We start from the raw sequence: 72089 nt of genomic DNA, 5'->3' as shown, positions 1-72089 counted from the left end.
GTTTATTCCTAGAATAGAAAAAGAACATAAATATGTTTGGTAAACTTATATAATTTTTTTGTTTCTTTTAATTTTTTAATATTTTTATTTTCTTTTTTTTTTTTTTCTTTTTTCTTCTTTTTGGCCAATCGCCAACCTTGGCCATGGCCAATGAGGGCCGGCAGCCTCGCCTTGGTTGGGCGAGCTTGGCCTCACCGGATCTAGGCGAGCTCGAGCTCACCCAGCCAAGGCGAGGCCGAGCCTCGCCGGTCGGTGTGAGGTCGGCCTTGCCTTGGCTAGGCGAGCTCGGGCTTCGCCGGTGGCTAGGCGAGGTCGGCCTTACCGGATCTGGGCGAGCTCGAGCTTGCCAGGGGCCAACGACGCTCCGGCGAGGTTGCTGGCCCTCGACGGTTGGTCACTGACCATGGCCGAGGCTGGTGACCGGCCAAAGAATAAAGAAGAAAAAAAGGAAAAGAAGAAAAAAAATAGGAGAGAAAAATTGTTTCTCAAAAGTGTTCCAGAAACAAATTTTTCTTATTTCTTTTTTTGTTCCAAATTTATTCTTGGCAACAAAAAAATAGATTTGGAATAAAAACACAAACAAATGTGTTTCTATTCTTTTTTTGTTCCCCGGAACAAAAAAACACAAATTGCATTCATGAATAGAAAGAAAGAACACAAACAAACGGCCCCTTACTTTGCCCAACAAACGAAAAGGTATAATCTAATGTACAAGGACTCCTATGTACTTGTATGTACTCCTTTGTTATCTTAGCTATTGATGCTTAAGCATTTTAAGAAAATAGTTTTATAATAGTTCTTACACTAAGTTGAACAGTACAAATAGACTTAATCGCTGGAACTCATTCATGAAATATATACTAATTCACCATAAACTTGCCAACACTACACATGCAAATCTAAATCATTGATTGAATACTAAAATTTTTTTACCCCCCCGGGACCGCCCCACACAAATTCCAAATAATTTTAGTTATTATCAGCACCACATAAAAACTTACTTGATGCTTAGTCAATCTCAACCATCATAAAATAAATTTGAAAAGGTCATGTTGAATTTTGGTCACAATTCAATTTAGTTCATGTTACGAATGACTTAATTCCACTTTTTTTTACAGATTTTTATGACAGCAATAGAGCGATCCCAACTTCATATTGTCAGATTGTTACCGATATAACTATAAAAAGCTATTTTTCAGGAAATTTAGACCAAGTTTCACTTCCTTCCGGGGGAACATTGTCAAGCGTCTTTGCCTTGGTCACCGAACAGTCCATCTTTGTCCTTAACCAATTGAGATGAAGTAAACTGTGCCATGGTTTAGGTTTCCACAACATCCTTTGAACATTACTATTCTGCAGTTTGGTTTGACTATGATGAGTTATCGTCATGGACTCGTAGCTTTTATTTTTTTTATGATAGAGAATCAATTCCAAAAAGTCTATTAAGAAAATGTGGAAAGGATTTCTCAAGCTCTGTTTTTCTCTCAATGTTCAAGGCAGTTCAATATGGACTATAGAACTAGAAATGCGTGATAATGACAGTATTTTGCTGTTGAAAGGGTGGTGGAAATTCACGGAGCCTTACTCCATTGATCATATTCACCTCATAATTTTTTAATATAAAGGGGACTGCTTTTTTCTTCTAATATTATTAAATCAAAGTGCTTCGAAGATATTATGATGGTGTACAATTGTCGCTAATTAAACTGAGCAAGCAATTCTATTAAATTGTGTACATTCCAAAGGCCACTCAATATGTGCATGAAGTCAATTGAACATCGGCATGGCGGCAATGTTTTATTAAATGAGATTAGGCTAGACTGACATGGAGTTGCAAAATTACCGCACCACATCATTCAATTTCACTCACCTGCAGGGGCATTTTAGTATATTAAAAAAGAATAGCTATATGGACTAGTCGCATGATGATATGAAAAAAGGTAATTGAGATATGAGGAGTAGAAAAGTGTGTAACAATTAATAGAGAGGAGAGGGGAGTAAAGAAAGTTTTGCTCATGGATCAAGTTAGGACCAGTTGTGAATAAGGTCGCACGCATGCTGGCAACAGACTGTGGCACGTCTCGATAATGCATTAGGCCCCGTCCTGGTCAGGTCATGAATCACAAGCTTTGTCTAGTTGTGGATTGATTCATTCTTTCCTTCTTTTCAATTGCATGAAACTTATCCCTTTTCTTTGTCAATCTCAGCATCCCCACCTTCCACAAATGTCTTGATTCGAACTTTTGCTTAAGGTGATCCAAGGAATCACGCCCAAGTCCTTGCCATTACGGTTGGAAGGAGGGAGTGGCCGGGCTTCAAAGGGGCCTTCAGACTTGACCTTCAAAATCGAAATGGGTCAAGGCTTTGTGTGCATGCTAGGAGGGTCTTATAGAGAACCACATTAAGCCATACCGCAAGGACTTGAAATACTTGCATGAAATTTTTCAATCAGGTCGAATATAGATCTGGTCAACAAAATTTCGTAATTTTATCTTTAAAAAATTCCACAATTCCTAAATATGGAAGAATGCTATTAAAGGATGAGAACATGAGAATAACATTTTTTTAATAGAAATTAATCATAAAATTTCAAATAGTCATAAAAAATATATGGATTTTGGAGACATTCTAACTAACCGTTATAGTTGGCAAGAAAATAAAACAATTTCAAATGTTCGTTATGAACTGAGTTTTTTTCCCCTCATTTAAAGGGTGGTTTGAGGGACTTTTGGTCAACAAATCTGAAAAACTTGAAAGATAATACATGAAAAGTTGAGGCTTGTTCTCAACTAATGGTTAACGTTAATTAGAAATAAAAGGTTGAGGTAGCCCAAGTCTAATATGTCAGTTTGCAGAAGATCAACAGAAATTGCTCTATATATGTATGTAAATGCATCACATGACCATTTTATATTTTATTCAGTGTTTTCTTAATTTCTAATTTGGAATTTTATGTTATCCTGAAATTTAAAGTCAATAAAGGAGAAGTTTCCAATTGATTATTGCCTTAGAAAAAGAAAATGGAACATTTTCTAATTTCGGACATTAATTAAATCTCTGTATGATAAAAAGGAACACTTAGCGACTAAGCAGTTGAATCAAAGGGTAGGGCCTGCAAAAAAGCATTCAAGTGAACAGAAAGATGTGGACTTGATAAATACTTCTTCCTTACATAACTCAATGCATAAAGGTAAAACATTTAGAGCTCTTAGTCTATACTTTCATTTTCTATGACATTTTTATTAAAATTATTATTTCCAAAATAGCGGCCATGCATTAAAACAAAAGTTCAAGGATTGAATCATTCATGCAAAAATAGGGTCCACACTTGTTCTTTTGTCGGATAGAGCTTTGCTACTAGAAAAAAAAAAGCTATGTAATTTTCAGGCCAAAAAATGCAATAACGTGAATAGACATTCGATAGTGGGGTGTCCCATCTAGCTCCTCCTCGAGTCCACCTTAAATAAAGACGCTTTATAAAAAAGCTAAAAAGTTGAAAGCATTGATAATCCCTACATAGCTTAGCATAAGCAGCATCACACTCAAAATATTTTTGCTACAATGTGGAAATAAACCAATAGATTAATGATAAGCCAAGTTGTTTATTGATGGGAAAAAATGGGGTTCGTAGGCAATTTTCATTTTTGCAATTGAAATCGCTTCTGTTTTGTTTTGTGCCTCTGTTGAGGTGAGTTTGTTTTGGCATACTCGTGTAATGGTCTTGTTTCATATGGGTCATGTCACTTGTTGGTAGAGGTGTTGGGGCTTGCTTCTACTCGCTGCTGTATCCCATCAACCCTTTTGTTTAAGTCGAACGTTTGAGCTAAAGATTTAGTGACTTGGGGCTTTAGCCGTTCGACCAAGCACCGATGCCATCTATCTAAGAACAAACAACGCCGTTTCATGTAATTTTAGTCCACATCACACCATCACCATTTTATGTAAGCTATGATTTGTCACGTGAGATAAATTAAACAAAACTTTGGTTGAGAGGACTTGATTACACTTTTCCTCAAAGTGTTAGGACAAAATTTATTTAATTAAAAAGTTTAGGGCTTTGCTATATTCTATATAATAGGTTTTAGACTAATTGTGCTATTTTCCAGCAATAGTTAAACTCCAGCAGCCTGGACTTTGATGAAAATAGAAGATTCTTGCGTATGTTTACCCATTAATCACTACGAAATCTTAAATTCATACATTTCTTAACTACACGGGTAAAATGATAATTTGCGCTTGTCAATTTTGATCCTCTAATTTAATGTCCTTCCTTCATGGCAAAACTCTATTTCCACATGTTAAAAACTCCACGCTATTAACATAATTAGATAGAGTGGTATAAGGGCAATATTTAAGTTCAACATGTGTCATTTGGGTCTCAAGTGAAAATGACATAATACAAAGAGCAAGATCATTTCGGTTCATGTGGACTGGGTTCATCCAGTTACAAAACCGTTTTGTTTCTTCAAAATTTGGTTCTGGATGGCAACAAGGAACTTCATTCGCTCAAGCGTGTGATGGAGTTTCTTAAGTCATGGTTAATTGGTTATGGTCAAAGGTGAATCTGATTTTTTCTATTCTTCTTATTTTTACAACCGTCTGAGTTGAAATAACTCATCTTCTTCAAGTACTCCTATTTTTCAAATTGTAATGTCTTCTCAGTCTGGAGTTTAGAGTACACTAGTGTCTAGCCAAGCACCAGTCAAGGTAAAAGTTTATAATTTATTACGCACATATTGTTTGAATATTATCGAGCATATATATATTGACAACTAAAAGAATTGATTTATAAAAGTGATGTGAATAAGCAGACAATCGCATCACTTTGTCAATCATCTCCAGATGCATTATTCTTAGCATGATTCACTTATCCAGCACATTTGAATAAAAACATTCATTTTTCAAAGTGGTGATGTAGCCATCTTTTTAAAGATATTCATGGAAAGATCCCAAGCTCAATTCATCAGTGGCATCTACCTCGTATTATAGTTTGTTTTTAGCTTGAGTTTCCACTTTGTTTTCTTTTATCCCTTTTGCACATGGCTAAGACTTTAGATTACATTATGTATGGTCTAAGAGCACAAATTTTGATAGGTTAAGATTAATTACTTACAGATTATGCAACCTATTGTATAGTTTGGGGTGTTGATTATAACTTTTGAAACTAACAAATACCGCCAAGAGTCGAGAATAATTATGTGGACAGACAGTTCCCTTTGGAATCTTCATGGTATATAGTGAGAAAAGTAATAATTTTGCAACTTTTGTTAATTTAGAAAAATCGTGGAGGGCTAAGTTAAGGATCCATCACCTCTTGTCAGAAAACAAAAAATTGATGACTAAATTGCATGTATCTTCTTCTCTCCTATGCATGACGTCGTCAACTCATATAAGGGTCGATAATGAAAGAGTGACTAAAAACTAGGGGTGAGCATCGGTCTAGGGTTGACCCTGGATTAACCCTGGACTAGCCCAACCCTACCGGTCTTGGTTTAGTTCCCAAGGAAACTGGGTTGGTCCTTGATCCTAGAATTCATGGACCAGCATTGTGCGAATTGGTCTCGGTCCTGAGAGTTCCAGGTCGGTCCAACCTGGACCAACCCTAACTATATATATAATATTATTTATAATTTTTATATATAGAGAAAACCTTAAAATAAATGACGTCAACAATATTAAACAGTTCTTTAGTGAGGAGTTCAAGTAATTTTACATTGTTTTTTTAATAACTTAGGTTTTTAATGTCTTTTACGGCATCAATAATCATAATTTACGAAGTAGAAAAATGTTTTTGTGAGGAGTCCTCACAGGTCCAAAAAGATACCTTGTGGTATCCTCCTCTAGTATTCTTCTTTTCTATCTTATTTTTCCTCTTAGTCTTCAATTTGCTAAAATCGAAAAAAACAACTTCTTCACTCGCCACTCGACACTCGCCTTGCTCGCTTTAGGTCACTAGTGCCTCTTGCCACTCGATGCTCGCTTGGCTTGTTGCTCCCCGCTCGACATTCGATGTTTATTTTGTTTGACGCTCAGCCCACTTAACCCTCACCGCTTGCCTTTTTTAACTCGCCTTGCTCATCATTGAACCCATTGGGTCGGTACGGTCTTTTGTTGCCCTTTCAAAAAGTACAAAAAATGAAATCAAAAAATTATCAGTTGGTCTTGGGTTGACCTTATAACCATACCGAACCCATTGGGTCGGTCTGATCCTTGGTCCTAAGCTCAATAGGGTCGGTCCTCGGTCCCAAAAATTGAGGACCAACACTGTGCGAGTTGGTCCTAAGGTTAGGGGGTGGACTGGCCCAACCCGGACCATGCTCACCCCTAGTTAATACCTTGAAAAACCTTAAATTAGTACACATATGACAAATTTACTAAAAACTAATTTTTTGATCTTGAAAAACTTTAAACCGGTATATATGTGACAAATGTATTCCAAATGATCATAAAAAAAAACCTCAAATTGGCATATTTGTGACAAATTTATCCCAAACTAATTTGTTTGACACCCAAAAATCATAAAATGGTACATTTGTGATAAATATCTTCTCCGTTAGATTGGATTAGTACTACAAAAAACCACAAAAATTGTACAACTATAATATATTAAGAGTAAAATCACAAAATGGTATATTAGTCAACTGTTATGTATCATGAAACTTAGTTATAAAATTTAATAAAAACTAACAAATGGTAAATTTATCAAAAGTATTTCAGTTTGAGGTAAATTTGTAAAAAATATACCAATTTATAGTTTTGTGTGGTCAAAACATTAGTTCGAGGTAAATTTGTTACATGTGTATCGGTTTGGGGTTTTTCAGCATATTAATTTTAAAAGTTATTATGGAGGTATCATGTCCTCTCAACTTTCCATGTGCCTAAATCCATCCCATTTGATAAAAAGAGATAAAATCGCCCTTAATCATCTCACTAAAGTTTAAAGTGGTGGACCTAAAGTTATTCACTTTCCTTTTTTTTCTTTATTTTTTCTATTTCGATGCTCGAAGAAGTTGCCAAAATTAAGAATATCACGTATATGTTTTCTTAAAAAATTTAAGTGGGTATTACAAAGCATATTTAAAAAGCACTAAAATTTTCTTTTTAAATTTTTCCGCTGTACATTAGCTTTCTCGAAGAGAGAATTTTCTAGAAAACCTACTTCTTTTTCACATTGTCAAGCAAATTTATGAATTGATTGTGAAGAAAAATACAAATAAAAATTGAACATCAACAACTATTTAAGACAATTAATATTCATAAAGCTTTCATTTTTATTTTGCATATCATTGCCAAAATCTTTCTCATAAGTTATTTTTCATATTCACATGAGATGATTGGATAAAATAAATAGAAAGAAACTCTCTTAAAGACTCGACGTGATAAGATCACTGTTACATTCCCTAATACGGAAATTTAAAGAATGAAAATTAATAATAGAATACAATTGCATAAATAATTTAAATGATGGTTGAATTTAATTCGTTTTGAATTGACAAAAAGAAGAACAACAACGACAAGAAGACAGAGGAGGAAGTAATTCCACAGCCAATCAAAAAGTCCCAACACGTTACCCAACTTCTTGATTTTGATCATTCAAAAAGCAAAAAAGGAACTTACGACTCTTGTAATAATCGAGCGTGCTTGAATCAAACACGAGAAGCAGTGAAAGCATTGAAAGACAGAGAATTAGAATGGCATAGTAATAGTATCATGTTTTTTTCCCCCTGAAAATTGGAGGAAATACATGAATTACGTTTAGCTAAAAAAATCAAACCAATGTAGAATTAATATTAAGTTCTTCATCTTCAGTTTAGCTTAAAAAATTATCTCAATAATCGAGCTGAATGAAGCTTTCCCAGCCATGGTTAAGCTCGACGAAACTGGATTGGCTGTGACTGCAAGCTTGAAGAATTTTGGAAGCTAGAGTGCTCATGGCTGAGCTTAACAAAATTTGAGCACAGCTACGACCCATGGCCAGAAGCTAGACCAATCTCGAGCAGCCATGGCCGCAAGCTCGAATTGTGGGCTATGAGCTTAAAGAAGCCTGGAAGATGAAGTGGCAATGGATGCAAGCTGATGAACTTAGAGCAGCAATGGCCTAAATCTTGAGAAGCCTGGAAGTTGGTGGTCATGGTCAAGCTTGAAGAAACTCGTGAGGCAAGGTCTTGCCTCTCTCTCTTCTTCTTTTTTTCCACAAAAGTTTCTAGCTTTTTATTTGTTTTAACGCTTGTACTTTTTCCTTTATCCTATTTTTCTTTTTTAAAAATAATCTTGTTTTTCTTTTTTCTTTTTAAAATTTGAAATTTTTTTCATGATGTGGTGCTTGGTGGACACTGCATTTTCCTAGGAAAGTAATAGAAAAAAAATCACATCAATTGCAAAATCAATGCACTTTTAATAAAATTTAAGATTTGATTGTATTTTTTTGAAAGTGTATGACTTAATTGCACTTTTGCAATAAATTCAAAACTCTTAGTGCACTCATTCCTATTTATGGATTAGATTTCCAATTACTTTTCACATGGATTCGGAACATGTAAAATCAATGCCTTTCAACTGATAAAACAAGTGACTACATAATGTAACATATCACATCCATTGAGTGCAATTGATCCACGGACCACGCAATAAACAAAATAGATTTCCACATACGCTTTTGCGTCCACCATTATTATTGAACATTTAATTTCCACGAAGAACTTGATTGGTTTGATGTCAAAGTTGTTGAATCAGCTGTGGTGCCCGCCTTTCTCTCCATCATTTCCATGTCTTCAATTCTCAACTAACTTGAAGAATGGTTTGCATACTTGGAAAAATTCTGGGTCATGACAAGATTTAATCACCGCGTGGGAGTAAAAGATGTGTCATTTCTTTGACTTTAAGAAGTCCCCAGCAGAAAATTAAGTGTCCTCCATTATTAGTACTGAACATGTGCGTGTGGACTAGGGCAGTGTCGATGTTGGAGGGAAGTGGAAGTTGTTTAAAAAGATTCTTATAACACTAACAAAGTATCCATGAATCGCACTAGTTGAAGCCTATATATATATTGGCTTTTTCATTTGTTTCAATGCTTGTACTTTTTTCCTTTATCCTATTTTATTTTATTTTTTTTAAATCTTATTATTACTTTTTCTTTTAAGATTTTTAAATTTTTTCCTGATGTGGCATTTGTTGGACTTTCTTAGGAAAATAATAGAAAAAAAAGTCAAGTCAGTATTTTTCGTTAGTGAAATGAGATGGACTGAATTGAGGGATTTGATTACACCAATGCGACAAATTTTAAGATTTGATTCCATTTTTTTGAAAATTTTAAAGACTCAATTGCACTTTTACAACAAGTTTAAGACTCTCAGTGTACTTATTTCTATTTGTGGATTAGATTTCCAATAACTTTTGCACATGGATCCATCACATACAAAATCAATGCCTTCCAATTGATGAAACAAATGGTTCAATATAGGACCCACACAATGTAATAGATCACATCCATTGAGCACAAGTGATCTGCGCCACATGCAATAAACTACATAGATTTCCAAATGCGCTATTGCATCCACCGACATTATTTGGACATTCAATTTCCACAAAGAACTTGATTGGTTTTATGTCAAAGTGGTCGAATCAAGTGTGGTGCCCGCCTTCTTCAATATCATTTCCATGTCCTCAATTCTCAGCTAACTTGAATGGTTTGCATACTTGGAAAATTTCTCCGTCATGACAAGATTTAGTGACCGCGTGGTAGGATAAGATATTTCGCGTCTTTGACTTGAAGAGGTTCCCGGCAAGAAATTGAAGTGTCCTCCATTAGTACCGAACATGTGCGTGTGGACTTGGGTGGCGTCATTGTTGGAGGGAAGTGGAAGTTGAAGTAAAAGTCGTTTAAAAAGATTCTTATAACACTAACAAAATATCTATGTATCGCACAAATTAAAGTCTATATTTTTTCATATTATTGTAAATAGTGATAGTTAACCGATTCTTTATTCATTGGTACTTTAAGTGAAATAGAAGATATATTCAATGTTGATCGGTATTGTGTGGATCAGCATTATCAAATTGAACGAAGTTGTCTTATCGTATCTTCAATGAGTCCACACAAATACCAATTTATGTGATATTTCTTGGCAAGACAACACCTATATTAAAACTTAATAATATCAAATCTTAGTTATTTATCTTATTTTTCTTGAGAACCGATACCTAGAACGGTTTTTTTTCCCTTTATAACTTCGGTGAATCATTGATAACTTTTATTTTTTTTGGTCAATTTGCTAATACTAATTTTTTTAATCAATTTATAATATTCACCTTTCTCTTTAGGACAAAACTTGAGCAGCTACTGCCCATGGCCAGGAAGCTCAATGAAGCCTGGAAGCTGAAGTGGCAATGGCTGCAAGCTTGACGAAATTAGAGCAGCAATGGCCAAAATCTTGAAAAAGCCTCTTGGTGGCCATTAGGGGTAAGCATTAGTCCAGGGTCAACCCTGAACTGACCCTGGACCGACCCAACACTGTCGGTCTTGGTCCGGTTTCCAGGGAGATTGAGTCGGTACTTGGTCCTAAAATTCTTGGACCGACACTATGCGGGTGAGTCATTGGTCCTGAGAGTTTCGGATCGATCCAACCCGGACAAATATATATATGATATATTACTTATAATTTTTTTTATATAAAGAAAAACTTAAAATAAACGTGTCAATAATATTAAACAACTCTTTAGTGAGAAATTCAAGTAATTTTACATTATTCTTTAATAATTTAGATTTTTAATGTCTTTTATGGCATCAATAGCCATAATTTATGAATGAAGAAAATGTTTTTGTGAAGAGTTCTCTCAGCGTCCAAAAAGGCATAAATAGCCCCTTATGACATCATCCTCTAGTATTCGTTCTCTTCTGTCTTATTTGTTCTCTTAGTCTTCAATTTGCCAAGATTGAAATTCGCTCACGACTTGACACTTGCCTCGCACGCTTTGGGTCACTCGTGCCGCTTGATGCTCGCTTGGCTTGTTACTTCCCGTTCGACATTCGGTACTCATTATGTTCGATGCTTACTTCACTTGACCCTCATCGCTTGCCTTTCTTAACTGACCTCGCTCATTATTGAACCGATTGGGTCAGTATGGTTCTTGGTTGCCATTTTAAGAAGTACAAAAAATGAATGAAACAAAAAATTATTGGGTGGTCTTGGATTGACCCTGAAACTGAACCGAACCTATTGGGTCAGTTTGGTTTTCAATTGTTTTTTTAAAGAGTACAAAAAATGAAATAAAAAATTATAGGTTACCGGACCAAACCCATTACGTCAGTTCGATCATCAATCGCTTTTTTAATGAGTACAAAAAATGAAATAAAAAATTATCGATTAGTCTTGGGTTGACCCTGGAACCGGACCAAACCCATTGGGTCGGTCTAGTCCTTGGTCATAAACTCAATAGGATTGGTCCTTGGTCTCAAAATTGAGGATCGGCACTGTATGGATCAGTCCTAGGTTAGGGGGTGGACCAATCCAATTCGGACCATACTCATCCTTAATAAAAACAGGTTCAGAAGATGTGATAATTCGAATAGACATTTGCAGTCTAGGTGTCCCATCTATCTCCCTCTCAAGTCCATCTTTAATAAAGATACTTTTTGAAAAAAAGCCAAAAAGACCAAAGGATGCAAGTACTCGTGGACAATCAATGTTTGTCCATTAGTGGTGAAGGAAATGTCCAAGCAAAGGAATAATAATGCAGAAAATCATCCATTTCATCACTGAAGTAACCTGTTGGTGTTCAGCTGAGGCCTAAACCAAGGATAAGTCACTGAGCTCCATTATCTGTGTTAGAAATATTTAAAGTATTTCCTTTGAAGATGAAATGACTAAAGATGGTGTTGACAAAATTGAGAAATTACTGAAAATGAGATGACTAAAAATGACGACATAAATAAATAAAAATTAAGATTTAATTTGATTCATTGTTTCTTGATGACTTAGGAAATATCCTATATGTCTGGAAAATTCTATACCAATCCCCTCTTTCTTCCTCGTGATTTGTCTCTTTGTTAAAGTTCTAAATGGTTGGATCTCTGAATCTCAGCCATTGATAATCAAATATTTTATAAAAAAGTTGTTGTGTTTCCATCACCAAAATCTAAAGATCATCGTGTCAAGAACCAAAATTTGGCTTGCCACAAAACGAATATGTAATTCACAGTTATAAAGACTCATCACATATTTTTCTTTATCACCCTCGAATTAAGACAACGATTACATTATTGTAGCCCATTTATTCCTATAAATTTGGAGTTAGACCCCTTGGTAAAAAGGCTTACTGTCACACTTATTAGTGTGTCCATCTTCACTTTCTTGGTATCAAACTTTGACTTTGAAACAATGATATGAGAGGTTAAAGCTGTCGGTGAAAATAAAATTGAACATTTTATCTTGCAAAAAGGGGTAGCTCTCAAAGAAGATCACAATATATTTCACTTATATTTCTATCCGCGTCTTCTTATTAGGGGTGATGTTTCCCAATAGATATGTTTCAAAACAAAAATTTGGAATCTGCTTTGTCAAAATCGATTTCCTATTTTTAAAATCATGAATTGAAGTGGTCGACCCTATAATGGCTTGGAGCCACATTAGCCAGTTCTAGGATCGATCTAGGAATTAGCCTCTCTCTTTTCTTTTTCTTTTTAATTTTTTTACTTGATTGCTCTATCGTATTCATTATTTTTGCAAAAGTTTTCGATTAGGAAATTAGTCTACTTATGTTGAAATGTTCAACCTTATTATTTCTACAAAATTTTCAATTAAAAGACTTGTAGGGTTTGGTTTTGAGCTATTCAAAACCGGTTCTACCTGATGATTGACCTTAAAATCGCTTCTACCCGAAACAGTTCTAGCCAGGAACCAGTCTTCCCAAGGAGAACCCATCAGTTCAAGGCCTAGAATTGGAAAGCAATTTGGTTAAGGCCAATCCCCAAATTTTACTCAAACACCGAATTGGTTCTCGTGTAAATCAACTTGAAATTAGTTGGTTAAGACCAATTAAGTTTGATTTTGGAGTTGAAGTGACTCGGTTGCTCTCCCCTACTCATTATCATTAAAATATCGAGAATATGTGATTGGCTCTATTCAAGAAAATTGTAGTGGAGTTCATCCTTGTCAATATTATGCAAATCAATCACCAAAAGAAGCAAAACCATACCATTTAACTAGAGACCATCTTTTCTTAAGAAATTATGCAAAATGAATAATACACTTATTTTTTACTTTAAAAGGTTATACTTATTTAACATCTCTAAATTTGCAATTGTTGAATATCAACAATGATAATTATATGTAAACATTGTCATATTTTTAAAAATAACATAGAATGCATAAGACACTTATTATTTACAATTAAAAAAAAATGCTTACTTAACCCAATAAGTTGACCTACCGAATTGGGGTCGTAGGGATTTCCATCTTAGGAAGTCCACGTGTAAATTATGTTGGGTTAAAACCACCTTCACTAGCCAAAAGCCTAATCTTAACCAGTCATGAGGTTCGCAATCCTTACATTATAAAAAAACACATGCTTACTTTATGTGGTAATTTTTTTAGGGTTAATATCACAAAAAACCTCAAAACTAATACACATATGTCAAATCTATCACAAACTAATACATGTGAAAATTTTACCCAAAGTTAATTTTTTACCACCAAAAGCCCCAAATTACAATTCACCCCAAATTACACATGTAGTAATTTTACCATTCGTTAGTTTCTGTTTAATTTTACTATCAAATTGTTGAGCTGGATGACATGTGGTAGTTGAAGGGTAGACTAATTCGGGGTTTTACTTATTACAACTTATAATCTTTATTTAATTATTACATTTTTTGGTTAGAAATTATGGTTACCTTTTTAAATAGTCAGAATATATATGAGCAATTTGACATTCTAATCTAAGGATTATAGTTGGTATAAAATTTATAAAACTTCAAATTTTCCTTATGAATCAAGTTTTTTTTTTTTCTTTTTTTCCACTTAGAGGGATGATGCGAGGGGCTTTTTGTCAACAATTTTGTGAAAATTTGAAAGATTGTACTTACTTTCAACTAACAATCAAAACATTAATTGGATATATGAATCTAGGTTAACCCCAACTCTATTACGTCCATAAACAAAACATTATATAAAATTGCTATTCAGTATATAAAACAATAAAATTAAACTTCATTTTTTACTGTAGCTTAGTTATAATGTCACTTCTATATTTTTCACATGATTTTATTGACTCCGCGAAAGAAGCGGGTTAATTGGCATTTGTCCGTTACTGATGGTGGAAAGAACGGAAGGATGGATCAGGACTAGTGCATTAGCGGTGGAAAAAAAATGAAAGGATGGATACCTACTCAATGTTTGTCTATTTAGGCGGAGAAAATGACATTGGTGATGGTGACTAGTCCAGCAAAAGTAACAAAAATGCAGATAATCATCCATTTTTATGCCCAATAAATTGACTGATTTTTAGTTAAGGCCTAAACTAAGATTTGGCTAACAAGCTCCATAGTCTGTACCCATCTTCTCTTTTTTCATCATGGTTTGGATCTTAGCTAAGATTCTAAATTGTTGGATCTTTGCAGAAAATCAAATGTTCCGGTGAAAAGTTGTTGTGTTTCCATCGCCAAAATTTGAAGATTGTTGACATGACAAGAACCAAAATTGGACTTACTCGGAAAAGAAAAATTAATCTAAGGCATTAAGACCCGTCGTGCATTTCTTTCCGTCACCCTTTATTATAAATGACACTCACCAATGGAGCCCCTTTATTCCAAGAGCTAGACCCCTCAGAAGATAGGCTTCAAAATGTTCAAAAGAAAAATTATTGCACTGTCCTAGTAAAAAAATCATTATAAACTACGGAAAAAGAGTGTAAAAAAGGACTTCACGTCGCGGCTAAGACAACTGCCATCTGACACCAAAGGCCATGTTGTACTACGCGTCAGTGTGTCCATCTTCACTTACCACTACTGAACTTTTTTTTTTTTGGTAAAGTACCACTACTGAACTTTAACTATGAAAAAATGATACTAGAAAAGCAGCAATTTCCCTTGTAGTGTAGGGGGATGGGGAGAGATTAAAGCTGTCGGTAAAAATGAGATGAACTTTTTATCTTGCAAAAAGGGTAAAATTGCCACATTTATTTCACTGATCGATCCTAGAACCAGCTTGAACTGCCTGGAACCAACCTAGAACCAACCTAGAACCGTATCAATGAGTTCCAAGGCTGGCTTAGGAATTGGCCTATTTTTTTTTCTCTATTTCATTTTTTATTAAATTATTCTTTTATATTCAATATTTTTTCAAAAGTTCTCATTTAGGACGCCATAATGTATGTTTATGTTGGAACGGTCAACCTTATTTTTTTTGCAAAAGTTCTCCGTTGAAAGACTTGTAGGGTTTGGTTTTGAATCAATTCAAAATTGGTTCTAACCGATGATCGGCCTTGAAATTGATTTTACTTGATAATTAGCCTTGAAATAGATTAAAAACCATTCTAGTTGGGAACTAGTCTTCCTAAGTAGAACCAATTAGTTCAAGGCCAAGAATAGGGAATTGAACTCAAATTTGTACCAGGAAATCAAATTAGTCTCAATGTGAATATACTTGAAATTGATTGAGTAAGATAGTTTTAATTCGATTTTCTGTTGAACTGACCTAATTGTTCATCCTTACTCCCTAATCATTAAGATATTGTAAATATGCGTTGTCTCTATTTAAGAACATTGCAGTGGATTTTCCATCCTTGTCAAATTTATGCAAATCAATCATCAAAAGAAGCAAAACCATATCATTTAACTAGCGATTGTCTTTTCTTAAGAAATTATTCTGAATGCAAAATAATAATAATAATACATAATGCAAAATACACATTATTTACAATAAAAATGCTATGCTTAACCAAAAAAAAATAGTGCAATTGATTGGGTCATTAGGAATTTCTAGTTCAAGAACAAGATGTTGCCCATTTGAATCCCACAAACTACTTGTAAACTGCTTTGAGATAGAGCCATTTTTCCTAGCCAAAAGGCTGAGATAGTCTCGATGTCTGTATCCTTGGATTATAGAAAAAATGCTAACTTTATTTGGTCATTATTTTAAATGCTTCAACACTTGTAAATGCAAAAGGGTCTTAATCAACTTAATCACAGAGAGAAAGTACTTAATGACTTTAATTAGTCATAATATTTTTGGATAAAAATTCAAGACACACAAAGTTAGGAGTAATTTGACTTTCTAATATAACAATTATGTTTGGCAAAAAATTTAAATAACTTCTTTTTCCTTAAGATCTGAGTTTATTTTTTTCATTTTTCACTTAAAATGGATGATTTTAGAGGTTTCTATCAACAAATCTGTGAAAGTTTTCAACTACCAGTCAAAACATTAATTGGATAAACTGATCTAAGCTAACCCTAGTCTCTTATGTCAATAAATAAAAACATTACAAAAAATTGATATTCAATATATAAAACGACAACATGGCTATATTACTTTTTAAAACTATTTAGATATGTATATCATTTTGACCTTTAAACTTTCAAATTTTTTTTCCTGTAGCTTAATTCTAATGTTGCTTCTACATTTTAACATGGTTTCAATGACCTGCACCGGGAGTGGGTTCAGCACCGGTACCTAATCAATGTTTGTCCGTTGAATGCGGAGGAAAGGATGAAAGGATCGATAAGGACCAGCACTTGGCGCTGGGAAAAGGACGAAAAGGACCATTTGCAGTGGGAAAGGACAGAAGGATGTATACCTCATCAATATCTGTCCATCAGCGGTGCAGGAAAGGATGGAGACATGGACATTGGCGATGATGACTGGTCGTGTAAAACAGCAATACTGCAGAAAATCATCCATTTCTAATTTATGTACTCGAGAAATTGACTTGTGTTTTATTAATTTCTAATAAGCTCCATAGTCTATAACCGTCTCCTCTTTCTTCCTCGTGATTTGGTTCTTTGCTAAGGTTTGCTAAGGTTCTAAATTATGGAATAACTGGTACTAGATCTGATTATCAATAATTCCAGCAAAACAATGTTGTGTTTTTTTTTTTTTTTTGGTAAAGGTAATAATAGTATTAAGGGAAACGTACAAAAGATCGGGTTCAAAACTTACACTCTTGCGAAGAAGCAAAAGTGGAGGGGATCCGACGAAAAACCTCAAGGCAACAAGCCCACCAATAAGAACCCACACAACAAAACGAATGACCCGCCCTCAGGCAGGACCACCGACCCTCACACTCTCTAACAGGGAAAGAGCGGAGATGTAATCAGCTCTAGACACAACCTAAGGAGGATCCGGAGAGCTCGAGAAGATCACAGGGTCAAATCCCCACCCTCTTTGAAGCCTTTTGTTTCTTGGGGAGGGGGCAACATCCTTGAAGGTAAGGGCTTTGTCCCTTACCACCATCAGCAAATGGTTTTTTAGAGCGGCTACCGCGCACGATTCACCCCTAAAGATGATTGCATTCCTTTTCTTCCATATGAGGTGGCACAAAGCACCAAAGGAGAACCGTGCAATCCTGTGATAGAAGTCATTTCCAGAGAGGAACTTCATGGCCCAGGGAAGCACTTCCTTCCAGCACCTATTCCTCCAGGGGAGGTTACACCTGGTGGCCCAAAAGAAGGCCAGTGAAGCGGAGGTGCGACACGCAAAGAACAGGTGGTCTATTGAATCTGGGACCTCGCTACAAAAAATACACACACTAAAGTCAATACGTCCATGGGATAGAAGCATGTCCTGTGTGGGAAGCCGATTCCTAACTATGAGCCATAAGATGAACTGGAAACGAGGGGCAACAGCATTGTCCCAAATGAGAGGAGCCCAACTGACCCGAGGTTTCTTCAATCTAATAGAGTCCCATGCAGATGCAACTGAAAAAGAACCTGACGGATGACCGCACCATATAAATCTGTCGCTTCCAAGAAGTCAAATACGGGAACAAACAAGACCCCATCTCGCCAAAGAACTCCCTGAATATGAGACCCATCGGGGTAAAAAGATCAGCTACCACTGCATGATCGGGAATGAGGAGCCTTTCCCTGAAGGAAGGAGGCACGAACCCATCCAAAGGGCCACAAGACAACCAGTAGTCATGCCATAAAGAAACAACCAAGCCATTTCCAATGTTCCACCGAAAAGAAGTCCGGAAATACCTTCTAAGTTGGAGAATTTTCTTCCACGACCAAGAACAAGTCTTCGGTTGGGAAGCGATCCAAAAATTCCTCTTGGCTAAAAAGATAGAGTGGGTCCACCGACACCACAGCGATTCCTTATCAGAAAAGAGAATCCATATAAACTTTACCATCGAAGCCTTGTTGCAGTCTCTTAGGTTCCGAATGCCAAGACCTCCTTCCGCTTTAGGGTGACACACATCCTCCCACGCGACCTTAGCTCCCCCTCTACCCAGGGCCGTGCCTTTCCACAGAAATTGTCGCATAATACGTTCAATGTTTGAAAGAACCGAGGCAGGGAGAGTAAAGACACTCGTCCAGAAAGATTGGATCGAATGAAGAACAGACCGAATAAGCTGCAACCTCCCTGCAAATGACAAAAATCGATGCGCCCAAGATTGGATCCTAGCCGTAATGCGATCCGTCAACTCAATGCAGTCCGCTCTATTCAGTCTGGAAGAGATAATTGGAACCCCCAGATACCGAACAGGAAGCTTCCCCTCCTGAAATCCAAATGTCGAAAAGATTCTGTTCCGAATGCAGGCGTCACCTCCAGAGATGAAAGTCTGACTCTTATTGTTGTTGGGGACGAGACCGCTCCAGGAAGAGAAGGTGTCAAGTCCTCTCTTAAGCATAGAGACCGAAGGCCAGTCCGCCTGACAGAAGAGGAATACGTCGTCTGCGAAAAACAAGTGAGAGAGCTGGACGGGCTTACATCTCCAATAATACTTGAATTGCCGATTAGCCGTGCTAGACGCCAAGATGCCCGAGAACACTTCCATCACTAATGTGAACAGGTAAGGGGACATAGGATCCCCTTGCCTGAGGCCTCGCCCTCCCGGAAAGAACCCGTGAAGATCACCGTTAATGGATATGGAGAATCTTGGTGTCCGAACACATGTCATGACTAGCTCAACAAAACCAGCAGGGAATTGAAAAGCCACAAGGACAGATTCTAAGAAATCCCAATCAATAGAGTCATAGGCCTTATGAAAATCAACTTTCACCGCACACTTGGGTAGATGTGGTTGAAGGTGGAACCCTGCAAACAATTCTTGGGCAAGGAGGATATTATCTCTAATCCTCCTACCTTTGACGAACGCATTTTGAGATTGACTAATAATATCATTCAAAACCAACGCTATCCGGTTGGCCAAGATTTTCGTAATCACTTTATAAATAGTATTACAACATGCAATCGGTCTGTAGTCAGAGACAGCACTAGCATTTGGGACTTTAGGGACTAGAGTAATGATTGTGGCGTTTACCTCTTTTAAGAGCAGACCGGATTGGAAGAAGTCATGGACAGCCAGCAGCACCGAAGGTCCAACAATCTCCCAATTGGATTTGAAGAATTCCACTGAAAAACCATCCGGTCCCGGGGCTTTACCTTTGGCAAGGGAGAATAAGGTGGATTTGATTACCTCATCCGAAACTGGCTCGCTCAGGATACGAATCTGGTCAAGGTCCAGCGGACGGCGGATGACTCGCTTGACCTCCTCAATAGATGGCTTGAATAAGGTCTCATGAGGGGATAGCAAAGAAGAGAAGAACCTAACGAACACCTGAGGTACCACCGCTGGATCAGTTATTACCGTCTCCGAGGGGTCTCTGACAGAGAGAATCCTATTAGCGAGCTGCCTCCTTTTCACGGAGTGATGGAAGAACTTAGAATTCGTATCCCCTTCTTTTAGCCATCTGATTCTCGATTTCTGTCTATAAAATGATTCTTCATGGTCTCTTAATTCAACAAAAGCCCGGCGAAAACTCCTCTCCCTATAGGTAAGATCCAAGTTTGTCGGGTTATCCTGAAGGTCAGATTGAATGGCACTCAAGGCCTGCCTTGCCTCCGCCGTTTTTAGAGAGATCTCCGAAAAGGCTTCCTGGTTTAAGAGCTTTAGACGAGCCTTCAACATCTTAAGCTTATAGACTAACTTATACATAGGCACACCAGTTACCGAAGTACTCCAGACATCCTGCACTAATGATTTGAAATCCGGGTGCTTCTCCCAAAATTCGAAGAATTTGAATGGCTTACTCTTACGGGGAGGATGAAGAACTCTAACCACCATTGGCGTGTGATCAGAGATTCCCGGGCTGAGGAACGCCGCCTCAGAGAAGGAAAAATCATCGTTCCACTTATTATTGACAAGAACTCGGTCTATCTTCCTCATCTTTCTAGCAGCACCAGCCGATGTAGTCCAGGTATACCGAAGGCCAACAAATCTTAGGTCCGTCAGCTCTGTCTGTACCAAACATTGAGCGAATTCGTCGAAATAGGGGATCCATGTGGTAGTACTTCCAACTCGGTCTGACGGATCTTTGATTGCATTGAAATCGCCGGCAACCACCCACGGAACATCCTGAAAGATCTCATTATAGTGCTGGAGATCATTCCACAGAGGCCGCCGACGGACAAAGGAATGCTCCCCATACACAGTAGAAATATAACAGCTTACACCTGAAAGTATCCACTTAAGAGAGCCATGCACAACTTGGTCACTGACCGAAATGGGGCTAAACTCAACAAAATCCGGGTTCCACCCAACCCAAATTCTCCCACGAGGAGCACAGTCATAATTAGCAAGCCAACTCCAACCTCTAATGAGGGTGGAGGAAATAGAATCAAAACGCTCCTCCGGGACTTTGGTCTCGACCAAACCAATGAAGCACAGCTTATTAACAGCAGCGAAGCGCCTAATCTCGGCACGTCTAATAGGATCGCAGATGCCTCTAATATTCCAGAACCCAAAAAACATCAAAAAACTTGAGAACGAGCATACTTACCTCCTCTTGGAGGTCTTGGAGCTCGCCGCAGGGCCCTTCGGAACCACCAGAAGGGGGGAATCATCCACTAGCTTAAGGAGCTGTTCTTGGAGATTAGTAGCCAACTTTATGGCCGGTCTTTCCCTTACAGGTTTGTCAACGGCTTGAGAATCATCTTCACTCGATTCTTCATGAAGGGTGGAGTTACAGATCTCGTCTAAGCTGTCATCCTCAGCCATCGCAGAGTCTAGATTAGGAGGGTCTTCTTTCGCGAGGGAGAAAAGGCCAGACGAAGCCTTATCCACAACCATCTGCCTGTCCCGAGCTAATGCAGCCGCTTCCCTCGCTGCTTGCTTCTTCTTTTTCTTTTTATTCTTCCGCTTTACCTGGTTCCACCCCAACTGAGAGTCATTCGCAGGTTCAGACGGAACAGGGACGCTAGGATACATATCAGGAGTGTCAGATGGTCTTGGAAGGACCGCCTGGGGAGCACTCGATTCTCCCACTAACAGGGTTCTGTTCGTGTTACCATCAGCAGAGGGCCCTGCAGAAGCCAATCCAGGTTGGTGGCTGGAGGGGTTATCAACATCTTTCCCAGCTGGAGTAGCCACAGCTGCCTCTTTACCTTTGGCTGAAATGAAAGCAGCTTCAGGATTCGACTGGTCGGTGGCCTTAGCATGAGCAGACGCCTCTGCAGAAAGACCAGCACGAGTTTCTTTGCAACTATGGCCAAAGATGCCACATTTGAGACAAGCAACTGGCTTCCATTTGAACTCCACTTCCACCACATCCGTTTCCCGTCCGTGATCAAGTCAATGGTCTCGCAAGAAGTTTGCTGCACTGTGATTTCCACACATACCCGAGCAAATGACAGCATGGACATTTGTTCTGTTCTCTTGTCCACATAGAGTGGCCTTCCAATAGCACTAGCAACCTTGCCAATTGACTGAGCAGACCAATAAGCAAAGGGGAGATTTCTCAGCCGTACCCATACCGGCACGGTCATGTGAATGTCTTTTTTAAGCTCAACACCCGGTTGCCATTGCTGCAATATGAAAGGAATTCTTGCCACCGTGATAGGGCCGCCTTCCAGGATTCTTCTCCTGAATTCTTTATCAGTAATACGCAGAAGATACACTCCTCTCCCATTTGAAAGGACTTCCAGTAACATTGTACCCCAGGCCCTTCTCAGGGCTTCTTCGACTACTTTGAACGGTAGCTTCCTACCGATAAAATAACCAACTAAGCAGTCATACAGTTTGGGATCAGCTGCCTGCAAATCAGACTCATCCATATGTATCACAGGCTTGTTATTCACAATTTGCGGAGTAGTATAATCCAGGTCGTAACCTTTATTTGCCGCACTAGCAACCGCAGCCCATGAACGGGCTTCCGGCTTCCTCGAGACACCCCTTGATTTAGGTCTCTTGGACTTTGATCTCTCTCTGTTATTCGGGCGGCCTCTACCAGACGCAACAGGGGATCTAGATTTCATCCGGCCAACAGAGGAAGAGGGGATGTTCCGGTTACCAGCAGTCACCGATGGGGCAACCAACAAGGGTCGCACAATCCTAGGGGAGGAAGGAGACCGAATACGAACCCCCTTCTCATGCGCACAGTTCTGAACCGAGTCGTTCTCCATTGCAGCCGAAGTTCACACACCGAATCGAAAACCCTAATCCATCGATCTCAAAAGAAATCGTCGGAAGGAGACGTACCAGGCGGATCTTCAAAGGGGTTTAGAGAGCAAGAAGAGGCGCCTCTTGTCGCCGAAAATCGGCACAAACGGACGGCCAAAACGGCCGGAATCAGCACCTCCAGAATCGCTCGAAACAGTGCAAAGTCGGGAGCCTTGAGAGCAACCGATGAACAGTACGAGTCCCTCCCTACGCGAACTATGTTGGAAAAAGGAACTTTTAACAATGTTGTGTTTTCCATCACCAAAATCTGACTTACTGGGAAAAAAAAATAATAACACTCATCATATAATTCTTTCCATCACCCTTTATTAAAAATTATACACATTATTGGAGCCCCTCAATTCCAAAAAATCTGGAGTTCGATCCCAAGAGCCAGCTTATCCTGTTCGGATCAGATCTCGAGTTTAGTCACTTTATCATTTTCTTCTAGGATTTAGGAAGTGGAGCATAGCGGGTTTTAGCAACATTATGCCAAAGATGTAATTTTTGGAACACGAGGAAAAAAGGGTTCGTAAGCTAATTTGACCCATCATTTTATCAAATTATACTATGCTACGCTGGATTAAGTCATGGTTTTTAGAGAAACTTGCACATAGTAGTTATCCGAATGGCTCAGCATGCTGCACATTAGTATCCAAATCTCTTTCTAGTCATATTAATTATTTGCCGCAACCTACCACCGCCATCAAAATCAGTTCATGCTCGCGGCAATCTTGCTCTTGAGAATGCACTTCCTGCTTGCCCTGTCCGCATTCAAGAACGTGAATTGCGGAGCGAATCTCGTTATAAGAATTTGTTTGAGGAGCGAGAGTGTACTCTCGACTGAGATTGACGGTGGCCGAGACCGCCTGGCTCGATTCTGGCATGCCGCTTGGCAAAGTCGTTGCACCTCCAAGGTCGTTGATGCATTGTCGCAAATACATTGAGCGCAAGGTGAACTCATCCTACAAACAAGGAGTAGAAGAGACTTTCCCAGCGAGGGCGGTGGATGGGAATCTAGGTCCTGCTCCACAGGCGAATTGGGTAGTGAAGATGAAGAGGGTTTGAAGGAGAGACGCGGCATCATTTGGCACGCATGTACGACCTACGCCAGCTAAAACATTACCTTCCTAAATGCGCTAATTCGGTGCTTCATCATCAGCCTCATCTGTCGGTGCCCGTCAACCTCCATTAATGAAAGCACTCGAGCGACCTCAGATCTGCATTGCGCCATCTCATATGTGATGCGCGCAACCTTAAGTGAGGTGTCGCACCTCGATCTCAGGAGGCGAGCTCCATTAATGGAGGTCGACCACAGAGAGAGAGAGAGAGAGAGAGAGAGAGAGAGAGAGAGAGAGAGAGAGAGAGAGAGAAACGCGATGGCGGCTTCTGTATGATGGTGGTCGCAGTGGCGGTGGCCAAGTTTGATCTTGACGGTGGTGGTCGAGTTGTTTGTGATGGCGGTGGCAGCAGCGACGGTGGCTGCAACATCTTCTGAAAACAACAAAAAGCTAGGGCTTCCAGGGAAGAAGATGAACAGCGAATTAGAACATTTTGATAAATAGAAAAAATAATAGAAAAGAGAAAATGAAAAAAAAAAAGGAAAAAAAAAAAAGCAAAACATGTCATTTTGAATAAAGTTGAACAAATTATGTCACTCACCATCAACATAGGACGACTAATAATCACTAGGCGCTAGGTCAAAGATTTTCGGCTCCTATTAATCATAAGGATTACAAAAGAATTTATGTAGATATTTATGATTAAATTAGTAAAATTAAAAATTTTAAGATCAATTAGATAATTTCTCCATTAAAATTGAGTTAAGAAATTGATTTACATCCCAAATCGGTACTCAAAACTACATGTCACTTGGGTGAGGATTGAAGTCAGATCTTCTTTTCTTTTATTTTTTAATATTGACAGCTGGTCTTTTGTTACTATGCGGGCCTGGCTTTCGTTACTTTGGCAATTTTCTCATGCGTAATCAATTTGAGCATTCAAACAAAATGAAAATTCAATTTGTGCATTAGGCTCAGACATGGGTGATGGTGACCGGTCAACTAAAAAAAAAAAATATATAATGCAGAAAATCATCCATTTATGTTACCTCGACTGTTCATAAGTCCACCACCCTATTCATGTCCTGATTGAGGTCTTATTTAATTTTTATCTTCTGCCAGTTTCAATTGGAGCAATCCGTTATCAAGTTTTCAGCTACCCAAGGAATTAACTAATGTCTGGTTAAGGCCTTGACCATGGTTAAGTTACCGAGCTCTTTTATGCTTAAATTGATTGCTCTTCCCTCCCCTTCCTTCATCCTTCCTTGCACTCAAATCTCTCAGCCTTCTTCTTGCTCTGTTTCCCTCTTTCTTCACCTCGGCACAATCATTCGTCTTCCTTCTCTTCTTCTTCAGTATCTGCTTCCCTTTTCATCACTCACTCTCTCTCTCTCTCTCTCTCTCTCTATCACACATACACACACACACTCTGTTTCCCTCGTTCTTCACCTCGGCACTACCATTCTTCTTCCACCTCTTCTTCTTCAGTATCTGCTTCTCCTTTTCATCATACTCTCTCTCTCTCCCTGTTTCCCTCTTTCTTCACCTCGGCACTACCATTCTTCTTCCTTCTCTCCTTCGTCAGTATCTGCTTCTCCTTTTCATCATATTCTCTCTCTCCCTCTCTCTCTTCGCTCTTTGTTTCTCCGGCAAAAATAAAAATAAAAATGTCAATTGATCCTGTCATTTCTATTGCGTGGGATGCCTTCAAGTGTGTGGTTGTTCCCATCAAGCGTCAATTCGGATACGTTACCTCCTCCAAGAGCTACGCCCAGGATCTTCAGAAAGAAGTTGGGAAGCTGGCATACGAGGCTGAGACGGTCCAAAATGCCGTGGAAGTGGCCAGAAACAATAGTCGGAATGTCTACAGTTATGTCACGCAGTGGCAGGCAAATGTTGAGAAGGCCTTGAACGAGGCGCGAGACTTGCTGGACGACTTCGAAAAGGCAACCAAGACTTGCTGCTATGGGAATCTTCCCGTACCCAGTTGTCGCTATCAGTTCAGCAGGACGGCCAAGGACAAGATCGAGGGCATTCAACGACTCACTCAAGAATATAGTCAATTCAAGGATATCTCCTCCAGCGGTCCTGCTCCAGGGAATGTTGCTGCTTCGACTCCGGCCAGGAGAGAGGACAAAGATGTCGTCCAGTCGGCCACCACGATGGCCTTTGCTTCTTTTGCCTCGATGTCGATTAAGCTTAACGACGACCACATCGTCAAATCCAGAGAATTGATCATGCAAGAGATCATGGCCGCTCTTGCCGATAACAACAATAGCGTCGTCGGGATTCATGGGATGGGTGGAGTCGGCAAGTCTACCCTATTGGACAATGCCGAAAGGAGAATAAGGAAAGAGAAGTGGTTTGATTGGGTCGCTAAGGCTGATGTGTCAGAAAATCAAGACATAAAGAGGATTCAAGGAGAGATTGCGCATGCGCTGGACCTGGACATAAAGGATGTAGAGTATGTCAATCCGCGAGCAGAGCGTTTGCGCATGAGGATGGAAAATGAGGTGAGGGAGAAAAAGAAGGTCCTTATAATACTGGACAACCTATGGAAGGGGCTTGACTTGAAATCAGTGGGCATTCCTTGTGGACATGACAACAAAGTCATAGGATGCAAGTTGTTACTGACGTCAAGATTTCAAGATGTTTTACAAAGGGAAATGGGCTGCGACAGGGACTTCCGCCTTTATGAGCTGAAGGAGGAAGAGGCAAAAAGTTTGTTTGAGAGGACGGTGGGAGAGAAAGTTCTTGATGACCCATTCAAATCCTTGGTGGATGAAGTACTCCGTAAGTGTGCAGGTTTGCCCTTTCTAATTATCGTGATGGCCAAACTTTTCAAATACACTGATTTTTCTCAATGGGAGGATGCTTTGAAACAAATTGAGATGTCTACAAATAAAGGAATCAGTGGGAGGATAAATGAGATGTTGCAGTTGAGTTATAATCATTTCGAAGGGGAGGACGGCAAGGAGGTGAAGTCATTGTTACGACTCTGTGTTGTTTATGGTGTCTCTAAACCTTCTCTTGAATACTTGATGAGGTACAGTGTGGGTTTGAAGTTATTTGGAGAAAATAGTAGCATGAAAGAAGCGAGAAATAGGTTGAGCTCATTGATCCAAACTTTGCAAGCATCCTCCCTTTTGTTAGGTGATGAAGATGCTGATGGTTTCAAGATACATGACTTGGTTCGTGGATTTGTTGCATCGGTCGCTTCAAAAGATGACCCTCTTCTCGTGTTGAAAGATAATGATAAGTCACTGACAGAGTTGCCAAGGGACAAGCTTAAAAGTTGTACGGCGGTATGCTTTCCCTACGTTGACATGGAGGAGCTTCCTGAAGAGTTAGATTGCCCCGAAATGCGGATCTTTTTGTTTTTCACAAACAATGAATCTTTTAAGGTCCCAGATTTATATTTCAACTCTATGAGAAAACTCATGGTCTTACATCTTTCTCAAGTACGTCTCACTCGTTCACCTTCGCCATTTCAGTTCTTGGATAACTTGCACACTCTATGTCTTGATGGTTGTTCAATAGAGGATGTAGTCATGATTGGCGAGCTAAAAGGGCTACGTATTCTCAGCTTTGTGAACTCCAAAATTCAACAATTGCCAAAAGAAATTGGACAATTGGTAGAGCTGAGGTTGTTAGACTTAAACCATTGCTCACGACTTGAGATAATTGAACCGGGTGTGCTTGGAAGATTGATGAAATTGGAGGAGTTGTATATGGAGAATAGTTTTGATCGATGGAATGTTGCGGATCAAACTCCACCAACTAATGCCAAGCTTATTGAGTTGAATAACTTGAAGCATCTTTGCACTTTGCATGTGTCTATTCTCGATCCAAGTGTGCTCCCTGAGGATCTAAATGTCGAGAAATTAACCAAGTACAAAATCCAAATAGGTGATGCGCAGGGCTGGCCAATTCACAAAGGATCAAGCACATTACAGTTTAAGTTGGATCCAAGAAGTGATATTCTTCAGAAAGGATGCATACAAACTTTACTAGGCAAAACCGACGATCTATTTTTAGATGGATCAAATAGAATTGAGCAAAGTATTTGCGTGTTATCTCAAGAAGGCTTTCCAAAATTAAAGCGTCTACATGTGAAGAATAGTCCCTCAGTCCATTACATCCTCCAATCACCATCCCTTACAGATTTTAAGACGTTGGAGTCATTAATTCTTGATAATTTCATCAACTTGGAGAAGATATGCAACAACCATATCTCCTCTAACTCCTTTAGTGCATTAAAAGTAGTACGAGTTGAAAGTTGCGACAAGATGGAAGTTTTGTTTCCTCTTTCATTATTGAGAGAACTTCCACGGCTTGAAGAGATCCGAGCTATCAAGTGCCACTTGATGCGGGAGATTGTAGAAGTTGATGATTGTAGCAAAGTTGAATTGTGTAATTTACATGTTTTGGAATTGCGTGACTTGCCAAATATCAAGAACTTTTTCACCCGAGGACAGCTCCTTCAAGTAGTACATCAAAAGACCAAGTTGGCACTCAAGTTGCTTTCTTTAACGGGCAACAGGTAACTTTCTATCAAAAGAATCTACTATTTATTAATTTTTTGTTGATTTGCTAATTATATGTAACGTAGATTTTAAATCTTATTCTTTATTTTTTTCAGTTCATTTCCTTCTCAATCACCTCGTCCAATCATGCCTTCCCTATAATAGTTAAAGCAATCTTCTATTTCTCATCATTGTGTAGAAGTCCAACTAATAGAATGGAATCCATGTAAATTTAGTTTGGGATAGGATCTGAGTTATTTTCAACTTACATGCTGCAAGTATACCTATACTAATAGGGTTTTACAGAGCAACATTGAAGGGAATTTTGGCATTAGAATAATTCCACAATAATGTCATTTCATAATCTTGTAAAATGAATTCCCTAAACTTAGTTATCTAACTTTGTTATTATCTATAAAAGAGAATATCTAGGCAACTTAGGTAAAATTCAATACAAAAAATGAGCAAGGGGATTGGGTTTTCAAATAGTAGCAATGATGCTAACCTAATTGATGCACATCATTTTCATATTGTGTATTTCAATAATCACTTAGTCATTGCATAGGTCCTATTAATATAAAAGTGCACAATTTAATGCGTGTTCATATATTTGTAAGCACTTTGGGCTTAACAAACATAAATATTCAACTTGTGCTAATATCTTGTAGCTGTAGGCTTTAGTGAGCAACATTTAGGAAAAACCACATGAAATCCCCGATGAAGATTTTAAACGGTACACATTTGCTTCCAAAATTTGATTATATAAATTATGGCGTATGGAGCATAGCTATATGATGTTATCATCCAATGGTCCTTTCAAATAGTCGACTGGGGATGCTATATGCATAATGAAATAAAAAATTTAGCCTTTCCTACGATTCTTTTATATGCTTGGGATATATCTGAAAGCCAACCAGATGTTTAGCTCTTTTCATGAAGAACCGTATTATTAGTAATTATTGTCTTAATCTCTGTTAAGATCATTGCGTCTTTTTCCTCATTTTTCTTTATTTATTTTGGAAATTTTCAACCCATTTTGGTGCATGGACGCATGGACGGCCAACGCGTATCATCTTGATTTTCTTCTTTTTTGCCCCCCACCCCCCTCCCTTCTCTCTCTTTCTCCATCCGAAAGTCGTTCAATGAGAGGGCCGAGAACCAGATCTGCTTTTCCCCACCGTCCATCCGCCACCACCATGACCGGCCACAACTCATTCTCTCTCTATCCATCAACCGACAAGCTCGACGCTAGCACGAGCCTTGGTCACGTCTTCCTGAGGTTGATCCTTCGGTGACGTGAAGAGAGAAAGAACAATAATTTGGTAAAAAGCAAAAAAATAAAGAGAAAATAATGAGCCACGTGTCTAACTATTGGTGCGATCCGTAGATGATAGGTGTCAGGATTGTAGCATATGATCCGCATCCAGGTAGTTAGAATTAAGAATAGAAGGTACTAAGCCGAACTACCAATTCCTACCATTTGTGAGAAGACACAAAGTATAGGATAATTATTAAAGACAACCTCTTCATGTCATGTCATTAGATAAAAATACAGTAATTTATTGGATCTTATTGGATAAATTGTAATACTTCACCCATAAATTGATTGGGTTTGGATAAGTCCAAGCAGGCTAAGGTGGCTGGCGCAGGCGTCAAAAGAAGTTACTTGCAGTAACTTAACTTTTAGGACAGTAATTTTCTCTTGTGAAGTAGTAAATTACTTTTTGAAATTGTTTAGTTTCCTTTGGCAGGTAGTAAATTAGACATACCTTCTGTAATTAAGGTCTTATAGCATAGTAATTTCCTTCTTGTGATTGCAGTCTCTCCTTGTTGATCACTTATTGCAACGAGATATTCTCCTTTGTTAGCAAATTGCCAATATCTTTTGTAATCATGGTCATTCTATAGTTTCTTTATTTATTTTTCTTGGTAGTAATCTTCATTGTGAGATAGTACAATACTTTCTAGCAATCATCCGATTAAATGAGTAATGTATCGTCAAAGTAGTAACACAACCCAAGAGGGAGCACTTTAACTTATGGGAAGTAATTGACCTTGAATGTACTTCCTTTTGCTTTATGGATCACTAATTTTCGTAGTCAGTAGCAAATTGAATGAATGCTATTTCTTTATGACCGCAGTTTCCCTTATTGTTAATAAATTGTAAACAAAATCTAATAGTAATACCATCCACGAATATACTACAAATAAAAAAATAAAGTTCATTAGTTGTTTTCGGGGTCGTGAAATACCTTTTCGGATTGTCAATTAGCTTTTGTTTATCATAGATATTTGTAAATGCAAAAATTATTCTAATAAATTTTCCTCCGCAACCATTAGTAATAACCTGTTATAGCACGTAATTTTCTCGCCTGCTCTTTGTAAATGGAAATGCTATTGCTAATGGGTCTGTCCGTCAGGTTTCAATCCCATCTTTGGAGTCCTTGACAATGGCTAGACTTCCCAATCTGGAAGATATATGGGCTGATGAATCCCCATTGGGGCTGAGTAATCTCCAATTTTTTAAGGTGTCTTCGTGCAAATCTCTCTCAAAGATTATCGATTCTAGGTCACTGGTAAAACTACATAAGTTACACACTTTAACGGTAGAAACTTGCGTTTCGGTGCAAGAAATTTTTTACCTTGACAGAATAGGCACCAACGCAAATATTGAGACTCTCTCTGAGCTAAACACCATCTATGTAAGGGATTTACCAAGCTTGAGGCGCATATGGAACAAGAATCCTTGTGGAAATTTGAAGAAATTACTTGTGGATGGCTGTAACAACCTCGGATTTCTATTTTTCCCATCCATGGTTCAATCTCTTGCACAATTGAGAGAACTAATGGTATGTGATTGCAAGAAGATGGAGGCGATCATTATGGAGGAAGAAGGGTTGAGAGTAGAAACATTAGAAACTCTAGTATTCCTTATGTTAACCAAATTATCTGTTGGAAATTTGAAAAGTTTGACGTGCTTCTCTAACAGAAAGTGTAAGATTGAATTTTTTTTTTTTTTTGGGTTTCATCATTGAAGACCTTAGATTAATTCATCCTTGCAATGCAAAAAATGACATTCTTTTTATCTAATGAAAAATTGATGATAGGTACACTAGAAGCTAGGGGTGAGGACCGCGTCAAATCGCGCTCTACTGTTCTCTTCAATCAAGAGGTATGTGATTAATACTATGTCAAAATCTTAAATATTACAAAATCTGATGGAGTAAAATGCTAGGCATCAATTTTATGTGTTATATAGCACTTTAGAAGTTTGCCTGTTGTGCATTTCAAGTTGCTACATGCCACAACAAATAATTGGCAAGTTTCAATTCACACCAATAAGAGTTGGATCAATCACATCAAATTATTAAGAAATTAGAAAAAGGATATATGCATATAAGTAATTATTATGGCAGCCATCTATTTAATTAAAATTAACAAATAAATACTTACACTGGAGACAAAGCATAATTGCCAAAGCCTCCCTTTGGTTAAAATTAATTGCATTCTGCATAATCACCGTACCGTGAAATCTAGATAAGTCAAAGTAGAGTTACTATGCAAATTGTGATTTAAAATTGAAATGAAAAAAATTTAAAGTAGAGTCATTATATATACAAAAGTTGGATAATCAATCTTCAATGAGCTCAATTGTTAACTTTCAAAATTATGGGCTAACTATATAGTAAAATATATTGTAATGTAGTCATTGAACTTTTATTTGATCACCTAAAGTCATAAATTTTCATTTCTTTATTATTTATGCACTTTGACAAAAAATCCAATCTTTTCCAGCGAACTATCAATGTGGCAGACACATGGCTAATTTTCTAAACGTGCTACTGTTTCCACTTCGTCACCGAATCAACACCTTACTGGAAAATCTACATAAATATTTAATACAGAGTATTCTTCATTAATATCCTTAATAATCATCACTTAAACTTTTAATTTGCAAGATGATCGTTCTCCTTTTCTTGTACTTTCTACTCAACTTGCTTCCAACGAGATTTGCTCATTCTCACAGGTGGTTGCCTTGTTTGACGCCATTGGTTTTAATGAGTTTTAGCATTACAAAATGTAACTCTTCCTATTATATATTTCTTTTGATGATTTTTATAATTTTCTCTCAATATTACAATAATGTTATATTTGCTATATAAAATCACACTATGTGATGTAACAATGACAATTAGGAATTTTTAAATATCATCAAATCGCTATGTTTAATATGAGTTAAGAATTTAGCCTTTTTTCTTCAAAAAAGGTAAGTTCAAATGCAATGAGATACAATTTAATTAATTACTTGTATTAAAAACATATTTTGATTTTACATAAATGAAAGATTCCACGCCTGTACAAACGCGTGAGAATGCTACTAATTGCCTAGTAATTGAAGAAAGAGGGATCATGCAAAGGAGTCTCTCAGCCTCTGCTTGGTGGGTGGACATATAGGTTATTGAGAGAAGTATTTTGAGTATTCTGAAGCTTCCACATTAGCATCTTTCTTCCAAATGTAACTAAATATAAGTACTTTCTATCAAAATAAAAATGAAAAATCTACTAGCTAGCAATTTATGTTCATTGGACAAAACTATATTTGTGTTAATTATGCTGCAAATTTATGTATATTATGTTCACATCAATTCGTGTCATTTTTGAATTTGTTAGATAATCATTTACAAATATGTTAATATGTATCACAAATTGTCAGCCCTTTCATTTCTTATATTATATATATAATTCTAATAGTTCTCGTGGAAATATACAATTACGTCAACGTTTGTGAATTTAAGGCGACCCTAGGGGGTTGAATGCGGGTATTGTGTTAGGGTGGTCGACACGTCAACGTTTCTGAATTTAAGGCGATCCGGGGAGGTTTCGTTCCGTTGCTCCACGAGCCTATGTGCCCGCACTCGTCTAGGTCGAATCCTGGGAATATCCGAGTAACTCACGAGCCACAGACGCAATCTCAGCCGTTGTGTCGCGCCGGCCCTAGCAAGCTTCGATGGCGCTAATCGACTAGTCAATGCTAGATGGCTCGAAACGTTGGTTTGAAACTTAGGTTGATGATGGTGGTAGAGCTTTGTGTGAGTTCTAGATGATGATCTATCAAATTTGATCAATCTACAAACTTTGATTCGTGCAAAGCATCCCTCATTTGAGGTAAAGCTTTCGCCCGTATCATCGAGTTGATCGAGCTGTCAATAATGAAACCAAGCGATCCATTGACAACCCAGAAACCATAATAACAATTTTCAATTTCATCAAATGTTCGTTAAGTTTCGCAATGCCACTATTTTAGTCAGCTTATCTAACTTCTTGAGTGGATGGTGGAAAGACGTTTCAATATAAAATGAAATAGAGAAGTCTACTGGTGGATCCACTTTGACTTAATTAAATGGGCCCTTCAATAGGATTGATATGATGACTTTATTAGATATTTTTAATCTTCTTTAATGAGATATTTAGGACTGTTTTCGACAATTGGACTTAATTATTTGTATGAACTGCAATATTGAGTTCTTTCAAGTCTAAAATGATATAAGAAATACTCTTTCATTTTGACCCAAGCAATCCCGTGTTTCATTGTTTTGTTTTAGCCTAACTTTTTAATTGCTTTAGAGTGGTATAATATTGAATAGAAGTAATTGATATTGACTTTAACCGGAAGTGATGATGTCCTTGATATGTTTCACTTATATTTTAGAGATATTAAAGATTATAAATTGTAAATTATTCATATCACACATGTTTAATTTTAGCAAATTAGCAAAATCAATAGAAATCTAACAGGCTAACAAAGACAGTCTGGGAATTAATACACTAATTCGGAAGTTAAACTTGTCCAAAATGAAACATGAAACTACTTTTAGTAATATGAAAAAGGAAAGTTGCTAATATGGATAAATCATCCGTGATTACTTTATTGAAGTAGCATAGTTAACGTAGAGAAATTTCGACCAAAAAAAAAAACGTAGAGAAACAACATGACCAACTGCCAAAATTAAGGCCCACCACTATTAAGGAATATCGTCTTTTTTTTGTTTTCAAATATTTCATGTTGCTTTTTGAACTATCCTTAAAAAATATGGGGAAACTAATATATGTCAAGACATAACTAGAAATGCTTTGTTCATCTTATTGTTTTGTGTGGTCCGTCCAATCTTCGGTATGAACTTTGTGAGATGACGTGTTCATATGATAAGACAACCACAATCAATAGACCAAGATTGTTAGGACCACCGCTTCTTCCATGTGTTTCCCTGCATCTCGTAATTTTCTTTACCGCAATTAAGAAACTCATAATTTGATTTCAAGATTAGTGTGAGCAGCTACTTCTGAATTGCACCTTTTGATGGATAATTTGTCACCTTTTTAATATCAATCTCTGCATCGTTTTCTTTGTAGTGCTAACACTCTTCCTCAAGCAAGCTCTTTTACATGTAATGGAACTTTATGAACTTTTAATCTAACAAAATTAGTAATTTCGTGAGGGAATACTGTAGGTTGTATTTCCTAGCTTGGAGACATTACACATCGATGGCATGGATAACATTGAGATAATATGGGACGATGAAATTGCTGCGGAGTCTTTTCACAATTTAAAATCACTTCAGGTGCGAAGATGCAATAAGCTAGCGAACATTGTTCCTTCTTGCATTCTTGGACGGCTCAAGAGCCTGGAAAGTTTGGACATACTAGCATGTGGCTCGCTCAAAGTTGTTTTCAAACTTCAGCCATTGAATCCTCTAGATAGACATCCCATTACTCGTTTGCCGATAAAAAAGCTGGAGTTATATGGATTACCAGAGCTCAAGTGTGTATGGGAGAAGGAACTCCACAGTCAAGTCAAATTCCAGTGTCTCCGTTTTGTTACCGTTTACGGATGCAAGAACCTCGCCTTTCTATTTCCAACCTCAATAGCGCTATATTTAACCCAACTTGAGGAGTTGGAGATCAATGCATGTGGTATCGTGGAACTCATTGAGAAGGAAGAAGGACTAGTTCCTAGGTTTGTGTTCCCAAAGTTAACCTCCCTCAAGCTTGAGCATCTAATAGAATTGAAGTGCATCTACACCGGAAAACATGCTTCATATTGGCCAGCATTGAAGACCCTAAAGGTGTGTGGCTGTGACAAAGTGGAGATACTTGCATCGCACCTTGAGAATGAGATGCCACTTCTTAAACAGCCTCTTTTCATAGTAGAAAAGGTACGGCCCAAGATTATTATTATTTTTTGCTTTGATGGTGAAAATTTGAAATGATGATTAAGGTCACAACCTAGCATCTCATACACGTAGCTCTGTATACAAAGATATGAACTGTATGGCTCTCCATAAATCCATAGAAATATTAAATATGTTCTTCAAGTATTGATTGAACATTCTTGTCAATGTCCGATGAATCAAATGCATGCTTGTCAGTCCCCCTTAAAAAATGTAGGAGCTAATTTTGATGGTTTAGCTCTCCCTTGAGTAAACATGTGACATGTGGTGTGATCTTACAATAGCAGAAGTGTATTATGATATTACTTAAGTTTTTTTGGTAAAGTGTATTATGATATTACTTAAGTTCATATATGAATACAAGTCAAATGTAAAAGATCAGCGATAATATTTATTTGCTGAGGGCACATTTTCTTCCTCTGAATCACATGAGACTCGGTATCTTAAAATGCACTTATTATGCGTGGAATGCAACGCTTATACCAGGATACAAACATTCTCTTTTACTAAGCTAGATTTTGATTTGGTTATTTTCCCAGGGTGCATTCTCAAATCTACAAGAGTTAAAATTGGAATCATCCAAATGGATGGAGATATGGAATGGGAGTTTTCTTAATGGAGAATTCTTCTGCAAGCTTAGAGTTCTTGAGCTTTGTCGTATCTCAAAGGAATCTGCAATGTCCGCAAGTTGTTTTTTTCAAAATTTGACCAACTTAGAAGAGCTAATTGTATGCGAATTATATCTAGAAGAGTTTAGCATCAATGTCAAAGCCGTAGGAGGCCAAAGTCATGAGCTAAAAGTAGTATTACCAATTTCAAGACATAATCAACATCTAAAGACTCTAGATGTGTCACATTGTGATGTATCAAATATGTTCACACCAACAATAGCAAGAAATTTGGTTGAACTTACAAAATTGAGGATAAGTAATTGTCACATGTTGACAGAAGTCATCACAAAGGAGGGAGGTAAAGAGGGGCATGTAGTGGCCTTCAAAAAATTGAAGTATATGGAGCTTGATGAATTGATAGGGTTGAGGTGTTTCAGCTCAGGTGAACACACTTTGATGTTTCCTCTCTTGGAAGATGTCACTGTTAGTAGATGTCCTAACATGAAGTTCTTCTCTAAGGGACCAATAGAGGCACCAAAGTTGGAGAGAGTACAAGTATCAAAAGTGGAGTGGTTTTGGAAGGAAAACCTCAATACCACCATCCAAAGTATGTTTAAACAAAAGGTATGCATCACTTATCAAATTCTATGTAATTGGATGGTTTTGATCAACAATAGAGTAATTTCTTTTTGCTAACTAGAAGTTTACATTTAATGATGAGACTCTAACAGGGTATAATTGTTGGAGTAAAGTTTATGCGAATGTTTGAGTTCTCAAAGCTGATTGAAAAATGGCACAACAAACTTATTCCCATCAATTCATATTGGCACTTAAAATATATGGTGGTTTATACATGTCCATCGTTTGTTAACGTTATTCCATCCAAATTTATGCTTGTTTTAGGCAAAATGAAAGCATTGCAAGTGTGCGATTGCGGGTCACTAGAAGAAATATCCAATCTTGAAGGAATGGAGGCTATGAATAACACTCAAGTGCTGCCTTAGTTAGATTTTTTGGACTTGGTCAATTTACCAAAGTTGAGGCGACTATGGAACAAAAATCTTCAAGAAGAGCTACGCTTCAATTCTCTAACATACCGGGCCTTCATAATTGTAGCAACTTAAGACATGCTTTTGCTCCATCAATGGATCATTGCCTTGCCAATCTTGAACGAATGGTAATAAAGGAGTGTGGTTAGATGGAAGGAGTAATCACAGAGGAAGAAGGATAGGGAAGTGCCATGGAGAAGATTACATTCATGAATTTTAGTGAGATGGAGTTGGAATGCTTGCCCCATTTTACTAGTTTCCTCTTGGGAAGAATTATATGTTGTATTGTCCTGGATTACAAAAGTTGATCCTTACCCATTGCTCCAACATGAGAAGTTTCACTTAGCAATATTTGATGGAGATTGATCATGATGCCCCTTCACTTTTCAATCCATAGATAAGTTGTTATTATTATTATTATTATTATTATTATTATTATTATTATTATTATTATTATTATTATTATTATTATTATTATTATTATTATTATTATTATTATTATTTTATTATTATTAATTATTATTGTTTTTGTTATTACAATGCTTTTATTTTTTTTATTTATTATTTTATTTTATAGAGGAAATGTTATGTTTTTGTTATTACAATGCTTTTATTTTTTTGTTTTAGATTATCATCTTGTCAAATCAAAATACGAATATCTCAAGTTCTTGATTTGTGAATCAAACGTCGAAGCAAATGAAATCGTGAGATTCAAAAATAAACAAAAATTAGTCTTCTTGATAAAGATGCATAGCAGGTAGGAAACGATAACAAGTTTTCACTTACCTTTGGTACAAAAAGTGTAACACTAAGTTAAAGCTCCATAACCAAGCGGAAGAAGCCCGAAGCACTGTAGCTCGTGTTCTAAGGGCTGATTATGGCCATCCGTTGGGCGAGATTTTGGAGGAAAGGCTTGCCTTTCACCCCTCAAATCTTCACCAATTTCTGGCATGAATCGTTTTCGTAGCTAGGGTTCAGTGCGGAATCGGCTTCATCTCTCGTTCCGGAAGTGAGCGAACCGATCCAGCCTTCCATTTGGAGGTAAGACTCACATCCCTCCTCCTAGGACTTCTCTTGAAGCTATTGGCCCATTTTGACGTAGATTTTCGGGTGCGTTTTCTGAGTTTGTGCGCGGTATATGGCCTCTATGAGCAAGGACCCTCTTTTAAGCCTCGGGCTCCTAATAGTCGAACGTAAGATATGCATTTGGCCGAGAGGGGAGTTCCCAACACCCTTAATCCATTCCAAAATCATGGGTAAATTGTTGCGCAAAGGATATGAATTAGGCTTTGCCCCGCCTATTTCGATTGGGAGGAAGTCGGTAGTTCGCTTATCTGATAATGCGAAGTATGCTGGTGACCCGAAATGGGATAAGTGTTTGGTTGGATATTATGTGGGCAAGAATGTGCCATTCAGGATCACCGAATTGGCCTTGAAACAGGCCTGGGGCGCGCATCTTGCGGAAGTCTTGGCAAATGATGATGGATTCTATTTCTTCATCATTCCGGATGATGAATTCAGGAGAAAAATTCTGGATGGAGGCCACTTGACAGTGGCTAGAGTCCCCCTTGTGCTGAAACAATGGCACCGAAATATGGAACTCAAGAAAGAACTCCAATCTTCTGTTTCAGTTTGGATTCGCCTTAAGAACATCCCGTTTGCGTATTGGTCGGCTTCGGGAATCAGTGAAATTGCAAGTGCAGTAGGGAGGCCCCTGTATGTAGATCCCTTAACTGAGAAAATGAAGCGCCTATCCTTCGCCAGGGTATGCGTTGAGATCTCTGCAAAATTGGAGAAATGCGAGCAGGTAGAAGTATTGGTGGATGACGAATCTTTCTCGGTGTCTGTTTCTCTATGAATGGAGACCTAATTCGTGTGCCAAATGTTGTGCGTTTGGACATAACGCTAGCAAAGGAGGAGCCCAAGCAACCTTTGTGAGTACTGCTACTGTGATACCTGCTGCTGCAAAACCTACTGTTGTTAAGTATATTGCTGTTAATACAGATCCGACTTTATCATCGACTGTTGCTGCTGATCCTGTTCAGCTTATATCATCTGCCTCTGAGGATGGCTGGAAACAGGTTACGAATAGGAAGAAAAAACAAAATGCAGGGCAGATGGAGGCTATAACAACACCCCCAAGTTCGGATTTGAAGGCTAAAGCTATAGAGGGCCAGTCAAATCAGAGTGATTCTGATGATCAAAATAGCCCAAGGGTAGCTAATGAAGAAAGCTCAAAGGCTCTTGTAATCTCTAATCCTAATGATGCCTCCACAGCTCTATCTCCTAACGAAGACTTGGAGGATGGTTCTAGTGGAGTCAGTAGTAGTAGTAGTGAAGGTGAGGATACGGTTCGTGCTGATCCAAGCCACCTGGATGACCCGCAATCTAGTCTTGAGGCCCCTCCCAATCAAAAATACGTCCCCAAGGCTGCTGTCTCAAAAACTCCTGTTATTGCTCCGAGCAAAGGGCGGAGCAAAAGAAGGCCTAGTCGTCGATAAGATGCCCTTTCTCCCTGTTTTTTTGGTTATGAATTTTGGTGTTTGGAATATTAGGGGCCCCGGTAACCCCGTTAAGCCGGCCGAAATCAGAAATTTTGTTAAGTCCAATAATCTCCCGTTTGTGTTGGAATTGTTGAGACCAAGATCTCTCGCCGCTTTTGCTCCAGTTTCTTCAGTTTTACTGGCCGGAGTTGGGCCAATAACTATAGTCACTCCCATAAAGGGAGAATTTGGGTGGGGTGGAACCCCCGTGAGGTCGATTTTTTGATCAATGCTTTATCGGCTCAAGCCATTCACGGTATGCTTATCTGGTTGGCTTCTGGAAAAGCTCTGTTTCTTTCGGTTATCTATGCTGAGCATCGCTTTACTTCAAGACGGCCGTTATGGGAAGATCTTATTCAATCTAGTGGTATTCTTTCTTCCGTGCCTTGGGTTATAGCTGGAGATTTCAACGCCATCCGAGACCCTTTGGATAGAATTGGAGGCTCGAATGCTTGGATTCCTACGTTTGATGAATTCCGGGATTGCCTGGTCCAAGCTGGTCTGGACGACTTGCGCTTCACTGGTTATAGGTTCACGTGGGCTACCTCGTCGGCCCCAACGAAAGCAAAGGAAGATAGATAGGGTGTTGGTTAATGGCTGCTTTTGGAACTTGGAATTTTCCTTCTCGGAAGCCTCATTCTTAGCCCCGGGTATATCAGACCACACACTCCTATGGTTATCAAAGTTATGCCAATTCCCAGGGCTTCTAAACCATTTAAATTCTTCAATTTCTGGATGTCTCATCCGGATTTTGATAGAATGGTATCAGAAGTTTGGGACTCTCCATTCCATGGGTCGTCTATGTACATCCTATGTGCAAAGCTTCACCTGCTGAAATGCAAGCTAAAGCAGAATAATAAGGAATTGTTTTCTGACCTCTCAAGGAGGACGGCAGAGGCTAGGCGTGCCCTTCAAGCTACTCAAGGTGCTATGCAGTTAGACCCGTTTAGCTCCACCCTTGCGTCGAGAAAAACAACAGATTCAAGTCTTTATTGACCTTCGCCTCCAAGAAGAATCCTTTTACCGGAAAAAATCTAGAGTGTGATGGTTGAAAGAGGGAGATCTTAATACTAAATTCTTTCACCAAATGGTGAACAAGAGACATCTTCAAAATAGAATTACCTCGGTGACTAGTGGAGATACCACTATATCTGATCTGTCGGAAATCCAGAAGGTGTTTGTTGATCATTTTCAGGATCTTCTTGCTGCTACTCCTAATTTGGGCTGCCCTGCTAAAGAGGAGATCCAAGCGGTTCTTAATCATTCGTTGGATGAGGATCAGGTTCGTTACCTTTCTTCTCCTGTCTCAGACGTTGAAATTCGGGATACTCTGTTTTCTCTTGCAACCGGTAAAGCCCCTGGGCCTGACGGTTTTAATGTGGATTTCTTTAAACATTCTTGGGATATTGTTGGTGCTTCGTTATCATGGCTGTTAAGGATTTCTTTGTGACCGGGAAGCTGTTAAAACAAATTAACACAACCATTATTGCCCTTGTGCCCAAGATTCCCAATGCCTCGACCGTCCATGACTTCAAGCCAATTGCGTGTTGCAATACTATATATAAATGCATCACTAAGCTTATTGCTAACCGCCTGGCTTGTGTCTTGCCCTCCATTATCAGTTTACCTCAAAATGCATTCGTAAAGGGAAGACACATCAGCGACAATATCTTGCTTGCTCAGGAATTATTTAGTGGATTTCAGCATGATCCATATTGAGCTAAGTGTGTCATTAAGGTTGATTTTAAAAAGGCTTATGATACGGTAAGTTGGGAATTCATTGAAGTTTGTTCACAAGCTTTCCGGTTTCCTCAAATTCTTACGGATCGCATTATGACGTGTATCCGATCCCCAAATTTTCTATCTCGCTTAAATGGGGATCTTCATGGATTCTTTGCTAGTGGAAGGGGCATCCGGCAAGGCGACCCGATATCTCCATACATATTAACACTTGTGATGGAAGCATTTACCGGATTATTGGACATCCAAACCAGTCGCCCTGAATTTGGATTCTTCTGGAGATGCAAATCGACTAAGCTCTCCCATTTGTTCTTCGCTGATGATGTCCTCTTATTCTCGGAAGCTACCTTAGCCTCGGTTGGTCTATTAAAATCTGGAATTGATTCTTTCTCTAGCTGGAGTGGATTGGTGCCGAATCTGAACAAGAGTGAAGTATTTCTGTCTGGGGGATCTTCTGGCCTTCGAAATGACATCTTAAATATGCTTGGTTTCCAGGTTGTTGGTTCCTTGCCCTTTCGTTATCTTGGTGTCCCCGTTATTTCGCAAGATTAGGGAAGGCGGACTGCATAACATTGGTCAATGCAATAACGGCTCGAATTCAATCATGGACCCATAGATTCTTGTCATTTGCTGGTAGAGTTCAGCTCGTTAAATCTGTGCTCTATTCCATTCAAGTTTTTTGGGCAAGTGTATTTTTTTCTGCCCTGTGCTGTCCTTGATCGAATTGAGAAGATACTTCGGCAATTCTTATGGAAAGGTCCGAATATGGGTCCGGGTGGGGCCAAAGTAGCCTGGAGCGACGTTTGCCTCCCGAGAGAAGAGGGAGGCCTTGGAATTCGGACCTTGAGAGAAAATAATCTCGCCCTTATGCTCAAGCATATTTGAAAGCTCTTCTCGGACAAAGAATCTCTCTGGTGTAAGTGGATCCACTCCACATTTTTAAACCGGAAGAATTTCTGGATTACTCCTATCCCCACTTATTGTTCTTGGGCTTGGAAAAGACTCCTTCGCCTTCGGTATGTTTACCAGCAGCATTTCAGATGGAGGATAGGGAATGGAAAAGCCGTGTCATTCTCGTTCGATCCTTGGCACCCTAATGGCCCTCTAAATATTCTATTTTCCAACCAGAGATATATCGTTCCGGCATCCCCGAGATGCCTCTCGTTGCTGATGCTTTGTCCACGTCTCTTGGTTGGTATGTTATTAATATTAGGGCTAATTGGTGGGATCCCCTACCTGAGTTTAATCAACAAGAAGACCATTTCCAATGGTTACGGCATCCATCGGGGAAATTCTCAACGGCGTCTGCTTGGGATCTCTTCAGACCCAAAGGAAATGTGGTGTCTTGGTCTTCGTTTGTGTGGAGCTCATCCATGCCGTCGAGATACCAAACCCACCTATGGCTTATTACCCGTAACAGGTTGCCAACTTAGGTTCTTCTCCTCTCATTTGCATTGATTCCAGCATCTTCTTCGTGTCCTTTTTGTTCAAGCAGACCTGATTCGGTGGATCACCTCTTCTTCACATGCCGTATACCGGGGAATCTCGCCTCCTTCTGGGCTGCGAAATTCAATGTCTTGTGGCGGAACAATTCCTGGCGAGAGAATCTTGATTGGGCATCCAGACGATTCTCGGACAAGGGCTTTTATCACTCTATGGCTCGATTCAGCTTTGGTGCTCTTTGCTACATAATATGGAAAGAGCGCAATAACATCATCTTCCGGAATCAGACTCACTTTATCCCGGCGATGAAGATGCATCTTTGTAAGGCAATTAAAGACAAAGCGATGACATTCAAGCATGTCTTGGATATCCCGACGAACGTAAGGCTGCAACAGAGTTTGGAACTTGAGTCCGTCTATCTTTGATTGATGGAGGGTCTTTCGGTCTAGTTGAGTCTTTGTTGTTTAGGTTTCCTTGTTTGGTTTTCTTTTGCTGCTCTTTGGATCCATGGCACCCCTACACTCTCTTTCGACTTTGGTCACCTTGAGTGTCCGCTCCGTTGGTGCCCGGTTTCCCCCCTTCCTTGTAAGTTTATGCTAAATCTATATATTTCTTACCTTTACCAAAAAAAAAAAAAAGTGTAACACTCAGAAATCCACTTAAGGGCTGTATGGCAACTTGCTAAACAGTAACAATTTCTATTCTTTTGTTCTGGGAATAGATTTAGAATAGAAATTCATTTTGTACATTTTTTGTTCCTAGGAACAAATTTGTTCCCATTAATAGATTTGTAGTAGAATCCAGAAGTAAAAAAAAAAGTTGATTCTTTGTTCCTAGGAACAATTTCATAATCAAGTCAACCCATTTTTTCTCTTTTTTCTTCTTTTCTTCCTGTTCTTCTTCCTTCTCTCTTCTTCTTCCACTGCCATAGCTACCGGTCGCCAGTGACTAGTTGGGCGAGGTCCGGCGACCTCGCCAGACGCTTGCCTAGCCATCGGTGAGGTGGGCCTCCCCTGGGCCTCCCTCAACCATCGGTGAGTCTCGCCTGGCTAGGCGAGGCTCGACTAAGCCATGGTTGGGTGAGGCTCAACCTCGCCCAACTGCTAGCAAGGCTCAGCCAACGAGGTACAGCCTCACCGAGGGCTAGTGATGCTCCGACGAGATCGTCAACCCTCATCTGGCTAGTCGTAGGTCATCCGAGGTTGATGATCAACCAAAGCTTGAAGAAGAAGAAGAAGGGAAAAAAAGAAGAAAAAGTGATAAAATTATTTAAAAATTAAAAGAAAATGGTTTGGAGTAGAAATTTTGAGACGGTGCCAACCGTAATTCTATTTCGGGAATAGAAATTTTGGACAGTTACCAAACGCCTTAAAATGCTTAAAAATTATTTCTAGGAATAGTATAAAAAAGAATTATTTTTTTATCAGAAATTGTTTCCGGGAATAGAATGGTTACCAAACACGCCATTAGTTTCCCCTACACAATTTTATTCCAAGACCTCGATCTTCAATCTCCCCAACATACATAATCCTGCAATAGCCCCAATGTCGAGTTGGCACATCACGAACTAAACAAGACCTCTTTTAGGGATAATATATATATATATATATATATATATATATATATTATAACGATTAGTCATATTGTCACGCCTCAAACCTTGAGCGCGTGCCCATCTGTTGGTAGTCGATAAAAATCGCAACATCCCAGGACGCGGCGCCGACCCCTTCATTTTAATGCACATACGAAAGCAAAACAATACCCCTGACAACGATCAACACGAGATAAAAAAGCAGGAAATATATTCACAGCCAAAACACTTATATAAACACCCCGGTTTATATACAGCACTAGTCTATAAATAGAAGTCTACAAAAGACTGACTCTCGAAAGAAGCTGTCCCAAGATCTACTAGTCAGACATATTCGCCGATCCTTCAATCTCCACAAGCTCTGGGGGCTTCGGGTCCTCCACAGCACCATTAGGATGGTCAACTGCACTCTCACCTAGAGTGGCGTCTACTACCATAGCGGGGATCTCAAAACCCTAGAGGGGACCTTCCCTGTGTCCATTGAATTTGTGGCGAAACCATGCTCTGAATCGATGAGGTACCATATGAGGTAAGCCCTCATCGATCCAGACGGTGGTCACCACGAGTTCATAGACCCAGTGACCCCGGGAATAGGGTAGTCAAAACTTCGTTCGGTAACCCTCATGAGCCGACCAAAACGTCCCGAAAGAACCGACATCTAAGGACTTGAAAAGATTGAGCCCACAACGGGGTGAGACAATGTCTCGGCAAGTTCATCACCTAAACTCCAACTAAGAAGGAAATACGCCTAAAGGCAATCTATGCACACAAGACAGATGACTTACCTTGCCTCAGTTCCTTCCTACATGTTAGCATAATTTATATATTCAATCAATTCAGTTCGATCCATTCAATCGATTCAATTCAATTATTTCTCGCACAAGCATGAACTATCGATACACATTGGTCCTCTGGCGTAGCCAAGGATTACTACTCACCCAAGCTGATATGAACTATTGCTCGCACAAGCTGACAGATGGTTGCTCACACAAGCTGAGATAGACTATTGCTCACACAAGTTGATACAGATCATTGCTCACACAAGCTGATAGACTATTGCTCACGCAAGCTAGCACACTAACTCACATTGGGGATGGTTTTACTTAACCATCACACGATCAATTTGAACCAGAAAAATTGATATTCATACCTTTAAAATCTCACGATTCGATATAGTCCTTAAAACCATTTTTCAGTGTCAAAACCCGACCCCCGGGATTTTTCTATGTAAATATCAATATTTCACAATTCTGGAATAAATAACCAAAATCACAATTATCACTCAATTTACACAATTTAACATTCAATTGCATGAACTAAACACATCATTGCAATCAGCACGAAATTCCGGTCACCCCGGCTATCCTAGTATAAATTTCGAAAAATAATAAATAATTAAATAAATACCAAAAATAATTAAATAAATGCAATTAAATACCAAAAATACCAACTTAGGCTGAAAATGCTAAATTAACTGCATTTCATGAACCTAATCTATTAGGTGAGGCCGTTAAGAGATATAAATGCGACAGACTAGAGAATTCGATCAGAAATCAACCGCTTGACCATAATAATCGGCAAGGGTCAATACGACACTACTATAAGTCGATTAGCGAACGGATATAAGCCGATTCGATGGAAGTATGTAGTCGAATTGCTGGTGGTTCCGCACGATTGTGATATTCGCATCAACTGGCAATAAACCGATTTTCTATCGATATTATATTCAAGAGACGTAATTGAATCCTCACAATTTTATGACAACCGAGGGTCATCTACAATTCGAAAATGCACAAATGTGGATAAAAAATTATTGACCACGGGTCAAACGTGCTAAAACCCCTAAAAGCTACCCGGTAGATTAGGTCGCACTAAAGTCGCGTCTGATCGATTTTAACAACGAAATTTAATTCGATTTCAAGAATATGATGTTCGAGCGTATCACGATTTATTTATTAGACGTCATCTCATCTTTTGGAAAATTTTCGATGAGTTTGAAGTTTTGCAGAAAAACAATTTACAGACAAAAAGAAAATGGAAAAGGAAATTTAGATGGGTAGAGAAAATATGATTTTTCTACACCAAAAAGGGCTTAATTGTGAGAAATTAGGGGAAAAATGGTGATTGGATGAGCTTAAGACTTTGAAGACTTTTGAGGCATAGGTGATGATGATGTAGATATTTTCCTAAGTTTGTGATTGGTTGTTTCTTTGACTTCTTAGTTCTCTCTTTCCCATGTGCACGTTCACCCCCTTTCAGCCGACCATCTTCTTTTCCTTCCCTTCTTCTTTCTTTTCCCCCACATTCTCTCCTTCCCCACGTCTCTCTCCACCCCTTGATTTTCCTTCCATCCCATTTCTCCTCTCCAACGTCCAGCTTCTTCTTCTTCATGGCTACTGCACTATCCAACATCCTTCTTTCTGCTACCACCACATCACCACATCACCACATCCCACCAGCCCACCGTCCAACTCCAGCACCGCTAGCCTCATCCCCTTCAGTCCACCTCACACCAGCCTTCTTCCACCAGCTCACCATCTCCAGGCCACAACCAGCACCACCAACTCCATCTAGCAGCTCCATCTTCACGCCTGCAGCCCCACCAACGCCAACACAGCTACAGCTTCATCACGCGCAAATCCTCACCGCCCGTCCTAACCAACAACAGCCTCACGCCACCACCTCCACTAAGACTAGCCCCCAAGCAGTCGAGCCAAGCCCCCATTGACTGAGAGCTTGGGAGGTCCGCCACCACCGCCATTGAACTCCATTCGAGCCGTGGTTGTTTCGTGTTTTCATCACCGTCGCGTCGCCGTCACCACGAGCCCACCGCCATAAAAAACTGTGAGTTAACTCCCTAATCGTTGATTAGGCCATTAAGTACGCTTAGGGGTGGTTAGATTAGTCTTGATGAGGATTAGTTTAGTTAATGCTAGATTAGTGTTAATTAAGCATGGTTAGGTTAATTAAGTTGGTTTAGTTTAATTAATCATAATTTACTTAATTTAATCATTATTTATTTATTTAATCGCAATTAGTGTAATTAGTGACGGATTAGATATTACGTAGAATTTTACGCTTGTTCTCTTGGATGGAATTATGCGTAATTTTGATAGTTTGTATGCACAATACTATGTGATTGATTGCTTGATGGTAGATACCAATTATTAGTATAAAACTTTGTTTTATAAGCAATTAAATAGAAAAATGCTAGGTGTCGGGTTTGGACACTAACTTTTATGTACTAGATAAAACCATGGAGTTTTAAAATAGGAATGTACTAAGTTTCACGGTTTGATTTCGAATATGTGACCACACACGATTATACAAAAAATTTTAAAAAATTTTTTGGGAATTTTAATAAGAAGAAAAATTGGCCAAGTTCATTATTTGAAAATGAGGCATTTGAACGCAATGCATAGTGTTCTTGGCTAGATATGTGTTTGTATGGTCACTTAATGGAACCCGTCACCGGACGAGAGTTTTCTTAATTTTTAAATTTTTCTTAATTTTTAAAATTTTTCTTAATTTTAAAATGCCCGATTAAGTTCGGATGCCCCCAAGTCAACGGGATGCCAAGTCGCGGTTAAGGCCTAACCGATACTCCTTTATGGAATGCCGTCTAGGCAGGGGGTGCTAGACGTTGCTGTGCCCGATGGGGCAGGACGATGCCCGATTATGCCGAATGACCACTAACTTTTGTGTCGGCCGTGGCCGAGGAGTCGTAAGCGCGCATGATAAAATTTCTACTTCTTTATTTCTTCATTTCTCTGTTCCTCATAACAGATTTGGAATAGAAATTCGTTTGGTAACGCAATTTGATTTTTCTATTTCTAGAACAGATTTTTATTCCATAAATAGATTTGAAGTATAAATCAGAAGTTAAAATTTTTAACTTGAAATCAATTTCTGGCCAGAAATCAATTTCTGTTCCAAAAATTTTATCATGCGCACCTGTAATAATCGGAACACGTGTGTATGATTGTGCTGTATTGCGATTGATTATGGAGTAAAATTGTTAGGTATGGTATGGGATGTGATATCCCAAATTTTCAACCCTGTCTTCTACTGAATAAATCGGGCATTTCATTAACGCATCTATAGGGTTATTCTCAAAGCCGATCACTCTCGAGATAACTAGACTATCTGGGAAAATTATTAAGGAATTTTAAGGCAATGGACTTGAGAACTCAATCAAGAATCGGCTTCTCGACCGTGTCCATCTTTAGAGGCCATTACTAAGTACACGATTAAAAATCGATTTGAAATTAGAGATAGACTGGATCGACGAGAGATGTGTGGCTAATCGTGGGTGACACCATTAAATTGGAAAATTCTCGTCGACCTAAGCACTAGATCGATTTTCTTATTGTTTTGGTACCATGTGCCCATATTTGAGTCCTTGAGATTTTCACGACAATCGTAAGTCGCTAATGAGTCGAGTGGGTTCGTAGTGGTTCGAAGAAAATCGACCACGGGTCATTTGTCCTAAAAAGTTCTGAAAATCCCAGAGTGTAGGTCACGCTAAAAACGCGCCAAGTTGAAATTAACTGAAAATTCAAGTCCGATTTCGAAATGAAGTTTCGGTCATGTCACAATAAATTCTAGGATTGTCGACTCGATCTCGTAAGATTTTTTTCGACAACCGACACTTTTGGAAAAAAGTCGTCGCCGGGTTGTGTGCAAAAAATGTCGAAGATGGTTTTCGATTGTGAAATTGAGAAGCATGAAAGATACTTGAGTGAGGAAAAATGCCGGGGTAATTGATGGAGGACCAATTGATTTTATGAGGGCCAATTGAGATGAAATTTGGATGGGATTAATGTCCAATCAGTTCGAGATTTTTAAAATTGTAGCCCCTCTCCTCCTACCATTTTTTGAACCAATGGAAAGTCTTGAGAGTGTCTTGGTGGATCATCGGAGGCGTGGGATTATACTTGGCTTGTGAGGATAATGAAAGATATTTGTTGTGGAAAATCGCCGCCATGGGCCCTCACTTCTCACTCTTATCCATCTCTCTCTCACCCCCACCAACCGGTCTCTCTCTCTCTCCTCTAACCCTCCATTCGACGACCTCAGCCAGCGGAAGAGAGAAACTGAAGCTGCTTCTCCATCCGTGTCTTCTGCCAGGCGTCCCACCGAAGCTGCCCCATCTCGCACACCACCGAAGCAAGGAAATCTGCAGAAGCAAGAACGGCCGCACGTCTCCACCATCGAAGACCTTCGCTTCAGCCAGCGCCTCCACGCGTCCTCAACCAGAGCTCCTTCGGTCAACCACAGCAAGCCCACCGAAATTCAGTGGTTGACCGAGCAGCTTTGTTCAGCTGCCACTTGGCCGTGAGGCCTTCGGTCGGTGCCTCCCTCATACACCCACCGAGCTGAGCTCCTCTCTGCTGGGCCGAAGTTGTCTCAACCGAAGCCACCAATTCCCCAGCAGCAACTCCACGTCGACGCTGCAGCCCCACTTCGGCTTGTCTTCAACGGAGTCAACGGAACCAGCAGCTTCTTCTCTTCTGTTGACTGAAGCTGCCAGCGGATGCCCCTTCTCCACTGAGGTTGGTCGGCCACAGAAGCCAACAAGCTGTTCGAGAATTTTCTCCATCGTCAATCGAAGCCGTAGCACCTTCCAGCGAAGACCGAAGCAGCCCACGCTATTTTCTCTTCGTGGATTGCAGCTCAACAGCAGCCCTGGCTGCTTCTCTTGCCGGCCCAGCTCACTCAAACTCAATTGAAGCCCAGCAAATTTGGCTTATTTCAGCCCAAAGAGAGCAACCCATTTTCAGTTTAATTTCAAGTCAGCAGAAGTTTTGGCCAAGTCAGCCCAGCCTTTGAAGTCCTGCGGCCCAAGAAGCCCAGCAAGTGTTATTTCAGTCAAGCTCGGCCCATTTCGGTAACAAATCTCAATTTGGGCTGAGATTTGTTGGGCCAAGGTCAAGGCCCGGTCCAAGCCCGCCGGTGTTGTCGAAAGTCCAATTTCGGCCGCCGTCGCGTCGTTGTCGCGGTGATTCGATCTCCGCTTTTGTAAAGTGAGTTTTACTCACTAAAGTTTTCTTAGTTTGCTAATTATACTTAAGGTTGGTTAGATTTAATTAAATGCAATTAGGTGGTTAGATTAGTTTAGATAAATTAAATTAGAGACTTAATGATGCATGTTAGGTGGTTAGAAATAGACATTAGCAAGAAGACATGCCATGTTATTTATGGAACGAGTCTCGGTAATTTTCCAGGCTTGTCTCGGTGTCCAATTCGGCATTACGAGCCTAAATTGGATTTTTATAATTATTTATTTAATTTTCGAAATTAATTATTTAATTATTTATTTTTCCAGAAATTCAACCGAGATGGCCGATGACCGGAATTTCGTGCTGATTGTCGTGGTGCAGTCCGTTTATTTATTTGAGCTTTATTTGGTGCTAAAGTAATTTAGGAGTGAATTTAAGATTTATTCCTAAATTAGATCTTGAGAGGGTCGGGTGGGACCGAAAAACCACTAAATCTTGAGAGGGTCGGGTGGGATTGAAAAGCCACTAAATCTTGAGAGGGTCGGGTGGGACCGAAAAGCCACTAAATCTTGAGAGGGTCAAGTGGGACCGAAAAGCCACTAGATCTTGAGAGGGTCGGGTGGGACCGTAAAGCCACTAAATCTAAGGAATTGCTTGAAGTAGGATGAACGACCTAGAAAGGGTCCGACTGACATGAAATCGACTAGGTCGATTTGATCGATGCTTAGATTGGTGATGTGATTGTTTGAATGCCTATTGAACTGTACTAATATGCAGATGGAATTTGAGGCCAAGATAAGTCATCAAACTCGTGCCGTTGTTTAGGCAGCCTATAGTGTATTGGCTTTCTAATCGAGTCTTAAGGAGTAGGACTCGCTGAGACATGGTCTCATTGGTTATTAAATAACCATTTCAGGACCCTGAGGAGAAGCTAAGGAAGAGGAACCTGAAGGGGAGAAAGAATTTTGAAGAAGAAGATGATCCAGAGAAGGATCTTGAATATAACCCAGATGTGGACTGAGATCTCATCCCTTTTGCAAACCTTGTCTTAGCGTAGATAGGTGTGAGACAAGTATGTTGTGAATAGTATTGTAAATATACTATGAGTTGCGCTGTTAAGGAAAGTGTGATTGTGAATTTCAATATGAAAAATATGGCATGCATTCATATCCCATTGTTTTATTGTTTGGGGATTTATAACTGCTTCCGCATGTGCTTAATAAAAAGAAAGGGTCGGCGATACATAGTCCTAGGATATTGCATTCTAAAATCGACTAAGTAGAAGAATGTGCGCGCGTCCGAGGATCGGGGCATGACATGGGACATGCCATAATGGTTTTGTCCTATAATTGAGACCCCTGTGAATGTTTGGAGGGTGATAATTATGTGTTCTGGTTATTAATTATGCTTGTTATATTTATAATAGCATATGTGATGTGCTAACCTGCAAGGATGTGCCGAGACAATGTGAGTTTGTTTGTGGTGCCTGTTTAGGTTGCCTCTAAGATGAATTTGTGTCCTAATCGAGGCTTAGGGTTTGACTCGCTGAGATTTTATTTCACCCCGTCGTGGTTAAACATTTTTAGGGCCGTAGCATGGAGATCTGCTGAGTGCGGATGTGGTGGACGCGAGATGCGACACCTTTTGGCTGGCCCTGCCATTAATGGAGTTTAAGTTAACCCTAGTCCCTAAAGGTTTTTGAAAAGGGTTGATTGGAAGTGGCCGTAGAAAGACTTGTAAGTATTAAACTCTTTGGGTTAACCAGTTGATAAGGAAATTGTTGTTTTTGGGGAAATTGTTCCTAGTGTTTACTATTCCTATTGTTTGTTTGTTGACCGGGGGTTTATTTAATTTGCTTCCACATGTGTTGAATCAAAAGATAAAAGGAACATGTTGGCGATGCGTCTTGAGATGTCGCATTTAATCGACCACCGAGGGATGTTCGCGTGCTCGAGGTTCGAGGCGTGACAGTTCCTACCTAGGAACCATGAACCAGTGCACCTAGTCCTAAAACTGTACCAATATCCCTAGGAACCGCCCAAAACCAACCGATTGTATGGTCCAAGCAGTTTCCGGTTTGAACGGTTCCTTTTGCTCACCCGTATTTAGGACCTATCAATACAGTTTTGCTGCAAACATGTCCAATGGTTGGCCCACATTCGTAAGAGGTATATCAAACGAGGAAACGTTGTTGATGAGGACTTATTAACAAGGAGAACAGTGTGTCTAACTCAATGAGGGTTGACCAATTGTGATTATACGGTTTGGCCATTTTGATGCAATGACCAGGAAAAGTTCAAGTTCTGAAGAGTTACAAGATAGCTTTGTATTATTCTATGACCAATTAAAGTGTATGAAAAGAAGATTGATAACTTCAGATTTTGATTACATTCATGTACGTCTCTTACAATTAATCCTTCATGGCCTTGTAGGAATGAAAAATAGTTGAACCGGAGTGAAATTTTATTGGACGAATGTGAATTGTCTACTCCGCATATTCCTCTTGTGGGTGTGTCCACGTACCGCAACCATTGATATAATAATCATTTGTATATCTTGCCAGTTGATAATTAATTGATACACCAATAAAATTTCAAGGCAGAGGATCTCCATTCTCATGCTTCAAAGTAGAAACTCACCCCTCTAATCAAATAAAGAATGTTTTGACAAGATTCAACTCATTTCGACAAAATTCCTTCATTCTCATTTCCAGTATACTCAAACTTCCCTTTTAATCCTCTAACTCTTGGCCAAATCTTTATCCATTTGCATTCAAGTAACAAACATATCACTTATTCAGAGTCTATTGAACCATTCAAAACAGAATTCTCTCAACCATAAACAATGTTCCTTGAAAACCACTATAGCTCAACGTTTCAAGATAAAACAAATAGCATATGAACATCCGCAGTCTACCCAAGATCAGCACATATGAATCTGATATACAGAATTACCTACACAAGAACAATATAAATACATTTTACCTCGACATCGATCACCTTAACCACCCCCAGATCAAAGCGATCAACATATTGACTCCAATCGTCAATATACATGATCACCACATCACCAAACCCACAGCGAATGAACAAGAAAGTTTGCAACAGTTGGAAGAACCAACTTTTGAACATATAATCGTAAAAGTTATTGAGCACTACATCCAATCCATGTCACATGTGTTTAGATTGTGCTCCAAACTATAAATAAGGCAGGAGGTCATGATCATAAAATCAACTTTGTGACGTATTCGGACGCTCAAAATGATTCATAACAGAGACTAACTTCTATTGTTCAAATTATCATAAGCTGAAGCAAAGAGGTAGTCAAAAGCTAACATTGATTAGCGAAGACCGAGATTGGATCGAACTCATGTGTGATGGTTTTCGATTCAGAAATAGTGAATCAGGGATCATAATAACGCCACATCATTTAACTTCAACTGATAGAAGATATATTCTTACCTCGATGAGACTGATTTTTTAACTTCAACTAATCGAGATCAATAAAATTCCGAGGATTCTCCCTTCGACTGAAATGAAACTCATAAATCTGCTTTGGACACCTTTACTCTCCTAAATATGCTTCCGCCCTCTCATGCGCCAGCTTGCCATTCTAGAAGGCTCTCAGATCAGCTGTCGTCACACGCCATTGCTTGTCCATCACTCATGGGCACAGCCTTTTTTTGGGTCACGGCCAAGCCGTATCTTCTCTTCCTCGCGTCACAGGTGGGCGGGCATGCCAGAGAAAGAAAGGAAGACATAGGGTGGGCTCAGGATTTTCTCTCCTTTGGGGCTTAAATCATGGGCTCAAAGAAATGATGAAAATTGGGCCAAAAGTGAGGGAGTTTAATGGGGCCGAAAACTCATTAAAGGGGTGGGCTGGCCACACCGGCCCATTCGACTCGGTTTTTTAATTGCTTTTTTATTTATCTATGTATATTTTTTCATTTTCGTTCTCATCTTTTATTCTTTTTTTAGGATTTCTTTTGCTTTTTATATACACATATTTTTATATTTTTGTAAAATAAACAGATATCTAAAACATCGACAAAAATTTAGGTGTCAATAGGCCCTTAACTTCATTCCTATCTCTTTGTCAATGGATAAGCAATCATCTACATGTCCCATCCAAATGATTCTCTTGTGATGGCATTTAGTAGAGATTACTTTAAGTTATTGACACCTTAATTTTAATCCACGCATCAAAATAAATGATGAAAAGGAAGGGGATTTTTAAATTGGCTTGGTCCAATGCACCTTCAGCCCATGTCCAAATTCACTATTTTTCTCTTTGGGACGTTAGTTCAAGGGGGAGCATTCTTTTTGGGGTGAGAAAATGATCTTTGTTGTAGAAGAGGATTCTTAGGCATTGAAAGTTTCTCTAAGCTTTAAAGTTGTCTGTCATGACCGAATGTAATAGCCAATAGCATGAGTCTTGTGATATAGAAGATCGACTGTCATGTATATACATTCGATATTTGGTTATCTTTGTGTGATAAGCCCCGACTCTTAATGCGTTGGTATGGTGATCCTTGATTTTGTTTTTGTGTATTTCTCGGGTGGTGATGAGGAAGGCGACAGGAAGAAGACGATGGGAGAAAGAAAAGTATTATTAGTTAGCAAATGGAAAATGAAGAAAATAGTTAGGTTTAATGAACTTCAGGCTTGAATAGGTTTAATGAGCTTGGGCTTAGCTTGGTTTAATAAATTTGGGTTTACTTCGGTTCTAGAAAATTTGGGTTTGCTTTGTCTAGGTGAATCTGGGCTGGGTTTGATCTTATATGAGTTTGCGCTTAATTCGACTTTGATAGATTGGGCTTCCATTACATTTGATTTTGAAAAGGCTGAGATAAGAGCCTGTGCTTGTCTTGGGCGAAGCCCGTGAGACCGGAGTTGGCCCATGTTTGGATCCGGCCCAAGTCAGTTAATAAATATCGAATTCTTGTGGAAGTAGCACATTGTTCCAAAATTCGAACTTTCATTTTATCATCAAATCATTTCCGAGGTCATTCAAATGAGACCTCGAAATGTCCACTAGTTTCCGTCATGAATTAAAATATATTGAAATAGTCACATTCACATATACATTACAATGCTGATTTTTTTATAACCATTTTTTATATACCAATTACGTATGTTTTTACATATTAATAAGTAATCCTAGAGCCTCCGGTGGCACAATCAATACATAGAATAATTTTTTTTGTCAAGAAGCAATCAGGTATATCAGTAATCACATTATTGTCCCATTATCTAATGATGATTTGCTCTTAAGATGAGATAGCTTTTGGGGAATGTACTTTTAATATGGGGGATAAGCACCACTAAAATAGACTAACTAAAGATGGAGTTAATTAACATTATGATTTATGTGACCTTAATTAATTAAAAACTACAATTTCTGTGATTGTTAATATGGGGGTGGAATTAGTTTAGGCCATAACATAGCGATAATTACATGATTTCATCATCCAAGGGGTGGTGGGAAAAGCATTACTCATTGGTCACATCATAATTTTCATAATACGAAGGGAACTATACTTTTCATGTAATAATATCCAATAAGAGTGCTTAAGAGATAAATTATTTGCCAATCAACGGCAAACTATCAAACCTTGGGAGGTAATTTCTCTTAGCAAATGCGGAAGATGTTGTGGAAGCAAAAGATCTAAAGTAAAAAGAAAATCAATTTCTCGAGCTTCGGATCGATTCAATTTCAAGAACAAGAGGCATTAGTATGATTCAATTGAAAGCTCATGTGATTGCATTTGCAGCTCCTGAAGCCCACCGTCTTTTGTCCTGTCATAATTCCTTCAACATCATGGCTCGTCCTCATCGTCATTCCCGTCCTTGCAAGAGAGAAGACGGAGCTGCTGCCGAGCAGGAGACTCCTCCTCGCAGTAGCCCTCCATTCTTCATACTCTCCAACACGCTAAATTCGCTAGCTTGGTAGCTTTAATCAAATTAGGAGGCTCATGTAAGTCATCAATCTTAATTAACCAGCAAATCGAGAGCAATTTTTTAGGAAGCGACTCTCCTTCATCAATAGCTATTTTCAGTTGGGTCACTGTGCGAGCGATTGCGATTCCTTATAAGCTGATGGATCAATGCCTCTTCTGTCCCAGAAATTTCAAGCAAATTCCTCCTTCCCAGAAACTAATATCCGCTCATTTCATTGGCAAAACACGAAATCGCTACGTCCCAAGAGAAATCGTCCCTGCCCGGCATGTAAATAAGGGATGCAGAGATTTACCCGCCTCATGTATCCTTCAATCATCGTTTTCCCAGTGATGTTATTCGTCTGGGGCATATCGTCAAAGAGTCACTGCGCATTATCCATTTGACCACGCATGGCATAAAGCTGAAGGATGAAGAAGGCTTACGAACGTGACACGCGAAGCAGAGCAGGACAGACCATGGCAACTAGCTGAATGTCTTAACTCTCGACAATGAGTGGTAGTGATAGAGGTAAAATGTAGAGCTGCAACAGCGAATACTGAACTGAAGACGTGTCAGATCTCTGTCTCTCGCTCTCTCTTTGTGGCATTTCGTTAAACGTGTGATTACCACAATGAGGACGTAAGAACAGAGCAACCGCGGGATAGAGGTAAGACCTTTATGATCGGAGAAGAGATTCAAACTTCTCAATCAAAACAAATGGCGACGAGGATGCATCGATGGAGAAAACCCAGCAACGGAGCATTGGCGCGATGACGAGATCGTCGCAACGCCTAGGCACCAAGTCACGCACAAGATTTTGCTACCGCCATCGCTTCGGAACATCTGGCAAGCTTCTCAGGCTCCTCCTAATCCTGAAACTATTTGCTTTGCCGATTGCTTGAGTCCACTGAACTGCCAATAAAAGAAGATCAATGAAGGACTCCCAAGGATTTTGCGATGATGACGCTCGACAGCTATGGAAATTCAGCGATGGAATCGCTCGATAGAGATACTCAGATGCGATCCGAAACGGATCCAAGTTGCAACTGCGGGGCTGAAGGCGCGGTGCAGAGAGCTCCGCCACGGGAGAAACCCGGAGATCACCGTCCGAAGGTCGGACGATGCGACGGCGAGGAGGTGGAGATCCCCTCCGGCGAAACTCCAGTCATCGGAAACGGGCTAACTACTAGGCTTATGTCTGGGCTGCGTTTGATGGGCCTAAAAGAGGAATTGAGTCTGCTAATTGGTCTAGCGGGCTGAAGACACGAACTTGGGCTGATGTAATGGATCAGAATTGATCTCTTTCCCTTCTTCTTCCTTTTTTTTGGTCAATTTATTTAACATCTATTTTTCTTGAACTTTCTTGCTTTCTATTTTAATTCTTCATTTTTCTATTCTTTTAAACCAATTCTTAATTTTTCGATTAAAATTTAGGTTCCAATAATCCTTCTTATTTTCAAGAATTTCTTCGAATGTATTCCTACACTGTTAAAAGTTAGAATTTAACTATTTGATCAATAATGTATTTTAAGGATGCTTTTGTGTTGCTTTAAAATACAGAGGAAAAATTTCCTAGGGCTCCACACCATGCCACCAAGTCATTGAATTAGTGTTTCTTTACAACTCAGTATCTATATGATAGACTTTGGTTTGAAATAGTCTCCATAAACATAATCATTTTTCTAACTTAATGAAGTAAACTAGCCTCCACTCCTAACTTGATGCCTCCTTTAATATAAAAATCATCCATCCACGCTAACAAGAAAGCAACAGAATGACTATATATCTAAGCATGTTGGCCGACTCTTTTACTTTCTAATACTTGATTGTCTAAAAGTCACCGTTCCTATCTTGATTGAGGTGGCTGACAACAGTGGTCTTCTTTTATTTTTACATTGGATAATTTGGACTTGTAGTAGTGTGCTACCAAGTTTTCCCCCAAAGAATTGACCGGTACTTAATTAAGTCCTTAACTAAGGTTAGGTGACCAAGCACCATGGTCCACACCCATGGAAATCACTGGTATTTTTATTTGATTATTTTTCATTCTATAGCATTTTGATTTTTCTCACTATATCCCTTCATACATAAAGTGAGTGTCTTTTTCTAATATTAATTAAATCAATAAAAATTGAAAATATAAATAAAATTATTAGAACTTAATCGATTTATGGAGCTTATAAGTTGTGCCACAGGTCCTAGCATCGCGTGCTCCTTGATGATCCAAAACAAAAATGTGGACTAAAGATGCCATTTCCCTCCAAAGGAGGAGGGGAGGGGTTACAAACGTGAACTTTATTTTTAGTTAAATTTTGGATATTGATCAAGCCCATATTTCTAACACACTAATCAAAGGCTTGATAAGGATGGAAAAATATTAATGGGACTTATATAAACTATCATATCCTAAGCAAGCCATTCAAATGGTATCTCAAATAGAGATGTAAATATTGAATCATTTCAAAGCATGAGAAGACAATGTGATCTTATCATTTGCCACGTCAAATAATTTTGTCTGTCTCTTTTTTCTTTCCCTAACTTGTCACAATGAAAGAATCTAATATCCGCCTACATTTATATTGCTTATATTATGTTTGTGTATATCTACACCGCATTATCATTAAGATATGACAAATACGTGATTGGCTCTATTTAAGGATATTGCAATGGGCTTCCCATCCACATCAATCATATGCAAATCAATCATCAAATGAAGCAAAACCATACCATTTAACTAGGGTTTATCTTTACTTAAGAAATTCTATTGAATGTGAGAACACTTTCTCTTTATGATAACATAATCATTTTTTTTGTCAGAGTAAAATAATCATGTTCACTTAACATCATATCTTGCAATTATTGAACATCAATAATGTGATACTTAATCATTTTTGTTTTATTAAAGAACGATAAATGATGGAAAATAGACCTATCTTTACAATAAAATATTATGCTTACTAAACCCTAGGATTGATGCAGTTGGTTGGGGAATTAAGGAATTCCAACTTAAGAATTGGAGATTGCCGGTTAGGACTACACACATTGCATGCAAACTACTTTGGATTTGAGTCACCTAAACAATCTGAAGGCTTGAGCTTAACCGATTCATTGGGCTTGCAGGATATTTCATAGGCTTGTTTGTAGACAGGTTTCCAAGCCTATGCCCCTAGATTATAGCAAAAAAAAAAGATGCTTACTTTAGGAGAATTCTAATTTTATATCATTGTTATTTTAGTATGCATTTATTCCTCATAATCTAGATAGTTATTAAACAACGAACCCTTATCAACTTAATTACAAAAAGAATGTCACCCATGACTTTAATTAGTACAACATCATTTCCGTTAGAAATTAGTCATAACCTTTGCAAATAGTCATAATAAATATATAGACTTAGGATTGATTTGACATTCTAGTGGAACAATTACGGTTGGTAAATAAAAATCTTCAAATTTTCCATTTTTCCCCTCAAAGGGATGATTTGAGGCACTATCTATTAACAAATATGTGAAAATTGAAAGATAATACATGAAAAGTCAACACGTATTTTCATCTAATTGTCCATATTAATTAGATATGATGGTCTAAGTTAGCCCAAGTCCAATATGTCAATAAGTAAAAAAATGTTCATAAAATTGGATCAATAACATCCAACCAAAAAAATATATAAATCAATAACATGGCCAATGAATCAATGTTTGTCCATTGGCGGTGTAGAAAAGGAGGGAAACTTATATTGCGTTTGGTAACATTTCTATTCCGAGAAATAATTTTTTAACAGAAATAGTTTTATTTATTTATTTATGATCCCGGGAACAATTTTTTTAGTATAAGAATGTGCTTGGTAATTGCAAAAAATTTCTATTCTAGGAATAGAAATACATTTAGTAAACTTGTATAATTTTGTTATTTCTTTTAATTTTTTAATATTTTTACTATATTTTTCCTTTTTTCTTCTTTTTCTTTTTCTTTTTTTTTTTTTTCCTTGGTGGCTGGTTGAGGTCGGGCAAGCTCACGGAGCCTTGCCAAGCCACCATGTGGGCCGGCAAGCTCATCGGAGCCTCGTGCCGGCCGATGAGGCTCGGCCTTACCTTGGCTAGGTGAGCTCGAGCTCGCCTAGATCTAGCGAGGTCGAGCCTTGCCGGGCCACCGTTGGGTGATGTTGACTGGTAGTGGCTCGGCGAGGTCGAGCCTCGCGGGGGCGATGCACCGGCGAGGCGGCCATGGCCGACGACTGGCCAAAAGGAAGAAGAAGGAAAGAAAAGAGAAGAAAAAAAGAAGAGAGAAAAATTGTTTCTCGGAATTGTTCCCGGGAATAAGAAACAACTTTTTTTCTACTTCTTGTTTTTGTTCCAAATCTATTCCTAGAAAAAAAAAAAAATAGATTTTTTATTCCCGGAAATAAAATTTTTACCAAACATGTTTGTTCTTTTTGGTTCCCCAGAAAAAAAAACAGAAATTTTTATTCGGGGAACAAAAACACATTTTAACAAACAAGGCCTTATTATGATTACATGAAAAATCAAATTATGACTTGCTAAGACATTAAGTTACATGAAAACCAAATTTCAAAAAATTTGACGAACAAAACATGACTATTCTTCATATCAAAAAAGAAAAACTAGCTAGATTTCCCACCTAAATCATTATTTTTCCAAACGACACACTATTACTAAACCAATTTCTAGCATGTTTCAAAATAACAAAGAAAAGAAAGTTCTTGTCTGTGAAGGAGCACAACCAAGTAAGGGGGGGCATAATTCTAAACCTAAAACTCAAGTCACTCTATAATCAGCCTAAAGTGACACTTTGAGAACTCATTTCAAACAGCATAAATAAAGTCCTGATTAGCACCGCTCAAAATGGTGACTTTGAAAACAATGTCATCGCTATCAATTAGATCGAACACGCAGACATTTGTGCGCGTGGATGAGTTTCTCTCATGAATTGCGTTTGAAATCTTTTTGAAAACAATGTCATCGCTTTTACTTAAAAAGTGAAAGTTGCAACTGAAATTTAATTCGATTGGAGACTATGTGTCCTTAATAAGTATTTGCATTGGATTGCTGGGAAGAGAATACTTACCTCATTAAATTAGCAGTAGATACAATTTTCAAGTTCTCCCGCTGCGGAAATTTCATGGAGCTTAGGTAATCTTGTCATGGAGTCATCACCATCCACAACCTCACAAAGAGGACTGCCACAGGTTCCAATCCAGCTAACACAGCAAGGTCGACAGAAGCCTCTGAATGCCTAGCTCTTTTCAGGACACCACCATCCCTGTACTTTTTTTTTTTTGGTCGGAAAAGAGGATACTTCATTCATTCATAAGAGAGTGAAAGACTTACACGACACCAATGGGTAAAATTCAGAACATATAATTTCTGATAGAGGAGGGGGAGGATGATTCACCTAATTAACAGGAAGCTTCTTCGCGCGGTGAGACCTCGCGACCCAATCAGCCGCTCGATTTGCTTCGCGTGGAGCATATAAGACCTGGACTAGATTGCAAAGATTCATCATGTCTCGGCACCTTTCAGCAATTTCCTTTAAATTCCATGGGGGTTCGGCCCGGCCCAACACCATCTCAACTAAAATCAGATTGTCACTTTCGCATACCCATCTAACTGGTTGAGTCGAGAAGTGCTTCACGTGGGAATCAGCTTTTTCCTTCAAGTACTTCAACCCGTGCAAGAGAGAGAGGGCTTCGGCTTGGGTGGGTGAGGACGCCCTAGCTTCACCAGCAAAACCCGCAACCACCATCCCCTTCGAGTTGCGGATGATTCCGGCGATTGAGCAGAAGAAATCTCCTGGGAACCACGCTGCGTCGACGTTAAGCTTCAGCGCATCCCCCTCCGGCGGCTTCCATTGACGAGGTTCATCGTGGGTTTTAGGGTTTGTCTTTGTTCTGATTTGCCATCTACTGAAATTGCGTTGCTGTTCTTGTGCAAGGTCGACCAGATCTGCTGTTTGAGGGGGTTTTGCTCTGAAGATAAAATCGTTTCGGGATTTCCAGATGTTCCACAGTACTGTTGCGACAAGTTCTTGCTCCGGTAAGCCCTTTTTTCCTTGAAAAACCTCCATGAGCCATGTATCGAATCTTCTGATGTTGCTGGGTTGGCAGTGGATGTTGATGCGAGGGTCAGTCCATATAGGTTTTGTCCATTTACACAACAGGAACAGGTGTTCTATTGTTTCCATGTGGGTAGAACAGAAGGGGCATAAGGGTTCAGGGATAATTCGCCTTCTGTACAAGTTCTCTCTTGTAGGAATAGCATTCTGACATAAGCTCCATAAAAAGATTCGCAGCTTTGGGGGTATAGAAATAGACCAGATTTTAGTCCACAAGGATCTCGGCATAGTGTAAGAGCAGGAAGCTCTGGTAATCTCAGATTTGGTAGGGGTAGGGGCTCGATTATAACCACTCTTCACCGTGTATTCTCCTGTCTTATTTCCTGTCCACACAAGACAGTCTTTTTCTGGGTGAATGTTGATATCAAGTGCCAAAATTTCATTCGCCGTAGCTTCTTCAAAAGTATTAAGCACCAGAGGTTCATTCCATGTTCTCGAATCTTCATTGATCAGGTCTGAGACCATAATAGGGTCATGCTGATTTGCTGGGCCGCCTAGCACGCCCGAATAGAGCCATCGATCTTCTCTAATATTTATGGACTTTCCATCCCCCACTTTCCACTTAACGTCTGATTTTATAATATCTCTACCAGTTAAGATGCTTTGCCACCCCCAAGATGGTCGCGGACCCTTGTTTGCTTTCCATAGATCTCCATTTGGGTAGTATATACCTTTTAGGATCCTGCTCCACAGATATGAAGGAGATTTAGCCAATCGCCAAGCTTGCTTTCCAAGCATAGCCCTATTGAAATTGATCAGGTCTTTGAATCCCAATCCACCTTCATCTTTCCTGGTTTTTAAGACTTCCCACTGTTTCCAATGCAAGCCTCTATTCGAGTCACCTTTCTGCCACCAGAAAGCTGCAATCCTTTTTTCTATAGCTCGACAGATTGAGAGAGGGAGTTTAAAGACTGACATAGCATAAGTGGGGATTGCTTGTACAACGCTTTTAATCAAGACTTCTTTGCCAGCTTTGGTTAACAACTATTCTTTCCAGCCTGCTAACTTCGAGTTGACTCTTGCCAATATCCAAGCGAACATCTCTTTCTTAGTGTGCCCCCATTCTGTAGGAATACCAAGATATTTGCCTATTTTTTTCTAAAATAGGAACTCTCAGCTCATTTGCTAAATTCGTTTTCAATGGTAACGGACAATTTCTGCTGAAAAACACACCTGATTTATTTAAGTTAATGGCTTGGCCCGTAGCATAACAGTATTGATGAAGGATATTGGTTAAATTTTGGCATTCAATAAGAGTTCCTTCAAGAAAAAATATTGCATCATCAGCAAAGAGTAGGTGTGTCAAAGTAGGGCAGAACCTGTTGAGTGTTATCCCCTTGATGCTGCCTTCTGTAGTTGCTTTCTTCATCATCCATGTCATGACATTTGCAGCTAGGATGAATAAGTATGGGGAGAGGGGATCGCCTTGTCTAAGGCCTCGTGTGGGGGTAAAAAACTGAGAAGGTTCCCCATTTATGATAACACTCATAGACACCGTAGTGATGCATTGCATAATTAGGGTTACCCAACTCTCACAAAATCCCATTTTCAGCATGCAGTCTCTAAGAAAATCCCATTCAAGCCTGTCATAAGCCTTTTGCATATCGAGTTTTAAGATGACCTGAAATTTTTTCTTCCTTTTGGTGGTGCGCAGGTGGTGTAAAACTTCCTAGACAATGAGGATATTATCTTGAATTTGACGTCCTTTGACAAAAGCCCCCTGTTCAGGCTCAATGATTGCTGGGAGGTAATTTTTCAATCTGTTGGCTAGAACCTTTGAGATGATTTTGTAACCAAAGTTGCACAAACTAATTGGTCTGAACTGGCTTATATTTTCAGGATTTTTTTATCTTCGGTATCAAGGTAATGTAAGTTTGGTTGAGATGGGGATCAAGGATACCTGTAGTTAGGAAATTCTGCACCAGCTGAAACACATCGGATTTAATATCATCCCAGGATTGGTGGTAGAACAGGCCATTGATACCGTCGGGACCAGGAGCTTTGAGAGACCCCAGCTGGAAGACTGCTGTCTTCACTTCTTCCATGGTAAGGGTTGCCATTAACTGTGCATTAATTTCCGCCGTTACAGGGTTGAGGCACTGAGCTAGAATAGGCTGGTAATTGCGGGGGCCTGCTGACGTGAATAGGTTCCTATAAAAGGTCCCAATGTGATTTTTGATGGTTGGAATATCTCTACACCAGCTGGAATCTTCTAACTGCAGCATAGAAATCTTGTTTCTTTGCCTGCGTTGCACAGTAGTTGCATGGAAAAATTTGCTGTTCCGATCACCCCACTGTAGCCAATTAATGCGGGACCTTATTCCCCAAAATTTCTCTTCTTGGTGCCATAATTGCTGAATCTGTTGTACTATTTTTAGAACTTCCTGTTTACTGGATAGATGAGAAGGTTGGTTTGTAAGTTCCATTAGCTTCTGGTTGAGTGCCCTAATTCGAGATGGAGCATGTGCAAACGTGGCTTTGCTCCACTTAGTGAGAACTTCTGAAATTACTTTTAACTTTGATGAGAAGCTGGTCTGACTCAAAGGTTTAGTGTTCCATGTTTGCTTTATAAGCTCACCATACTCTTCATGATCTGTCCAGTAGGCTTCCATTCTGAAAATGCGTTTTCTGTGCTGCCTCTCAGGGTGTAACACAAGGAGAAGGGGACTATGATCTGATCCAATTGCTGGAAGGGCCTGTACTTCTGCATCATAGAAGGTAAGTCTCCAGTCCATATTAGAAAGAACTTTATACAGACGTTTTTTGACATAATCCTCCCCTTCCCTATTATTTGCCCACGTATACGCGCATCCTTTACTTTCAATATCCATTAGAGAACATGCATTTAAGAAATATCTGAAAGCTGTGATTCGATAGTTGTCTGCTTCTCGTTTCCCCGCTTTCTCCCATACATATAAAATTTCATTAAAATCACCCATACAAATCCAAGGTAGAGAGTTGGTGAGCTGAAAATCAATCAATTTATGCCATAGCTTTAATCTTTGTCCAAAATTTGTTGAAGCGTGAACAAAAGTGATTCTCATGGAACAACCACTCGCTGAGTCGAAGCACTCCAAGTCAATGAATTCTTGAGAGCTTTCATTGAGTTTAAGCCCCACTTCTTCTTGCCACATAACAGCTAAGCCTCCTGCAATTCCTTCCGAGTTAACTGTGAATAGGTTGGAAAATTTAAGTTTCCTTTTGATTCCTTCCACCATCGATGCTTTGTTTTTCGTTTCCATTAAAAAGATAAGGTTGGGCCTTTCAAGAGAAACTAGTGTTCTCAGTGCTTGGAATGTCAGGGGGTTGCCCAGCCCCTGACAATTCCAGCTAATGATTTTCATTTCGTCGATGGTGGCTTATCAGGGCCATCCACCAAGGCCCACTCCTTGCCATCCTTAACAATCTGGATTGGAGCTTCCAAGAGGTCCGTGTCGTCAATGAGTAGAGGAATTGGTTCTGTAATGCATTTTTGTTTCTTTGCCCTCTGCACTTTCATACTCTTCTTGCTGCATTTTCCCATCTTTGATAAAATTGGTTTAGTAGCTTCATAGCAGATTAGCTGTTTGCCATGTTCTGGATTTGGCAATGAACAATCAGCTGGTTCTTCTATCATCACCTGTTCATGTGAACGCTCGAGTCTTTTCTTATTGCAGGTAGGGGTGTTGCTAAAGCCACCTTCATCTCTGGTTGCTGTTTCCATGGTCTGTGCTGGGGAAAGGTTTTCTGGTACTGTTTCCTCTACTATGTACTCTTCAATGTTCCCATAAAACGCTGCCCAATGTGGACTGTGGTCACTAGCTTCCGCCTTTAACCAGGGGCCAAATTTACCAGTCTTGTTCATTGACCATGGAGATTCATTATAGGGGATAATAGCACAGTTAGTTGCATAATGACCGATTCTTCCGCACGAGTAACAGTAGTGTGGCAAACGTTCATATTTGAATTCCACCCACAACCATTTGGTACCAATATCCAGTATGGCCCCTGATTTTAATGGGGCTGTTAAGTCCAGATCCACTTTAACCCGACCTCCTTTGTATTGTCCTGTCCCCTGGGATTCCACCTGAACTTCTAACACTTGCCCTATTTTCTTTGCTAGGTCTTGAAGACCTCTTCTGTTCGCCAACCGGGAGGGATACCTCCAAGCCGAACCTAGAAAGCAGTGCTGGTAAAGTCATAGCAATGTTCCGGGATGTCAGGTACGCATTGTTTTAGCACGAGTAAATTACTGGAAAAAGACCATGGTCCAGTTCGTAGAACTCTCTCCTTTTCCTCTTCTGATTGAAACACAAAGGTAAAAAAACCTGGCTCTTTCTGGATACCGATCACAGAATCTGATCTCCACGCTTTCTTCATGGTAGTCAGAAAAGCAGGGAAGTTGACATTTGGTTTTGAAAATAGTTTTCCGAATAAGGTGCGGTTGCATTCTGCCCTCTTTTGTGGTGAAATAGTTGTGGTAGCTTCAACTATGTCCCCCTCAGACCACAAGTCTCCCAGGCTTTTACAGAGTGCCGCTAATCTCAACTCATTTTCTTCTTTCCCTTCCATAGTAACTTGTTAAAACAGGGGGAGGAGACTCACAGACTTACTAGGGCAGACTTTAGAGAAGGATGGGTGCAGAACTGTTTGGGGGATAGATTGAAGGGAGCTCGGGATGAAGAAACCCAGAAACCAAGGGTAAGGGAAGACTGGATAATAGCCCTACCACCTTTAGGGAGTTCACCATCAGCAGAAGATCTGGAGATTCAACAACCACACCTTTGCAAGGATTCCTCCATCGTAAATCATCTAATGAAGCTGGTTTTGAAGAGCGAGGCACACAGAACCCTTACGAGGCCCCCACCATCAGGATCCCTGGAGCAAGTTAATTTCGCAGAGAGGAGCACTAACGACTGCTCCATTGGACTGAATCATCATAGATCGGCATCATTTCAAGGCAGAATGAAGCTTTTTTTTTTTTTTTTTTTTTTAGGGTTTTGCTAGATAGGAAAGTGGTAAGTAGCGATCAAAAGGAAAGGATCGAAAGAAGCATGATGAAGAAAAGGAGATGCAGAGAGCACCTTAGTCGATTAGGGTTTTCTGGAAACAAAGGGGCTACCATACTGGTAGATCAGTCCTCGCGGAAGTTTTGGAGAGAAGGAAGCTACCATGCTGGTAGAGCGGGGCTCGCAGAGACGAGAGAGCGAATTCTAGCATTCGAGTTAGACTTGTCATCCCTGTACTTCAATGGGAAAACATGTCCCGGCCTCTCGAAATCTTCAGGCTTGGGAATCTCTAGATGCGAGAGCCAAAACTGTGGTTGCCCTGTGACGTGCTGACACGCCCGTAGCCCTCCCATGCTTTGCATCCTATAACAACATTGCTTAACTACCATCCATTACAAGGCAAGAGAAGAGATGATTAAAGAAAATAACTAAGCTGATCGAAGGCTATTAGGAAATCAATAATTCAAGAAAACAAAATAGTGCTATTGAACTATAAAAGAAGGTGCACGTTATCTATCATTGCTTTCGAAAATTAATTATCTACTGACTGTGGACACGTAACAATCTGAAGTGTCTTTACTCTCTCCAAAGCAGAATAACAACAAATACATGCCATAAGAACAAGAAAGTTCAATTTTTTTTTCTACCTGAAGGAACCAGTAGCAGTCAATTATCTACAACTAAGTTTTGATAAAAAAAAAAATCAAGGATTGAAAAATAGATTAAGGGGAATAAAAGCACATACCGCGATCACGGTGAATGCAGTCCGTAGCTTGTCTTCATTCTCCCTTTGATGGTGCATCAGAGGAAGTTGCAAGCGCTCCAAATCTTCCCTCTTTCATGCTCGCACAACCAATCCCAAAGTGCCATACTTCACAACGAAATGCCATCTGTCCTCATCGCCGACCGCCACTACAAATCTGGAATCCGAAGTTGTCTTGCTCTCCGGTATCACCCCAGTTAGATCAGACGAAAGACAAATTCGCGAAGAAGGGTCGACCTGAAGCAGCAGAATTGGAGGATTACGAGTTTCGGCAGCCTCGGCAGGAAACAAGGCCGCTCGGATCTTCGCCATGAAGGTCGAACACCGACTGGAGCTTGGATTTGGGGCTTTTTAGGGCGTCGACAAAAGCCCTAAATTCGAAACGATCGGGCACTGGCATTGTCAATTTGTGGGGAATCTTTTAGCAGTAATGCAAGTGTTTTACAATCCCAGCATCAAAGCTGCATTTTTATGCAGGTCACAAGCCGCACAATCCAGGAAGAAGGTTTCTTTCAGGGTACGATATTATTAAAAGATTCCATAAAAGTTGGAGAGGACGGCCCACTCAAGAGGAAGGAGGAGTATTCGAACGTTGGGCCCAAGAGACAAATTGAAATTGGGCCGAAGATAGTTGCGCTACCTCTCACCTCACGTCTTCTTCAGCATTTACGTCGACCCGAGCTCCGGCAAATTCTCTCTCCTCGACTGAAAACGTTTCGAATCTCCAAGCAGGGCCATGGCTTCCGTATGAAACGCCGACGAAGCTGGAACCTTCGTAGCAAAGCCATCCAGTAGAGCTCCGTCTCGTCGCGAAGAATCTCCAAAATAGATGTTTTACCTCCAAAAATACTCTGTGGACATTGATTTTCAAGGTGGGCAGCTTCGGCGGGTTCCGATTCTTTGCCGATTGAGTCTTTTCTATGTAAAGTTTCAAATTTTGGCGCTTCCGTTTCCTGAAATTACTAAGCATTGGCACAACTAACCTCGTCTGCTCTCTCTCTCTCTCTCAATCACCCTATGTAAAGCAACCCTTTTGAATATTTAGATGGTGGTCCCTTCGCGGTGGAAGGAAGGACGTGGAATAGGTAGATCTGACCAGGAAACTATGTTGACAATAGCTTCCCGAATTGGTTGTTTAACGGTTATATTCTACATTCCTTAGAAATATTTTTCGTTGAATCAAAAATTATTACGACCACGGAAAGGAATGGTCATTTTCTTCTAAAATTAGTCAGTTTTGGAGTACCGTAATCGAAATCAGATTCTACAACGCAGATTCGGCACTACCGAGAAAAAAAAAATTAATGGCCTAAAAATAATTGTCATTTTGGGACTCAAGTTCGACCATTCTTTTTAAGCCACGTTTCCTGAATTTGAAAAAGAGAAAAACAAACGAACTTTGGGTGCGTTTGGATGGGCATTTAGAAAGCCCATCCACGCCCAAAGCTCTTTCACCCAAAAATGGGGTGTTTGGCAACCTCCTTGAAGGAGCTTTCAAATGAAAGCCTCCTTAGAAATGCTGAAAGCCCAAGGTTGGTAGGGACCAGTTGAGCTTTCAGCATTCTACCAAATCTTTGAAGGTGTTTTTTTTTTTTTCCTAAACTCTCCTTATTAATTTTTTATATATTCCATTATTGTCCCTGTATTTATTAATTTTTTTAAATGGAAAAGGAGTAGCCCTTCGCCGGACCAAGGGCGACGGCCGCGGCGAGCCAGATCTCGGCGTCGGCGGCCGCTAAGGTCGCCCAAGGTCGGGCGACCTCCGGCGAGGGTCGCGCGACCCAGCCGAGGGCCGCGGAGGTCGCCCGACCTCGGGCGACTGGGGTCGTGATCGCGCGACCCGGGCGATCGCCGCCCGGGTCTCGTGGCGCGGGCGACCGCCGCCCGGGTCGCAAGGCCCTCACTGCGGCCGCGAGACCCGGGCGGCGGTCGGCTGGGTCGCGCGACCCCGGCGGCCCTCGGGCTGGGTCGCGCGACCCTCGTCGGAGGTCGCCCGAGGTCCGACGGCCGCCGGCGCAGATCTGGCTCGCCGGCGGCCGCAGCCCTTTGCCGGTCCGGCGAAGGGTTTAGCCGAATTTTTAAAAAAAAAGAAAAAGAAAAAGAAAAATATATATACACACACACATTATTATACCCATCAAAAGCCCCTTGTGAAAGTTCTTACCAAACGCACATTCAACTCAAAGTCCATTTACAAATTTTTTTTACCAAACACCATTGCATTTTTCCCAAGTAGCTTTGGGCTTTCAGCATTTGCATTGGACTCAAAGCCCATTGCAAATGCTGAACCAAACGCACCCTTTAACAAGGATCGCAGAGACGCGTGCTCTTGAAACCACCGTCGGAAACTTGCATACGTGGCGGCTGACGTGTCACTATATATCTATTCAGCAGGCTGACCAAACAGGCAAAAGAAAACCATGTCGTCTTCTGCATCCTAAAAGCAAGCAAATATCATTAAATAGAAAAAGTAGACGACTTTTAAAAGAAGTGCCCAGAGGCGGGCGACAGCGGGGAAGCGAAACCAGGGGACAGCGCTTTGCTTTTTAGTGGAGGAGGGGCTGCGAGCAAGTCGAATTTGAAGATTGGCAGCGGTGAGAAGACGCTTTGACCGATTGGAGTTTCGATTTGGGGCTCTCTCTCTCTCTTCTTCTTTTTTTTTTCCGTCGACAATACCCTGAATTCGAAACGGTTCGGGCTCTGCATTGTTAATTTGTGGGGGGAAGTTGGAAGAGATGAGGCTTCCTAACTGTCGCGTTATTTCCACTTATCGAGTTACAAATAGATTCTTCATTTTTTGTTGGAACATAATAATTTTCTTTTAATCAATTTCTCTCCTGTTGCTTGATGGCGACGACTGAAAGTGTGAGTGAGGTTGGTTTTCAGTGGGGTTTTTGGTTTTTACCTCCATAGCTTATGGCAATGACTCAAAATGTCAGATTGTGGGGGATGCTTTGATTAAAATAATTCAGATTCCCATACAACCGAGAGTTTTTGCAATCACAATATTAAGACCTAACGATTGCTCTTACACTATCATGATGAACCCAAAAATCTGATATTTTGTTGATGCTTCTATTCTGTTTCATGGACGTAGGATCTTGTTTGTTGTCAATGCATATTGTGAATCTTGCTATGAGATTTAGTAATTGCTTTTGATGCTTGGTTGTGCGTTGCTTTGCGGAATGAAATTTTCGAATGGTTTGATCTCCGAAAGTTCTATTTGCAACAATGAATTTATATAGATGTTGATGGCATGAAAGGAGAAGTTGAAGTAGATGATTGGATAGAGGGTAGAGAGAATGTGAATCTCGAGTCAATAACAAATCTTGAAGAGAATATTAGTAAGTGCATGTCTGTCAATATCAAAAACAGAGGAGAGGAGTCATCTGCGTCGCTCGACGTGGTGTTCTAATTGAAAACAATGGCAGCTTCTTCCTTTGTTTGGATGTCGGCGTCTACTAATGAAACTTCGATCCTTTTACTAATAAAACTCGATGCTTATTACTGTCTTATTTCGGTAACCGTTCCTCAACCTCATATGAAATTACACAGTGTACCTCAAGGAATGTTAACTCCCCATGCGTACAGCACGTTGGCTCAAAAAATAGGCGTACTCTGCCTCAAAAAGCAGAGACTATCTTATGCCATGTAGAACTACTTTTATATGTCTATTGCCTCAAAAAACATCCAAAGTATCTCATACTCTGCATATCTTTAGATACCCTGTTTAAATTGAGATGCAGATGCAAATATCATTCCTATTTCAAAAATAAGGTTCTCGTTGCCACACCTTAGATTATACAATGAGAA

At 39.5% G+C, this 72089-nt stretch overlaps 4 protein-coding genes and 1 long non-coding RNA gene across 7 annotated transcripts; all 5 read left to right on the top strand.

Annotated features, from left to right (window-relative positions):
• Positions 1–25387: 25387 nt before the first annotated feature.
• On the top strand, positions 25388–27734 carry LOC120295930 (disease resistance protein At4g27190-like). The gene is made up of 2 exons (XM_039317548.1): positions 25388–27612; positions 27710–27734. The coding sequence occupies exons 1-2, from the start codon at positions 25388–25390 to the stop codon at positions 27732–27734; spliced, it is 2250 nt and encodes a 749-aa protein (XP_039173482.1).
• Positions 27735–34794: 7060 nt separating this feature from the next.
• Positions 34795–37090, top strand: LOC120295929. Its single transcript, XM_039317547.1, has 3 exons — positions 34795–35460; positions 36015–36162; positions 36990–37090. The coding sequence occupies exons 1-3, from the start codon at positions 34795–34797 to the stop codon at positions 37088–37090; spliced, it is 915 nt and encodes a 304-aa protein (XP_039173481.1).
• Positions 37091–38387: 1297 nt separating this feature from the next.
• On the top strand, positions 38388–39636 carry LOC104445904. The gene is made up of 2 exons (XM_039317546.1): positions 38388–38977; positions 39045–39636. Exons 1-2 carry the CDS (start codon positions 38388–38390, stop codon positions 39634–39636), a joined length of 1182 nt encoding a protein of 393 aa, XP_039173480.1.
• A 1129-nt stretch (positions 39637–40765) lies between these two features.
• Positions 40766–41397, top strand: LOC120295928. The gene is made up of 2 exons (XM_039317545.1): positions 40766–40960; positions 41116–41397. The coding sequence occupies exons 1-2, from the start codon at positions 40766–40768 to the stop codon at positions 41395–41397; spliced, it is 477 nt and encodes a 158-aa protein (XP_039173479.1).
• A 20345-nt stretch (positions 41398–61742) lies between these two features.
• LOC108955496 lies at positions 61743–67678 on the top strand. Of its 3 annotated transcripts, XR_005553211.1 has the most exons (8): positions 61743–62269; positions 62346–62446; positions 64180–64272; positions 64365–64388; positions 64482–64571; positions 65170–65243; positions 66182–66727; positions 66890–67678. It is a non-coding gene; the product is annotated as an uncharacterized LOC108955496 (long non-coding RNA). The 3 variants fall into 3 exon arrangements; XR_001981643.2 differs by having other exon boundaries at positions 62355–62446; positions 66182–67678; XR_001981642.2 differs by having other exon boundaries at positions 66182–67678.
• Positions 67679–72089: the final 4411 nt, after the last annotated feature.

This window comes from Eucalyptus grandis, chromosome 7, assembly GCF_016545825.1.
Source record: "Eucalyptus grandis isolate ANBG69807.140 chromosome 7, ASM1654582v1, whole genome shotgun sequence".
Taxonomy (NCBI): Eukaryota; Viridiplantae; Streptophyta; class Magnoliopsida; order Myrtales; family Myrtaceae; genus Eucalyptus; species Eucalyptus grandis.
Note: the sequence above shows the minus strand (reverse complement) of the source record. Positions and strands in the feature narration are given on the sequence as shown.

Coding starts and splice junctions, on each gene's coding strand:
- LOC120295929 (XM_039317547.1), top strand. CDS start 34,795: ATGGATAACATTGAGATAATATGGGACGATGAAATTGCTGCGGAGTCT. Junction 35,461..36,014: donor CTCTTTTCATAGTAGAAAAG/GTACGGCCCAAG, acceptor TTATTTTCCCAG/GGTGCATTCTCAAATCTACA. Junction 36,163..36,989: donor GGAATCTGCAATGTCCGCAA/GTTGTTTTTTTC, acceptor TGCTTGTTTTAG/GCAAAATGAAAGCATTGCAA.
- LOC120295928 (XM_039317545.1), top strand. CDS start 40,766: ATGGTGAACAAGAGACATCTTCAAAATAGAATTACCTCGGTGACTAGT. Junction 40,961..41,115: donor ATTCGTTGGATGAGGATCAG/GTTCGTTACCTT, acceptor ATGGCTGTTAAG/GATTTCTTTGTGACCGGGAA.
- LOC120295930 (XM_039317548.1), top strand. CDS start 25,388: ATGTCAATTGATCCTGTCATTTCTATTGCGTGGGATGCCTTCAAGTGT. Junction 27,613..27,709: donor AATGTCGAGAAATTAACCAA/GTACAAAATCCA, acceptor GATATTCTTCAG/AAAGGATGCATACAAACTTT.
- LOC104445904 (XM_039317546.1), top strand. CDS start 38,388: ATGGGTAAATTGTTGCGCAAAGGATATGAATTAGGCTTTGCCCCGCCT. Junction 38,978..39,044: donor GATGACGAATCTTTCTCGGT/GTCTGTTTCTCT, acceptor ACATAACGCTAG/CAAAGGAGGAGCCCAAGCAA.